The sequence below is a fragment of the Hypanus sabinus genome, chromosome 31 (assembly GCF_030144855.1).
Source record: "Hypanus sabinus isolate sHypSab1 chromosome 31, sHypSab1.hap1, whole genome shotgun sequence".
NCBI classification, from domain to species: Eukaryota; Metazoa; Chordata; class Chondrichthyes; order Myliobatiformes; family Dasyatidae; genus Hypanus; species Hypanus sabinus.
Window position 1 is genome coordinate 3,000,884 of NC_082736.1, and position 72,089 is coordinate 3,072,972.

Here is a 72,089-nt window from a genome sequence, read left to right on the forward strand (position 1 = left end):
GACACACAGCCGGGACTCTCCTTGGACACGGGACACAGAGCCAGGACTCTTCTTGGACACAGGACACAGAGCCGGGACTCTTCTTGGACACAGGACACAGAGCCAGGACTCTCCTTGGACACAGGGCACAGAGCCGGGACTCTCCTTGGACACGGGACACAGAGCCGGGACTCTCCTTGGACACGGGACACAGAGCCGGGACTCTCCTTGGACACAGGACACAGAGCCGGGACTTTTCTTGGACACGGGACACAGAGCCGGGACTCTTCTTGGACACTGGACACAGAGCCGGGACTCTCCTTGGACACGGGACACAGAGCCGGGACTCTCCTTGGACACGGGACACAGAGCCGGGACTCTCCTTGGACACAGGACACAGAGCCGGGACTCTTCTTGGACACGGGACACAGAGCCGGGACTTTTCTTGGACACGGGACACAGAGCCGGGACTCTTCTTGGACACGGGACACAGAGCCGGGACTCTTCTTGGACACTGGACACAGAGCCGGGACTCTCCTTGGACAAGGGACACAGAGCCGGGACTCTCCTTGGACACGGGACACAGAGCCGGGACTCTTCTTGGACACAGGACACAGAGCCGGGACTTTTCTTGGACACGGGACACAGAGCCGGGACTCTTCTTGGACACGGGACACAGAGCCGGGACTCTTCTTGGACACTGGACACAGAGCCGGGACTCTCCTTGGACACGGGACACAGAGCCGGGACTCTCCTTGGACACGGGACACAGAGCCGGGACTCTTCTTGGACACAGGACACAGAGCCGGGACTTTTCTTGGACACGGGACACAGAGCCGGGACTCTTCTTGGACACGGGACACAGAGCCGGGACTCTTCTTGGACACAGGACACAGAGCCGGGACTTTTCTTGGACACGGGACACAGAGCCGGGACTCTTCTTGGACACTGGACACAGAGCCGGGACTCTGCCTTGGACATGGGACACAGAGCTGGGACTCTCCTTGGACACAGGGCTCGGAGCCGGGACTCTTCTTGGACACAGGACACAGAGCCGGGACTCTCCTTGGACACTGGACACAGAGCGGGGTCTCTTCTTGGACACAGGATACAGAGCCGGGACTCTCCTTGGATACGGGACACAGAGCCGGGACTCTCCTTGGACACTGGACACAGAGCGGGGACTCTTCTTAGACACAGGACACAGAGCCGGGACTCTCCTTGGACACTGGACACAGAGCGGGGACTCTTCTTGGACACAGGATACAGAGCCGGGACTCTCCTTGGACACGGGACACAGAGCCGGGACTCTCCTTGGACACTGGACACAGAGCGGGGACTCTTCTTGGACACAGGACACAGAGCCGGGACTCTCCTTGGACACGGGACACAGAGCCGGGACTCTTCTTGGACACAGGACACAGAGCCGGGACTCTTCTTGGACACAGGACACAGAGCGGGGACTCTCCTTGGACACAGGACACAGAGCCGGGACTCTCCTTGGACACAGGACACAGAGCCGGGACTCTTCTTGGACATGGGACACAGAGCCGGGACTCTCCTTGGACACAGGACACAGAGCCGGGACTCTCCTTGGACACAGGACACAGAGCCGGGACTCTCCTTGGACACAGGACACAGAGCGGGGACTCTCCTTGGACACAGGACACAGAGCCGGGACTCTCCTTGGACACAGGACACAGAGCCGGGACTCTTCTTGGACACAGGACACAGAGCCGGGACTCTTCTTGGACACTGGATACAGAGCCGGGACTCTCCTTGGACACAGGACACAGAGCTGGGACTCTCCTTGGACACAGGACACAGAGCCGGGACTCTCCTTGGACACGGGACACAGAGCCGGGACTCTTCTTGGACACAGGACACAGAGCCGGGACTCTTCTTGGACACAGGACACAGAGCGGGGACTCTTCTTGGACACAGGACACAGAGCCGGGACTCTTCTTGGACACAGGACACAGGACACAGAGCCAGGACTCTCCTTGGACACGGGACACAGAGCCGGGACTCTTCTTGGACATGGGACACAGAGCCGGGACTCTTCTTGGACACGGGACACAGAGCCGGGACTCTTCTTGGACATGGGACACAGAGCGGGGACTCTCCTTGGACACAGGACACAGAGCCGGGACTCTTCTTGGACACAGGACACAGAGCCGGGACTCTCCTTGGACACAGGACACAGAGCCGGGACTCTTCTTGGACACGGGACACAGAGCCGGGACTCTTCTTGGACACAGGACACAGAGCCGGGACTCTCCTTGGACACAGGACACAGAGCCGGGACTCTTGTTGGACACAGGACACAGAGCCGGGACTCTTCTTGGACACTGGACACAGAGCCGGGACTCTGCCTTGGACACAGGACACAGAGCCGGGACTCTTCTTGGACACAGGACACAGAGCCGGGACTCTGCCTTGGACACGGGACACAGAGCCGGGACTCTTCTTGGACACAGGACACAGTGCTGGGACTCTCCTTGGACACAGGACACAGAGCCGGGACTCTTCTTGGACACAGGACACAGAGCCGGGACTCTTCTTGGACACTGGACACAGGACACGGAGCTGGGACTCTCCTTGGACACGGGACACAGAGCCGGGACTCTCCTTGGACACAGGACACAGAGCCGGGACTCTTCTTGGACACAGGACACAGAGCCGGGACTCTTCTTGGACACAGGACACAGGACACAGAGCCGGGACTCTTCTTGGACACAGGACACAGAGCCGGGACTCTTCTTGGACACAGGACAAAGGATACAGAGCCGGGACTCTCCTTGGACACTGGATACAGAGCCGGGACTCTTCTTGGACACTGGACACAGAGCCGGGACTCTTCTTGGACACAGGACACAGAGCCGGGACTCTTCTTGGACACGGGACACAGAGCCGGGACTCTCCTTGGACACGGGACACAGAGCCGGGACTCTGCCTTGGACACAGGACACTGAGCCGGGACTCTTCTTGGACACGGGACACAGAGCCGGGACTCTCCTTGGACACGGGACACAGAGCCGGGATTCTTCTTGGACACAGGACACAGAGCCGGGATTCTTCTTGGACACTGGACACAGAGCGGGGACTCTCCTTGGACACTGGACACAGAGCCGGGACTCTCCTTGGACATGGGACACAGAGCCGGGACTCTCCTTGGACACAGGACACAGAGCGGGGACTCTTCTTGGACACTGGACACAGAGCCGGGACTCTCCTTGGACACAGGACACAGAGCTGGACTCTCCTTGGACACAGGACACAGAGCCGGGACTCTCCTTGGACACAGGACACAGAGCCGGGACTCTCCTTGGACACAGGACACAGAGCCGGGACTCTCCTTGGACACAGGACACAGAACCGGGACTCTCCTTGGACACGGGACACAGAGCTGGGACTCTTCTTGGACACTGGACACAGAGCCGGGACTCTCCTTGGACACAGGACACAGAGCTGGACTCTCCTTGGACACAGGACACAGAGCCGGGACTCTCCTTGGACACAGGACACAGAGCCGGGACTCTCCTTGGACATGGGACACAGAGCCGGGACTCTTCTTGGACACGGGACACAGAGCCGGGACTCTTCTTGGACACGGGACACAGAGCCGGGACTCTTCTTGGACACTGGACACAGAGCCGGGACTCTGCCTTGGACATGGGACACAGAGCTGGGACTCTCCTTGGACACAGGGCTCGGAGCCGGGACTCTTCTTGGACACAGGACACAGAGCCGGGACTCTCCTTGGACACTGGACACAGAGCGGGGTCTCTTCTTGGACACAGGATACAGAGCCGGGACTCTCCTTGGATACGGGACACAGAGCCGGGACTCTCCTTGGACACTGGACACAGAGCGGGGACTCTTCTTAGACACAGGACACAGAGCCGGGACTCTCCTTGGACACTGGACACAGAGCGGGGACTCTTCTTGGACACAGGATACAGAGCCGGGACTCTCCTTGGACACGGGACACAGAGCCGGGACTCTCCTTGGACACTGGACACAGAGCGGGGACTCTTCTTGGACACAGGACACAGAGCCGGGACTCTCCTTGGACACGGGACACAGAGCCGGGACTCTTCTTGGACACAGGACACAGAGCCGGGACTCTTCTTGGACACAGGACACAGAGCGGGGACTCTCCTTGGACACAGGACACAGAGCCGGGACTCTCCTTGGACTCAGGACACAGAGCCTGGACTCTTCTTGGACATGGGACACAGAGCCGGGACTCTCCTTGGACACAGGACACAGAGCCGGGACTCTCCTTGGACACAGGACACAGAGCCGGGACTCTCCTTGGACACAGGACACAGAGCGGGGACTCTCCTTGGACACAGGACACAGAGCCGGGACTCTCCTTGGACACAGGACACAGAGCCGGGACTCTTCTTGGACACAGGACACAGAGCCGGGACTCTTCTTGGACACTGGATACAGAGCCGGGACTCTCCTTGGACACAGGACACAGAGCTGGGACTCTCCTTGGACACAGGACACAGAGCCGGGACTCTCCTTGGACACGGGACACAGAGCCGGGACTCTTCTTGGACACAGGACACAGAGCCGGGACTCTTCTTGGGCACAGGACACAGAGCGGGGACTCTTCTTGGACACAGGACACAGAGCCGGGACTCTTCTTGGACACAGGACACAGGACACAGAGCCAGGACTCTCCTTGGACACGGGACACAGAGCCGGGACTCTTCTTGGACATGGGACACAGAGCCGGGACTCTTCTTGGACACGGGACACAGAGCCGGGACTCTTCTTGGACATGGGACACAGAGCGGGGACTCTCCTTGGACACAGGACACAGAGCCGGGACTCTTCTTGGACACAGGACACAGAGCCGGGACTCTCCTTGGACACAGGACACAGAGCCGGGACTCTTCTTGGACACGGGACACAGAGCCGGGACTCTTCTTGGACACAGGACACAGAGCCGGGACTCTCCTTGGACACAGGACACAGAGCCGGGACTCTTGTTGGACACAGGACACAGAGCCGGGACTCTTCTTGGACACTGGACACAGAGCCGGGACTCTGCCTTGGACACAGGACACAGAGCCGGGACTCTTCTTGGACACAGGACACAGAGCCGGGACTCTGCCTTGGACACGGGACACAGAGCCGGGACTCTTCTTGGACACAGGACACAGTGCTGGGACTCTCCTTGGACACAGGACACAGAGCCGGGACTCTTCTTGGACACAGGACACAGAGCCGGGACTCTTCTTGGACACTGGACACAGGACACAGAGCTGGGACTCTCCTTGGACACGGGACACAGAGCCGGGACTCTCCTTGGACACAGGACACAGAGCCGGGACTCTTCTTGGACACAGGACACAGAGCCGGGACTCTTCTTGGACACAGGACACAGGACACAGAGCCGGGACTCTTCTTGGACACAGGACACAGAGCCGGGACTCTTCTTGGACACAGGACAAAGGATACAGAGCCGGGACTCTCCTTGGACACTGGATACAGAGCCGGGACTCTTCTTGGACACTGGACACAGAGCCGGGACTCTTCTTGGACACAGGACACAGAGCCGGGACTCTTCTTGGACACGGGACACAGAGCCGGGACTCTCCTTGGACACGGGACACAGAGCCGGGACTCTGCCTTGGACACAGGACACTGAGCCGGGACTCTTCTTGGACACGGGACACAGAGCCGGGACTCTCCTTGGACACGGGACACAGAGCCGGGATTCTTCTTGGACACAGGACACAGAGCCGGGATTCTTCTTGGACACTGGACACAGAGCGGGGACTCTCCTTGGACACTGGACACAGAGCCGGGACTCTCCTTGGACATGGGACACAGAGCCGGGACTCTCCTTGGACACAGGACACAGAGCGGGGACTCTTCTTGGACACTGGACACAGAGCCGGGACTCTCCTTGGACACAGGACACAGAGCTGGACTCTCCTTGGACACAGGACACAGAGCCGGGACTCTCCTTGGACACAGGACACAGAGCCGGGACTCTCCTTGGACACAGGACACAGAGCCGGGACTCTCCTTGGACACAGGACACAGAACCGGGACTCTCCTTGGACACGGGACACAGAGCTGGGACTCTTCTTGGACACTGGACACAGAGCCGGGACTCTCCTTGGACACAGGACACAGAGCTGGACTCTCCTTGGACACAGGACACAGAGCCGGGACTCTCCTTGGACACAGGACACAGAGCCGGGACTCTCCTTGGACATGGGACACAGAGCCGGGACTCTTCTTGGACACGGGACACAGAGCCGGGACTCTTCTTGGACACGGGACACAGAGCCGGGACTCTCCTTGGACACGGGACACAGAGCCGGGACTCTCCTTGGACACGGGACACAGAGCCGGGACTCTGCCTTGGACACAGGACACAGAGCCGGGACTCTGCCTTGGACACAGGACACAGAGCCGGGACTCTCCTTGGACACAGGACACAGAGCCGGGACTCTCCTTGGACACAGGACACAGAGCCGGGACTCTCCTTGGACACAGGACACAGAGCCGGGACTCTCCTTGGACACAGGACACAGAGCCGGGACTCTTCTTGGACACAGGACACAGAGCCGGGACTCTGCCTTGGACACAGGACACAGAGCCGGGACTCTGCCTTGGACACGGGACACAGAGCCGGGACTCTGCTTGGACACTGGATACAGAGCCGGGACTCTTCTTGGACACGGGACACAGAGCCGGGACTCTCCTTGGACACAGGACACAGAGCCGGGACTCTTCTTGGACACAGGACACAGAGCCGGGACTCTCCTTGGACACAGGACACAGAGCCGGGACTCTTCTTGGACATGGGATACAGAGCCGGGACTCTCCTTGGACATGGGACACAGAGCCGGGACTCTCCTTGGACACGGGACACAGAGCCGGGACTCTGCCTTGGACACAGGACACAGAGCCGGGACTCTGCCTTGGACACAGGACACAGAGCCGGGACTCTCCTTGGACACAGGACACAGAGCCGGGACTCTCCTTGGACACAGGACACAGAGCCGGGACTCTCCTTGGACACAGGACACAGAGCGGGGACTCTCCTTGGACACTGAACACAGAGCCGGGACTCTCCTTGGACATGGGACACAGAGCCGGGACTCTCCTTGGACACAGGACACAGAGCGGGGACTCTTCTTGGACACTGGACACAGAGCCGGGACTCTCCTTGGACACAGGACACAGAGCTGGACTCTCCTTGGACACAGGACACAGAGCCGGGACTCTCCTTGGACACAGGACACAGAGCCGGGACTCTCCTTGGACACAGGACACAGAGCCGGGACTCTCCTTGGACACAGGACACAGAGCCGGGACTCTCCTTGGACACGGGACACAGAGCTGGGACTCTTCTTGGACACTGGACACAGAGCCGGGACTCTCCTTGGACACAGGACACAGAGCTGGACTCTCCTTGGACACAGGACACAGAGCCGGGACTCTCCTTGGACACAGGACACAGAGCCGGGACTCTCCTTGGACATGGGACACAGAGCCGGGACTCTTCTTGGACATGGGACACAGAGCCGGGACTCTTCTTGGACACGGGACACAGAGCCGGGACTCTCCTTGGACATGGGACACAGAGCCGGGACTCTCCTTGGACACAGGACACAGAGCCGGGACTCTCCTTGGACATGGGACACAGAGCGGGGACTCTTCTTGGACACAGGACACAGAGCCGGGACTCTTCTTGGACACAGGACACAGAGCCGGGACTCTCCTTGGACACAGGACACAGAGCCGGGACTCTTCTTGGACACAGGACACAGAGCAGGGACTCTCCTTGGACACTGGACACAGAGCCTGGACTCTTCTTGGACATGGGACACAGAGCCGGGACTCTCCTTGGACACAGGACACAGAGCCGGGACTCTCCTTGGACACTGGATACAGAGCCGGGACTCTCCTTGGACACAGGACACAGAGCCGGGACTCTTCTTGGACATGGGACACAGAGCCGGGACTCTCCTTGGACATGGGACACAGAGCCGGGACTCTCCTTGGACACGGGACACAGAGACGGGACTCTTCTTGGACATGGGACACAGAGCCGGGACTCTCCTTGGACACAGGACACAGAGCCGGGACTCTCCTTGGACACTGGACACAGAGCCGGGACTCTCCTTGGACACAGGACACAGAGTCGGGACTCTTCTTGGACACGGGACACAGAGCCGGGACTCTCCTTGGACACAGGACACAGAGCCGGGACTCTTCTTGGACACGGGACACAGAGCCGGGACTCTTCTTGGACACGGGACACAGAGCCGGGACTCTTCTTGGACACGGGACACAGAGCCGGGACTCTCCTTGGACACAGGACACAGAGCCGGGACTCTCCTTGGACACAGGACACAGAGCTGGGACTCTCCGTGGACACTGGATACAGAGCCGGGACTCTCCTTGGACACTGGATACAGAGCTGGGACTCTCCTTGGACACTGGACACAGAGCCGGGACTCTCCTTGGACACTGGATACAGAGCTGGGACTCTCCTTGGACACTGGATACAGAGCCGGGACTCTCCTTGGACACTGTACACAGAGCCGGGACTCTTCTTGGACACAGGACACAGAGCCGGGACTCTCCTTGGACATGGGACACAGAGCCGGGACTCTCCTTGGACACAGGACACAGAGCCGGGACTCTTCTTGGACACGGGACACAGAGCCGGGACTCTTCTTGGACACGGGACACAGAGCCGGGACTCTCCTTGGACACAGGACACAGAGCCGGGACTCTCCTTGGACACGGGACACAGAGCTGGGACTCTTCTTGGACACTGGACACAGAGCCGGGACTCTCCTTGGACACAGGACACAGAGCTGGACTCTCCTTGGACACAGGACACAGAGCCGGGACTCTCCTTGGACACGGGACACAGAGCTGGGACTCTTCTTGGACACTGGACACAGAGCCGGGACTCTCCTTGGACACAGGACACAGAGCTGGACTCTCCTTGGACACAGGACACAGAGCCGGGACTCTCCTTGGACACAGGACACAGAGCCGGGACTCTCCTTGGACATGGGACACAGAGCCGGGACTCTTCTTGGACATGGGACACAGAGCCGGGACTCTTCTTGGACACGGGACACAGAGCCGGGACTCTCCTTGGACATGGGACACAGAGCCGGGACTTTCCTTGGACACAGGACACAGAGCCGGGACTCTCCTTGGACATGGGACACAGAGCGGGGACTCTTCTTGGACACAGGACACAGAGCCGGGACTCTTCTTGGACACAGGACACAGAGCCGGGACTCTCCTTGGACACAGGACACAGAGCCGGGACTCTTCTTGGACACAGGACACAGAGCAGGGACTCTCCTTGGACACTGGACACAGAGCCTGGACTCTTCTTGGACATGGGACACAGAGCCGGGACTCTCCTTGGACACAGGACACAGAGCCGGGACTCTCCTTGGACACAGGACACAGAGCAGGGACTCTCCTTGGACACTGGACACAGAGCCTGGACTCTTCTTGGACATGGGACACAGAGCCGGGACTCTCCTTGGACATGGGACACAGAGCCGGGACTCTCCTTGGACACGGGACACAGAGACGGGACTCTTCTTGGACATGGGACACAGAGCCGGGACTCTGCTTGGACACAGGACACAGAGCCGGGACTCTCCTTGGACACAGGACACAGAGCCGGGACTCTCCTTGGACACGGGACACATAGCAGGGACTCTCCTTGGACACTGGACACAGAGCTGGGACTCTCCTTGGACACAGGACACAGAGCCGGGACTCTTCTTGGACACAGGACACAGAGCCGGGACTCTTCTTGGACATGGGACACAGAGCCGGGACTCTCCTTGGACATGGGACACAGAGCCGGGACTCTTCTTGGACACAGGACACAGAGCCGGGACTCTCCTTGGACACAGGACACAGAGCCGGGACTCTGCCTTGGACACAGGACACAGAGCCGGGACTCTCCTTGGACACAGGACACAGAGCCGGGACTCTCCTTGGACACAGGACACAGAGCCGGGACTCTGCCTTGGACACAGGACACAGAGCTGGGACTCTCCTTGGACACTGGATACAGAGCCGGGACTCTTCTTGGACACAGGACACAGATCCGGGACTCTTCTTCGACACAGGACACAGAGCTGGGACTCTCCTTGGACACAGGACACAGAGCCGGGACTCTTCTTGGACACTGGACACAGGACACAGAGCTGGGACTCTCCTTGGACACTGGATACAGAGCCGGGACTCTCCTTGGACACTGGACACAGATCCGGGACTCTTCTTGGACACAGGACACAGAGCCGGGACTCTCCTTGGACACAGGACACAGAGCCGGGACTCTCCTTGGACACAGGACACAGAGCCAGGACTCTTCTTGGACACAGGACACAGAGCTGGGACTCTCCTTGGACACAGGACACAGAGCCGGGACTCTTCTTGGACACAGGACACAGAGCCGGGACTCTTCTTGGACACAGGACACAGAGCCGGGACTCTTCTTGGACACGGGACACAGAGCCGGGACTCTTCTTGGACACGGGACACAGAGCCGGGACTCTCCTTGGACACGGGACACAGAGCCGGGACTCTCCTTGGACACAGGACACAGAGCCGGGACTCTCCTTGGACACGGGACACAGAGCCGGGACTCTCCTTGGACACAGGACACAGAGCCGGGACTCTCCTTGGACACAGGACACAGAGCCGGGACTCTGCCTTGGACACAGGACACAGAGCTGGGACTCTCCTTGGACACTGGATACAGAGCCGGGACTCTTCATGGACACTGGACACAGGACACAGAGCCGGGACTCTTCTTGGACACTGGACACAGGACACAGAGCTGGGACTCTCCTTGGACACTGGATACAGAGCCGGGACTCTCCTTGGACACTGGACACAGATCCGGGACTCTTCTTCGACACAGGACACAGAGCTGGGACTCTCCTTGGACACAGGACACAGAGCCGGGACTCTCCTTGGACACAGGACACAGAGCCGGGACTCTCCTTGGACACAGGACACAGAGCCAGGACTCTTCTTGGACACAGGACACAGAGCTGGGACTCTCCTTGGACACAGGACACAGAGCCGGGACTCTTCTTGGACACAGGACACAGAGCCGGGACTCTTCTTGGACACAGGACACAGAGCCGGGACTCTTTTTGGACACGGGACACAGAGCCGGGACTCTTCTTGGACACGGGACACAGAGCCGGGACTCTCCTTGGACACGGGACACAGAGCCGGGACTCTCCTTGGACACAGGACACAGAGCCGGGACTCTCCTTGGACACGGGACACAGAGCCGGGACTCTCCTTGGACACGGGACACAGAGCCGGGACTCTGCCTTGGACACGGGACACAGAGCCAGGACTCTTCTTGGACATGGGACACAGAGCCGGGACTCTTCTTGGACACAGGACACAGAGCCGGGACTCTCCTTGGACACAGGACACAGAGCCGGGACTCTTCTTGGACATGGGACACAGAGCCGGGACTCTCCTTGGACACAGGACACAGAGCCGGTACTCTCCTTGGACACAGGACACAGAGCCGGGACTCTCCTTGGACACTGGACACAGAGCCGGGACTCTTCTTGGACACAGGACACAGAGCTGGGACTCTCCTTGGACACAGGACACAGAGCCGGGACTCTCCTTGGACACAGGACACAGAGCCGGGACTCTTCTTGGACACAGGACACAGAGCCGGGACTCTTCTTGGACACTGGACACAGGACACAGAGCTGGGACTCTCCTTGGACACGGGACACAGAGCCGGGACTCTCCTTGGACACAGGACACAGAGCCGGGACTCTTCTTGGACACAGGACACAGAGCCGGGACTCTTCTTGGACACAGGACACAGAGCCGGGACTCTCCTTGGACACAGGACACAGAGCCGGGACTCTTCTTGGACACAGGACACAGAGCCGGGACTCTCCTTGGACACGGGACACAGAGCCGGGACTCTTCTTGGACACAGGACACAGAGCTGGGACTCTCCTTGGACACAGGACACAGAGCCGGGACTCTTCTTGGACACAGGACACAGAGCCGGGACTCTTCTTGGACACTGGACTCAGGACACAGAGCTGGGACTCTCCTTGGACACGGGACACAGAGCCGGGACTCTCCTTGGACACAGGACACAGAGCCGGGACTCTTCTTGGACACAGGGCACAGAGCCGGGACTCTTCTTGGACACAGGACACAGGACACAGAGCCGGGACTCTTCTTGGACACAGGACACAGGACACAGAGCCGGGACTCTTCTTGGACACAGGACACAGAGCCGGGATTCCTCTTGGACACGGGACACAGAGCCGGGACTCTTCTTGGACACGGGACACAGAGCCGGGACTCTCCTTGGACACGGGACACAGAGCCGGGACTCTGCCTTGGACACAGGACACAGAGCCGGGACTCTTCTTGGACACGGGACACAGAGCCGGGACTCTCCTTGGACACGGGACACAGAGCCGGGATTCTTCTTGGACACAGGACACAGAGCCGGGATTCTTCTTGGACACTGGACACAGAGCGGGGACTCTCCTTGGACACTGGACACAGAGCCGGGACTCTCCTTGGACATGGGACACAGAGCCGGGACTCTCCTTGGATACAGGACACAGAGCGGGGACTCTTCTTGGACACTGGACACAGAGCCGGGACTCTCCTTGGACACAGGACACAGAGCTGGACTCTCCTTGGACACAGGACACAGAGCCGGGACTCTCCTTGGACACAGGACACAGAGCCGGGACTCTCCTTGGACACAGGACACAGAGCCGGGACTCTCCTTGGACACAGGACACAGAGCCGGGACTCTCCTTGGACACGGGACACAGAGCTGGGACTCTTCTTGGACACTGGACACAGAGCCGGGACTCTCCTTGGACACAGGACACAGAGCTGGACTCTCCTTGGACACAGGACACAGAGCCGGGACTCTCCTTGGACACAGGACACAGAGCCGGGACTCTCCTTGGACATGGGACACAGAGCCGGGACTCTTCTTGGACATGGGACACAGAGCCGGGACTCTTCTTGGACACGGGACACAGAGCCGGGACTCTCCTTGGACATGGGACACAGAGCCGGGACTCTCCTTGGACACAGGACACAGAGCCGGGACTCTGCCTTGGACACAGGACACAGAGCCGGGACTCTGCCTTGGACACAGGACACAGAGCCGGGACTCTCCTTGGACACAGGACACAGAGCCGGGACTCTCCTTGTACACAGGACACAGAGCCGGGACTCTCCTTGGACACAGGACACAGAGCCGGGACTCTCCTTGGACACAGGACACAGAGCCGGGACTCTTCTTGGACACAGGACACAGAGCCGGGACTCTGCCTTGGACACAGGACACAGAGCCGGGACTCTGCCTTGGACACGGGACACAGAGCCGGGACTCTCCTTGGACACTGGATACAGAGCCGGGACTCTTCTTGGACACGGGACACAGAGCCGGGACTCTCCTTGGACACGGGACACAGAGCCGGGACTCTTCTTGGACACAGGACACAGAGCCGGGACTCTCCTTGGACACAGGACACAGAGCCGGGACTCTTCTTGGACACAGGACACAGAGCCGGGACTCTCCTTGGACACAGGACACAGAGCCGGGACTCTTCTTGGACACAGGACACAGAGCCGGGACTCTTCTTGGACATGGGACACAGAGCCGGGACTCTGCCTTGGACACTGGATACAGAGCCGGGACTCTCCTTGGACACAGGACACAGAGCCGGGACTCTCCTTGAACACTGGATACAGAGCCGGGACTCTTCTTGGACACGGGACACAGAGCCGGGACTCTTCTTGGACACAGGACACAGAGCCGGGACTCTCCTTGGACACAGGACACAGAGCCGGGACTCTCCTTGGACACTGGATACAGAGCCGGGACTCTTCTTGGACACGGGACACAGAGCCGGGACTCTCCTTGGACACGGGACACAGAGCCGGGACTCTTCTTGGACACGGGACACAGAGCCGGGACTCTCCTTGGACACAGGACACAGAGCCGGGACTCTCCTTGGACACAGGACACAGAGCCGGGACTCTTCTTGGACACAGGACACAGAGCCGGGACTCTCCTTGGACACAGGACACAGAGCCGGGACTCTTGTTGGACACAGGACACAGAGCCGGGACTCTTCTTGGACACTGGACACAGAGCCGGGACTCTGCCTTGGACACAGGACACAGAGCCGGGACTCTTCTTGGACACAGGACACAGAGCGGGGACTCTCCTTGGACACGGGACACAGAGCCGGGACTCTTCTTGGACACAGGACACAGTGCTGGGACTCTTCTTGGACACAGGACACAGAGCCGGGACTCTTGTTGGACACAGGACACAGAGCCGGGACTCTCCTTGGACACAGGACACAGAGCCGGGACTCTTGTTGGACACTGGACACAGAGCGGGGACTCTCCTTGGACACGGGACACAGAGCCGGGACTCTTCTTGGACACAGGACACAGTGCTGGGACTCTCCTTGGACACAGGACACAGAGCCGGGACTCTTCTTGGACACAGGACACAGAGCCGGGACTCTTCTTGGACACTGGACACAGGACACAGAGCTGGGACTCTCCTTGGACACGGGACACAGAGCCGGGACTCTCCTTGGACACAGGACACAGAGCCGGGACTCTTCTTGGACACAGGACACAGAGCCGGGACTCTTCTTGGACACAGGACACAGGACACAGAGCTGGGACTCTCCTTGGACACTGGATACAGAGCCGGGACTCTTCTTGGACACTGGACACAGAGCCGGGACTCTTCTTGGACACAGGAAACAGAGCCGGGACTCTTCTTGGACACAGGACACAGAGCCGGGATTCCTCTTGGACACGGGACACAGAGCCGGGACTCTTCTTGGACACGGGACACAGAGCCGGGACTCTCCTTGGACACGGGACACAGAGCCGGGACTCTGCCTTGGACACAGGACACTGAGCCGGGACTCTTCTTGGACACGGGACACAGAGCCGGGACTCTCCTTGGACACGGGACACAGAGCCGGGATTCTTCTTGGACACAGGACACAGAGCCGGGATTCTTCTCGGACACTGGACACAGAGCGGGGACTCTCCTTGGACACTGGACACAGAGCCGGGACTCTCCTTGGACATGGGACACAGAGCCGGGACTCTCCTTGGACACAGGACACAGAGCGGGGACTCTTCTTGGACACTGGACACAGAGCCGGGACTCTCCTTGGACACAGGACACAGAGCTGGACTCTCCTTGGACACAGGACACAGAGCCGGGACTCTCCTTGGACACAGGACACAGAGCCGGGACTCTCCTTGGACACAGGACACAGAGCCGGGACTCTCCTTGGACACAGGACACAGAGCCGGGACTCTCCTTGGACACGGGACACAGAGCTGGGACTCTTCTTGGACACTGGACACAGAGCCGGGACTCTCCTTGGACACAGGACACAGAGCTGGACTCTCCTTGGACACAGGACACAGAGCCGGGACTCTCCTTGGACACAGGACACAGAGCCGGGACTCTCCTTGGACATGGGACACAGAGCCGGGACTCTTCTTGGACATGGGACACAGAGCCGGGACTCTTCTTGGACACGGGACACAGAGCCGGGACTCTCCTTGGACATGGGACACAGAGCCGGGACTCTCCTTGGACACTGGACACAGAGCCGGGACTCTGCCTTGGACACAGGACACAGAGCCGGGACTCTGCCTTGGACACAGGACACAGAGCCGGGACTCTCCTTGGACACAGGACACAGAGCCGGGACTCTCCTTGGACACAGGACACAGAGCCGGGACTCTCCTTGGACACAGGACACAGAGCCGGGACTCTCCTTGGACACAGGACACAGAGCCGGGACTCTTCTTGGACACAGGACACAGAGCCGGGACTCTGCCTTGGACACAGGACACAGAGCCGGGACTCTGCCTTGGACACGGGACACAGAGCCGGGACTCTGCTTGGACACTGGATACAGAGCCGGGACTCTTCTTGGACACGGGACACAGAGCCGGGACTCTCCTTGGACACAGGACACAGAGCCGGGACTCTTCTTGGACACAGGACACAGAGCCGGGACTCTCCTTGGACACAGGACACAGAGCCGGGACTCTTCTTGGACACAGGACACAGAGCCGGGACTCTTCTTGGACACAGGACACAGAGCCGGGACTCTGCCTTGGACACTGGATACAGAGCCGGGACTCTCCTTGGACACAGGACACAGAGCCGGGACTCTCCTTGGACACTGGATACAGAGCCGGGACTCTCCTTGGACACTGGACACAGAGCCGGGACTCTTCTTGGACACAGGACACAGAGCCGGGACTCTTCTTGGACACAGGACACAGAGCCGGGATTCCTCTTGGACACGGGACACAGAGCCGGGACTCTTCTTGGACACGGGACACAGAGCCGGGACTCTCCTTGGACACGGGACACAGAGCCGGGACTCTGCCTTGGACACAGGACACTGAGCCGGGACACTTCTTGGACACGGGACACAGAGCCGGGACTCTCCTTGGACACGGGACACAGAGCCGGGATTCTTCTTGGACACAGGACACAGAGCCGGGATTCTTCTTGGACACTGGACACAGAGCGGGGACTCTCCTTGGACACTGGACACAGAGCCGGGACTCTCCTTGGACATGGGACACAGAGCCGGGACTCTCCTTGGACACAGGACACAGAGCGGGGACTCTTCTTGGACACTGGACACAGAGCCGGGACTCTCCTTGGACACAGGACACAGAGCTGGACTCTCCTTGGACACAGGACACAGAGCCGGGACTCTCCTTGGACACAGGACACAGAGCCGGGACTCTCCTTGGACACAGGACACAGAGCCGGGACTCTCCTTGGACACAGGACACAGAGCCGGGACTCTCCTTGGACACGGGACACAGAGCTGGGACTCTTCTTGGACACTGGACACAGAGCCGGGACTCTCCTTGGACACAGGACACAGAGCTGGACTCTCCTTGGACACAGGACACAGAGCCGGGACTCTCCTTGGACACAGGACACAGAGCCGGGACTCTCCTTGGACATGGGACACAGAGCCGGGACTCTTCTTGGACACTGGACACAGAGCCGGGACTCTTCTTGGACACGGGACACAGAGCCGGGACTCTCCTTGGACACGGGACACAGAGCCGGGACTCTCCTTGGACACAGGACACAGAGCCGGGACTCTGCCTTGGACACAGGACACAGAGCCGGGACTCTGCCTTGGACACAGGACACAGAGCCGGGACTCTCCTTGGACACAGGACACAGAGCCGGGACTCTCCTTGGACACAGGACACAGAGCCGGGACTCTCCTTGGACACAGGACACAGAGCCGGGACTCTCCTTGGACACAGGACACAGAGCCGGGACTCTTCTTGGACACAGGACACAGAGCCGGGACTCTGCCTTGGACACAGGACACAGAGCCGGGACTCTGCCTTGGACACGGGACACAGAGCCGGGACTCTGCTTGGACACTGGATACAGAGCCGGGACTCTTCTTGGACACGGGACACAGAGCCGGGACTCTCCTTGGACACAGGACACAGAGCCGGGACTCTTCTTGGACACAGGACACAGAGCCGGGACTCTCCTTGGACACAGGACACAGAGCCGGGACTCTTCTTGGACACAGGACACAGAGCCGGGACTCTCCTTGGACACAGGACACAGAGCCGGGACTCTTCTTGGACACAGGACACAGAGCCGGGACTCTTCTTGGACACAGGACACAGAGCCGGGACTCTGCCTTGGACACTGGATACAGAGCCGGGACTCTCCTTGGACACAGGACACAGAGCCGGGACTCTCCTTGGACACTGGATACAGAGCCGGGACTCTTCTTGGACACGGGACACAGAGCCGGGACTCTTCTTGGACACAGGACACAGAGCCGGGACTCTCCTTGGACACAGGACACAGAGCCGGGACTCTCCTTGGACACTGGATACAGAGCCGGGACTCTTCTTGGACACAGGACACAGAGCCGGGACTCTCCTTGGACACAGGACACAGAGCCGGGACTCTCCTTGGACACAGGACACAGAGCCGGTACTCTCCTTGGACACAGGACACAGAGCCGGGACTCTGCCTTGGACACAGGACACAGAGCCAGGACTCTCCTTGGACATGGGACACAGAGCCGGGACTCTCCTTGGACATGGGACACAGAGCCTGGACTCTTCTTGGACACGGGACACAGAGCCGGGACTCTCCTTGGACACAGGACACAGAGCCGGGACTCTCCTTGGACACAGGACACAGAGCGGGGACTCTTCTTGGACACAGGACACAGAGCCGGGACTCTTCTTGGACATGGGACACAGAGCCGGGACTCTCCTTGGACATGGGACACAGAGCCGGGACTCTCCTTGGACATGGGACACAGAGCCTGGACTCTTCTTGGACACGGGACACAGAGCCGGGACTCTCCTTGGACACAGGACACAGAGCCGGGACTTTTCTTGGACACGGGACACAGAGCCGGGACTCTCCTTGGACACGGGACACAGAGCGGGGACTCTTCTTGGACACGGGACACAGAGCCGGGTCTCTTCTTGGACACAGGACACAGAGCCGGGACTCTTCTTGGACACAGGACACAGAGCCGGGACTCTCCTTGGACACAGGACACAGAGCCGGGACTCTCCTTGGACACAGGACACAGAGCCGGGACTCTCCTTGGACACAGGACACAGAGCCGGGACTCTCCTTGGACACGGGACACAGAGCCGGGACTCTCCTTGGACACAGGACACAGAGCCGGGACTCTTCTTGGACACTGGACACAGAGCCGGGACTCTCCTTGGACACAGGACACAGAGCCGGGACTCTTCTTGGACACAGGACACAGAGCCGGGACTCTCCTTGGACACGGGACAAAGAGCCGGGACTCTCCTTGGACACAGGATACAGAGCCGGGACTCTTCTTGGACACAGGACACAGAGCCGGGACTCTCCTTGGACACTGGACACAGAGCCGGGACTCTCCTTGGACACTGGACACAGAGCCGGGACTCTTCTTGGACACTGGACACAGAGCTGGGACTCTCCTTGGACACAGGACACAGAGCTGGGACTCTCCTTGGTCACAGAACACAGAGCGGGGACTCTCCTTGGACACTGGACACAGAGCCGGGACTCTTCTTGGACACTGGACACAGAGCTGGGACTCTCCTTGGACACAGGACACAGAGCCGGGACTTTTCTTGGACACAGGACACAGAGCTGGGACTCTCCTTGGACACAGGACACAGAGCTGGACTCTCCTTGGACACAGGACACAGAGCTGGGACTTTTCTTGGACACAGGACACAGAGCCGGGACTCTCCTTGGACACGGGACACAGAGCCGGGACTCTCCTTGGACACAGGACACAGAGCCGGGACTCTTCTTGGACACTGGACACAGAGCCGGGACTCTGGGTGTAGGTTCTGACGGGATTACTGACAAGGACAGTCCAGCAAGGAATCACTGGACCCCAGAGCTATTTCCGTTGCCAGCTCGAAATGAGAATCAGGTGCGTCAATTAAGGCACCCAACGGAACAAGGGAAAAAGGAATAGCTGGAATACGGAATCCACGGACCGGACCGTGAACCGGAATGCGGAGTTCATGGATGGACCATGACACTCGATGGGCTGAATGGCCTAATTCTGCTCCTATGTCTTATGGTCTTAAGTAGATGCTGCCCGACCTACTGAGTTCCTCCAGCATTTTGTGTGTGCTGCTCTCAGCTTCCAGAATCTGCAGATTTTCTCGTGGTTATGAGAAGCTAGTTGTTTCCACTGGACAGCCCTTCATAAGCCAGTTTCTTTCTCTCGGCAAACGCGACTTCATGTTCCGGGTCCTTCCGGCGTTTCTGTTATTGATTCAGATGGAGAGGCATGACAGAGTCGCATTTAGCATAACACTGACACTGTGACAGTGGCCCAGTTCGATCCCACCACTGTCTGTAAGGAGTTGTACCTTCTCTCCTTGACTGCATATGGGTTTTCTCCCACAGTACAAAGACGTCCGGGTTAGTAAGGTAATTGGTCACATGGTTGTAATCGGGCTCGTTCGGCTGCAAGGGGGAGTTGTATTTCTAATATTACATATCACGTGGGTATCTCGTGACTTTCACATGACCATGATGCAATTGAGTCTCTGCTGGGCATGATGTAATGGTCTTGTGATGGTCGGGTGATGTAATTTCCTGCCAATGTGAGGTCACATGATGTAATTTCCTGCCAGTGAGAGGTCACATGATGTAATTTCCTGCCAGTGAGAGGTCATGTGGTGGCCTATTTCAACAGGTATAAAAGGGGAAAGCCCTGCAGTGACGCAGCTCAGATTGTGGCTTGATTCGTCAGTGACTCCGTTGTGCTGCGTGTTTGTCTCATGACACAGTTTTGTTTTAAAGAGGAGTTTTACTTTCTATTGCAGGTTGTGCTGGCAGATTTTAAAACCGCTGCCAGTTTTGATTCCTACCTTTGCAGTCCAGTTGGAGAGTGAAGAATTTATTGAAGTGCGGAAAACCCGAAGGATCGAGAAAAGTTGGTGTTGTCGGTGGTAAAACCTTAATCTTCATTCAGAAGGAATTAGTAACTGTCATCCAAGATAGTCCCTGCTAAAAGAGCAGAGAGGGCTGGACCAGGGTTTCCCCAAGGAAGGGTCAGCGCCTTTAAGCCGTTTTATTTCCTTCATCATAAATCCTTCGGGTAAGGCATATTTTGGCTGGGATCAGCAGTAACGTCACATCGTCGAGGAATTTGTTACTTCAGGAAAGGCTCTCCTAATTGACTGTGTAAATCAGTTGGACTTTCACATTTACTATTTTTAAGAACTGTTTGCATTTATCACTTTAAAATCTGTTCGAGCTGCCGTATAGCAGTTAACTTCTGGTTAAGTTAGTCGTTTGTTTACTTTTTTTTATTGAGCAATGTTTAATAAATGCTTTATTTGTTTATAAAAACCTGTCTCAATTCTATATTCATTGTTGCCGTATCATAACACTAAATTAAAAAAAAAATCTTGCAACCGTAATTTTATTTGCTTTCCTCCAGCAATGACTGAATCTGATTCTTTGCAGGATCTTAGCAGAGCCTTTCGACGTGGATGGAAACACTTTGTGTCGATGTAAGGGGCCGAGGTCGGCGCTGGTGTCCCTGAGCCTTAGGGGTAATCGTCTGTCAGCCACCGGACACAGACCAGGCCTTCTGATTTGTGAAAAGTACCGTGCATTTCGGGGAATCAGATTTGAAGAGGATGTCATTCCTCCCTTCACTATGTCAAAGTTCAAAGTACATTTTATTATCAAAGTATGTGAACTATATACCATCTTGGGCTTTGTCACCTTACAGGCAGCCACAGAACAAAGAAACCCAACAGAGCCCACTAAAAATAAAAGAGGACCGTCAAACAGCCGACGTGCAGGGAAAAAAAAACTGTGCAAACAATAAAAGTTAGGGAATAATGTTCAGAACTGACGTTGATGAAAGTGAGTCCGCGGCCAGGAAGCCAGTCTTCACTGCAGCCGTCCCAGGTTAGCTGCTGGTCACGGCCTCAGTTCAATGCAGAGGTGAGTAGGCCTCGCAGAGCAACGAGCTGAACACTGGCCCATCCCTCTCCTCCAGCCCCAGCACTCTGACCAGCTCTTAGGCCTCGGGTCATTCCTCACTCTCGTGAGCCGAAGGGCCTGTAATGAGCGGTAGGGTTCTATTTTCTATGTCCTTGGACCCGGGCCCTGCAGCTCTTGGGCCTGGGATTTGCCACTGGAATTCAGCCTGTACCTGACATTTCCAGTTTGGCCCAGCACTTCAATCGATCAAACCTCGGGTCTTTGTTTGCTCTCGGACCCAGGCCAGGGCCCTGCCGCTCCGCTCTGCCTCGCCTCAGTTCTGCCCGACCAAATCGCCTCCGAGTCTGCTCCAGGAATGGCCGAACAATGTCTCACTCCTCGCCCCGGGGCCTGGGCCCAGCCACCGCGATTCGGCCCGTACGCGCCACGCTGCCGCCATCCGGCACCTTCGATTCCTTGGTTCACACCGCAAAAATGCCAGACGGTTGAAAAGACCAACTCCAAAAGGGGAATTACGGGGTATTGAGTGCTATGACCCTAAATTGATGATAAATGTAATAACTTTGGTTATAGATTGAGGTTGAACTTTGATCAGCACCTTCACGCCCTCTCACAGCCTCCTGTGGTGAGTCAACCAGAACTGCCGTCATTGGTTGCTGGTTTTCTCGAAAGATACAGAAAGCCAGCAGTCTTATTGTTTTACATGTGATCTGACCCAGACCTTCACCAAGGTCCCTCCCCAAATGGAGGGCATGTTCTTTACGAGGAGTTTAGGAAAACCTGGGTTCAAGTTAAATTTATTGTCATTCAGCCATGAGCATCGAGTCTAAGGCACCCGAGATCTTTGCTATGGTTTTGGATAGTATGGCACCCACGGAGCCCTGATCTCGAGGCTGTCTGGGATCACCTGGAGAGGCAGAAGCAAGCGACACAGCTGCAGAGCTGTGGCAAGGTGCTTGGAACAACCTCCCAGCCGATTTTCTTGTAACACTGCACGACCGTGTACCGAAGAGAACTGATGCAGTATTAAAGCCGAAGGTTGTCACACCAAATATTGATTTGATTTAGTTTTTTTTCTACCGTTTAGAAATTTTTCAGTTCATTACTTTTGGAACCGTGCTATTATTCACCAGAAAAATTAATAAAGTGGTCAGTCCTGCTGAAGGGTCTCGGCCCGAAACGTCAACAGCGTACTCCTTTCCACAGACGCTGCCCGGCCTGCCGAGTTCCTCCAGCGTTTTGTGTGTGTTGCTGGGTTTTCCAGCGTCGACACAGTTTCTCTTGTTAGCAGTTTTGTTTGTTTTGTTTGCTCTTGGCAAAAAATTGCTGTGCTCCACCAGCGGCATCTAAAACCGGAACAGGCCCTTCAACCAACGGCATTTCTTCTACAAGGTTTGTTAGGGCTGGGCGTGGTCATGGCCGGCATCGATGGGGTATTTGTAATTCTCAGTTCCTCCCTTCCTCGTAGCTCATTTCCTTTAGTTGTAATTTATTTTTTTATTGAAGTTCATCAAACAAACATTTCCATAAGATATATATCATATAATCATATACATCACAAGATCTCCGCAAAGTATTTATCTGGGGTATACACTTATAGAAAAGAGTGGAGAGAAAAAAACAAGCAAAAGGGAAGACCTATGTACAAGTAGGGAGGTGATCTTGTTTTTACAACAGATTCATTGATTTGTGAGAATAAGCCTAGTAATTTCTAAGGCAGGGACATGTTCGGCACAACTTTGTGGGCCAAAGGGCCTGTATGGTGCTGTAGGTTAAGAAGGTGTACGGTGTATTGGCCTTCATCAATTGTGACATTGAATTTAGGAGCCAAGAGGTAATGTTGCAGCTATATAGGACCCTGGTCAGACCCCACTTGGAGTACTGTGCTCAGTTCTGGTTGCCTCACTACAGGAAGGATGTGGAAGCCATAGAAAGGGTGCAGAGGAGATTTACAAGGATGTTGCCTGGATTGGGGAGCATGCCTTATGAGAATAGGTTGAGTGAACTTGGCCTTTTCTCCTCGGAGCGACGGAGGATGAGAGGTGACCTGATAGAGGGGTATAAGATGATGAGGGGCATTGATCATGTGGATAGCCAGAGGCTTTTTCCCAGGGCTGAAATGGTTAACACGAGAGGGCATAGTTTTAGGGTGCTTGGAAATAGGCACAAGGGAGATGTCAGGGGCAAGTTTTCCCACACAGAGAGAGGTGGGTGTGTGGAATGCACTGCCAGCGATGGTGGTGGAGGCGGATACGATAGGGTCTTTTAAGAGACCCTTGGATAGGTACAAGGAGCTTAGAAAAATAGAGGGCTATGTGGTAGAGAAATTCTAGGCAGTCTCTAGAGTGGGTTACATGGTCAGCACAACATTGTGGGCTGAAGGGCCTGTAACACGATGCAGATTTCTATGTTTCTGCATTTTCACAGGAAACAATGGAAGCCCCGTCTGAAAGAGGATTTAAGTTCAATGCCCACCCCAGGCTAGGATTTGAAGTGTAGCAAAGATGCAAGTATCGAGATCAGAGCCAGGGCGTAAATTTGCTGGGAGTGATTATTGAGTTGAGCACGGGAGGGTTTATAAATATGGAACTGAAGCAGTGGGCCAGGAGATGAGCACGGAGCATTGGGAAGAGGAGAGAAAGATAGGATGGTTGCAGCGTCAGTTGGTTCATCAAGTGTGCACGAGCTCTCAGCCAGGTCGCTTCACCAGCAACATCCCCTCCAACGTTTTAGCAGCTGCGCGGACCAGCCGTCACTGTCAGCAGGAAACTACGCGGCTTTGCAAACCTTATTTTGTAATTTGCATACCTTTAATTCAATTTGAAACTTCTCTTTAGATTGTGATGTTTTTGAAAGGTTACTTGTCAAAAAAGTAATTCTTCACATTGAACAAACACGAGTGACAACTGTGAATGCAAAGTGCAAGGTTGAAAGTACGTGTATGATCAGAGTACATATATGCCACCACACGCAAGCCAGAGATCTGTTTTCTTGTGGGCATCCAATAACCGTACAGAGGCAGTGAAAGATCACACCAACAGCATGGAGAACAGCGTGCAAAAGACAAGAAACTGTCTATAAAAAGAAAGAAAACAATCATAACGATAAATAAATACGCAATAAATACCAAAAGCATGGAAGTTACCACGCAGCTGTAGTCTAAAAGGCACTTGACCACTCATCCAAGAGGATAGGGGGTTAAAGAAACTATCTTTGCCAAACTGGAAACTCATCGCTGAACAGGGGAGTGGGGTACGACACTATCAGCTACTCACAATTCAGTCCCAACACCTCTACCCCAGCGCCTCCACAGCAGTTCACAATGCATATAAAAGACTAATGACTCTCTCAGTACCTCCACGACTCTTAACGACCCTCGTGTGATTGCTACACCTTTCAACAACTCACAGAGTTTATAACCCACCGTGGATTAGAACTGATGAAACCTTCTGGGGTGAGTGGAGAGGCGTCGTCTGGACAGCACAGCCAGTCCAGTTGCTTTGATTTACCACTGCTCGACATACAATGACCCGGGTGACTGACCTTCGTAGACAGAGTCCATTGCTTGTGAGGGTATTTCAATGATGGGGCAAGTTCAATAGGTTGAGTGGTAATAACTGTTCCTGAATCTTGTACCCTGATGGCAGCAGCAAGAAGAAAGAATGGCCTTGGTGATGGAGGTCCCTGATGATGGCTGCTGCCTTCCTGCGACAGAGTATCATGTAGATGTGCCCGGTGCTGGGAAGGGCTTTATCTATCAAGGACAGGGCCAGGTCCACTACTTTCCGTCAAGATTTTCCATTCGAGGGTAGTGGTGTTTGCACACCAGGCTGTGATGCAGCCAGTCAACTTCAACTCCACTACACATCTACAGAAGTTTGTCAAAGTTTTAGGTGTCCAACTCGGAGCAATCACCTAGCCTGTCCTCTGCCTCCCACGACCGGCTCCTTGCTGTCCAAATCTCCGGGCTTTGTTCTTTAGCCTCTGACTGTGTGCGGTTGGGAGGAGGACAGCCACGTGATCTGATTTACTGTTAGCGGCATCTACGAAGGGGAACGGACAGTTTCAGCCTGTCATCCAGACTGGAAGCCTGCACATGGAGAAAGGGAGGTAGGGAAGGAGATAGGTGAGTCCAGGTGAGAAGGAAGGTGGGATGAAGTGAGACGCTGGCAGGTGGTGGGTGGAAGAGGTGAAGGGCTGAAGAAGGAATCTAATAGGAGAATTCAGAAGACCATTGAAGAAAAGGAAGGAAGAGGGGAAGCTAGAGGTGAGGAGGGAGAAGGGGAAAGAGGAGAGCCAGGATGGGGAATGGAAAAAGTGAGAAGGGTTGAAGGGAGAGTAATTACCATTAGCTAGAGAAATCGATGTCCATGCAGTCAGGTTGGAGGCTGCCCAGATGGGTCTCGGCATGGTGCTCCGCCAACCTGAACTTGGCCTCATTGTGGCAGTGGAGGGACAGACAGGTCTGAGTGGGAAGCTGAGTTGAAATGGTCAGCCACCGGAAAGTCCCGTCTTTTGCAGCGGGCGGAGCGAAGGTGCTCAACAAAGCCGTCTTCGGCGTTGCAGGTGAGACGCTGCCCCACTCGGAAGGGCTGTTTGGGGCCCTGAATAGTGGTGAGGGAGGAAGTCTAGAATTTGTCAGGAGGGAAATCACTGGGGAGGAACGAGTGGACCAGGGAGTCACATAGAGAGCGATCGTTCCGGGTAGTCCGGGGAAAGGAGGGAAGGAAGGAGGTATTTAGCGGCAGGATCCTGTTGGCGATGGCAGAAGTTACGGAGAATGACGTGCTGGATATTTAATGTTTCTGTATCAATGGTAGGAGGTTGGGGGTGGACGTTCATGTGCAGGAAATGGAGATACGGGTATGCCCACAGGAAGAAGCATCTCAGGGTTGTCTGTGGTGGCAGGTTTGTACAAAGCAAAATAATAAATTGCACTTTCGGCTTTATGTAGCATGGATGGTGGTGAAAAGCAAACCATGTTCTTTGGGGGGGGGGAGGAGGGGACATCTCAGAGATTTTAGGATGGAAAGTCTCCCCTTGAGAAGAGAAGCAGCAGAGGTGGAGCGAAGCAAGTAACCTTTTCACAAGTGACACGGTGGAAAAGGTAATAGTCAAGATGGTATGTTTGTAAAAGGACGGACGGGTTAGGCTTAGCGAGTTGTGACGCACTGCGTCGGTGCAAGAAGCGGGTTGACACTGGCGGGCTGCCCCCACCGTGCCAGTTCTGGCAGTCGACACTTCTCAGTGTGTTTTGACAAAGAGCAAGTCTTAATCTTCTCGGTAGATGGTCCGTCTCCGGAGAAAGAGATCAAGAAAGAGGAGGGAAGTGTCAGAGATGGAAGGGTGGAAGCTGATGAGCTCAGCGTGGGGTATGTTCAGTTGCAGCGGCTTCCGAGGGGCCATCCAAGGGTGTTGTCGTCTTTTGTAAACGTATTTTCTATGATCGCAAGATCCTGCTGCTGCCTGCGTCAGAGAGGCGTCTGACAGCCGGTGATCCTCAGTCACTTTCCTCGTGATTGCCAGAGCCTGTTGGACATCGTTAATGTGGAATGCTGCGAGGACCAGTTCAGTGACGTTGGCAGACGGCGGGAGGGGGAGCCAGTCGTGATGCCGCCCAGGAGAGAGTTGGAGCGGGCGCACTGTACAGGAGGCGGGGTGGCATCCAAGCTGGAGGTGGAGGCAACGTTCATTTGGCAAGAGACAAGCCACGTCACACTTATGCAGCATTCATGGAATCAGGGACTTGGGACTTTTTGTGGTGTGCCTATATTTTAGTGATATCTCATATGTGCTATGTGATGTGTTTGACTGTCACTACTATGTTTTTTAGCCTGGCCCCAGGGTAACAGCTTCGTTTGGTTTGATTCATGGGTAGTTATGTATGGTTGAACAGCGATTGCACTTGAACTCGGGAACCGCGGCAATGAAGATGTCAATGTAGCGGAGAAAAAATTGGGGGGCATAAGCAGTGTAGGCTTGGTGGACAGTTTCACCCCGCTGTGGTGGGAAAGAGAGGTTGTGGAGGATGAAGACCAGTTCTGCCAGACGGTGGAGGGGAACTGGGTAGGTATTGACAATAAACTGGACTTGTCAAAGAACACTGAGGCTGTCTACAAGAAGGGTCAGAGCCGTCTCTGCTTCCTGAGACTGTCCTTTAACATCTGCCGGACGATGCTGAGGATGTTCTACGAGTCTGTGGTGGCCAGTGCTATCATGTTTGCTGTTGTGTGCTGGGGCAGCAGGCTGAGGGTAGCAGACACCAACAGAATCAACAAACTCATTCGTAAGGCCAGTGATGTTGTGGAGGTGGAACTGGACTCTCTGACGGTGGTGTCTGAAAAGAGGATGCTGTCCAAGTTGCATGCCATCTTGGACAATGTCTCCCATCCACTGCATAATGTACTGGTTAGGCACAGGAGTACATTCAGTCAGAGACTCATTCCACCGAGATGCAACACTGAGCGTCATAGGAAGTGATTCCTGCCTGTGGCCATCAAACTTTACAACTCGTCCATCGGAGTGTCAGACAACCTGAGCCAAAAGGCTGGTCCTGGACTTATTTCCACTTGGCATAATTTACTTATTATTATTTAATAATGGTTTTATATTGCTGTATTTCTACACTATTCTTGGTTGGTGCGACTGTAACAAAACCCATTTTCCCTTGGGATCAATAAAATATGTCTGTCTGTTGTCCAGAAAGGAGTGAAGGGTCTTCCTGATCAGGGATGGAAGTGCATTGGCACGGGACATTCATAGGGCAATCAGGACCAGGGAATTGAAGTGATGGAGTGTGTGTGAGGTATCATGGATGTAGGCAGGAGGCCAAACTAGAATCGAGAATATAGACTCGAGTTCCCTTGGTCAGCAGCAGGAGGAAACGGGTCTACCAGGACAGATAGCTTTGTGGATGAGGTAGAAACGGGCAGTGCGGGGTATGAGAATTATGTGGTTGAGGCAGTGGATGAAGTTGGCGATGGTGTGGGCGACAATCGTTTAATAGTGTGTTCCTGTTCAAGTGGAGAAGCATGGGAGCGTCACGGGAGTGGTGGGGTGGGGGGGGGGGAAGGGCTGGGGAGGAGGGAATGTGGTGGCGAGGTGTTGGGAAAGGAGGGACAAGGGTAAGGGGAGAGGGGCTATGTAGAAAAGGGGAAGGGGAGAGGGGGTATGTAGAAAGAGGGAAGGGGAATAGGGTGACAGAATTGGCAGCCCAATATTGTGGGTGGGGGGTGTATGGCCATACACTTTGGAGGAAGGAGTGAGGTCATTTTCTACATGGGGAGAATAATTCAAAAATCAGTGACTTGGGAGTTCTAAGAGTTAAGTTGCAAGTTGAGTCGGTGGTGAGGAAGGCACATACAGTGTTAGCATTCATTTTAAGGGGTCTGGAATACTAAAGCAAGGATGTAATGATGGGGCTTTATAAGGCATTGGTCAGAGTCCAGAGGAGACACACGGAAGTGTTTCTGGGAATGAGTTTATATATGAGGACTTTTTCGTATCTGTACCCACTGGAGTTTATTAGAATGAGAGGGGTTCCCATTGAAACCTCTGACTTACTGAAAGCCGAGATAGAGTGGATATGGACAGGAAAGTTTCCTGTGGTGAGAGTCCAGGACCACAGGGGAGTGCCTCAGAATAGAGGGGCGTCCATTGAGAACAGAGACCAGGAGGGTGACGGATCTGTGGCATTCATTGCCCCAGGTTGTTGTGGACCAGGGGAAGGGGAGAGGGGGGACAGTCCTCGCCGAGGTTGGTAGTAAGGGTGTCAAAGGAAGACAATAAGGCAGGAGAATGGGCTATCAGCCATGATGAATGGCGGAGCAGGCTCTATGGGCTCTGATGGTTTAAAGAGGCCTTTGCAAGCAGAATCCCAAGACATCCTGTCCATATGCCTCAGCTTCTAACAAACCCAATGTCTGTTCCCACGGCTGTTGGCGGTCGTTGGGACTCGGCGGACCGGCCATCGCCTCAGCCGCTGGTCCTCCGGAATCCCGGCGTGCCCGGAGGCGGCGGGGCGCGACGTCCAATGGGACGGCGCCACGTCCGCCGGCGGCCCACGAAGCCGGAAGCCGAGTCCGAGTCCGAGTCCGGAGCGCCCCGTCATGCCGCCGCCGCCGCCGCCGCCCGCCGTCCCGCTGCTGCTCCTCGGCCTGGTGCTCGGCGCCCGCGCCATCTCCTTCCACCTGCCCTCCAACTCCAGGAAGTGTCTCCGCGAGGAGATCCACAAGGACGTGCTGGTGACCGGCGAGTACGAGCTGAGCGAGCAGCCGGGCGGCCGCACCGACCTGAAGGTGGGGGCAGGGGCAGGGGCAGGGGCAGGGGGGTCGGTTCATGGGCCCTCCGCCGGTCTGAGTGAGTGAGTGAGAGTGAGTGAAGGTGGGGGCAGGGGCAGGGGCAGGGGGGTCGGTTCATGGGCCCTCCGCCGGTCTGAGTGAGTGAGTGTGAGTGAGTGAGTGTGAGTGAGTGAGTGTGAGTGAAGGTGGGGGCAGGGGGGTCGGTTCATGGGCCCTCCGCCGGTCTGAGTGAGTGAGAGTGAGTGAGAGTGAGTGAGAGTGAGTGAGAGTGAGTGAGAGTGAGTGAGTGAGAGTGAGTGAGAGTGAGTGAGAGTGAGTGAGTGAGAGTGAGTGAAGGTGGGGGCAGGGGGGTCGGTTCATGGGCCCTCCGCCGGTCTGAGTGAGTGAGAGTGAGTGAGTGTGAGTGAGTGTGAGTGAGTGAGAGTGAGTGAGAGTGAGTGTGAGTGAAGGTGGGGGCAGGGGGGTCGGTTCATGGGCCCTCCGCCGGTCTGAGTGAGTGAGAGTGAGAGTGAAGGTGGGGGCAGGGGGGTCGGTTCATGGGCCCTCCGCCGGTCTGAGTGAGTGAGAGTGAGTGAGTGAGAGTGAGTGAAGGTGGGGGCAGGGGGGTCGGTTCATGGGCCCTCCGCCGGTCTGAGTGAGTGAGTGTGAGTGAGTGAGAGTGAGTGAGAGTGAGTGTGAGTGAAGGTGGGGGCAGGGGGGTCGGTTCATGGGCCCTCCGCCGGTCTGAGTGAGTGAGAGTGAGTGACAGAGTGTGAGTGACAGAGTGTGAGTGAGAGTGAGTGAGTGAGAGTGTGAGTGAAGGTGGGGGCAGGGGGGTCGGTTCATGGGCCCTCCGCCGGTCTGAGTGAGTGAGAGTGAGTGAGAGTGAGTGAAGGTGGGGGCAGGGGGGTCGGTTCATGGGCCCTCCGCCGGTCTGAGTGAGTGAGAGTGAGTGAGAGTGAGTGAGAGTGAGTGTGAGTGAAGGTGGGGGCAGGGGGGTCGGTTCATAGGCCCTCCGCCGGTCTGAGTGAGTGAGAGTGAGTGAGAGTGAGTGAAGGCAGGGGCAGGGGGGTCGGTTCATGGGCCCTCCGCCGGTCTGAGTGAGTGAGAGTGAGTGAGTGTGAGTGAGAGTGAGTGAAGGTGGGGGCAGGGGCAGGGGGGTCGGTTCATGGGCCCTCCGCCGGTCTGAGTGAGTGAGAGTGAGTGAGAGTGAGTGAGAGTGAGTGAGAGTGAGTGAAGGTGGGGGCAGGGGGGTCGGTTCATGGGCCCTCCGCCGGTCTGAGTGAGTGAGAGTGAGTGAGTGAGAGTGAGTGTGAGTGAAGGTGGGGGCAGGGGGGTCGGTTCATGGGCCCTCCGCCGGTCTGAGTGAGTGAGAGTGAGTGAGTGTGAGTGAGAGTGAGTGAGTGTGAGTGAGAGTGAGTGAGAGTGAGTGTGAGTGAAGGTGGGGGCAGGGGCAGGGGGGTCGGTTCATGGGCCCTCCGCCGGTCTGAGTGAGTGAGAGTGAGTGAGAGTGAGTGAGAGTGAGTGAGAGTGAGTGAGAGTGAGTGAAGGTGGGGGCAGGGGGGTCGGTTCATGGGCCCTCCGCCGGTCTGAGTGAGTGAGTGTGAGTGAGTGAGTGAGAGTGAGTGAAGGTGGGGGCAGGGGGGTCGGTTCATGGGCGCCTCCGCCGGTCTGAGTGAGTGAGAGTGAGTGACAGAGTGTGAGTGAGTGAGTGTGAGTGAGAGTGAGAGTGAGTGAAGGTGGGGGCAGGTCTGCGCCAATATTCTGTGTGTGTGTGTGAGAGAGTGTGTGTGTACCTGTGTGTGAGTGTGTGTATTCATTCCTAAGCCTTCTGCAGCCCTGTAGATTGCAAAGAAGCTCGCTCGATGACTGTTAAGCTTGTATTTCTTGTATGACTGTTAAGAGAGTATTCTGGAGTTATGGGTATGTCGCAGGAAAAACCAGTCTTAATGTGAACTGAAGCTACAGTCCTGTGCAAAGGTCCTGGGCACTCTAGCTGTATATACGTGCCCAAGACTTTTGCACACTGCGCTCAGGGTTTATACAACCCTGAGATTCATTTTTTTACAGGCACACTCAGTAAATGCAATGGCCATAATGGAATCAACTAGGAAGGTAACCAGTGTAGCTGAAAGAACAAACAAATGAAAGAAAAGATGGTAAAAAAAATTAGCAGTAAATTTTGAGGACATGAGATGAAGAGTCCTTGAGAGTGAGCCCATAGGTTGTGGGAACATTTCAGTGATGGGGCGAGTGAAGTTTCCCCTCTGGTTCAGGAGCCTGATGGTTGAGGGGTAATAACTGTTCCTGAACCTGGTGGTGTGGACCTGAGGCTCCTGTACCTCCTTCTTGATGGAATCAGTTCAGAGTTGAGGTTATCCTCACTGGTTCAGGCGTCTGATTGTTGAGGGGTGATAACTGTTCCTGAACCTGGTGGTGTGGGATCTGAGGCTCCTGTACCTCCTTCCCGATGGAATCAGTTCAGAGTTGAGGTTATCCTCACTGGTTCAGGAGCCTGATGGTTGAGGGGTAATAACTGTTCCTGAACCTGGTGGTGTGGGACCTGAGGCTCCTGTACCTCCTTCTTGATGGAATCAGTTCAGAGTTGAGGTTATCCTCACTGGTTCAGGAGCCTGATGGTTGAGGGGTAATAACTGTTCCTGAACCTGGTGGTGTGAGCCCTGAGGCTCCTGTACCTCCTTCCCGATGGAATCAGTTCAGAGTTGAGGTTATCCTCACTGGTTCAGGCGTCTGATGGTTGAGGGGTGATAACTGTTCCTGAACCTGGTGGTGTGAGCCCTGAGGCTCCTGTACCTCCTTCCCGATGGAATCAGTTCAGAGTTGAGGTTATGCTCACTGGTTCAGGCGCCTGATGGTTGAGGGGTAATAACTGTTCCTGAACCTGGTGGTGTGGGACCTGAGGCTCCTGTACCTCCTTCCTGATGGAATCAGTTCAGAGTTGAGGTTATGCTCACTGGTTCAGGAGCCTGATGGTTGAGGGGTAATAACTGTTCCTGAACCTGGTGGTGTGGGTCCTGAGGCTCCTGTACCTCCTTCTTGATGGAATCAGTTCAGAGTTGAGGTTATCCTCACTGGTTCAGGAGCCTGATGGTTGAGGGGTAATAACTGTTCCTGAACCTGGTGGTGTGAGCCCTGAGGCTCCTGTACCTCCTTCCCGATGGAATCAGTTCAGAGTTGAGGTTATCCTCACTGGTTCAGGAGCCTGATGGTTGAGGGGTAATAACTGTTCCTGAACCTGGTGGTGTGGGTCCTGAGGCTCCTGTACCTCCTTCCCGATGGAATCAGTTCAGAGTTGAGGTTATCCTCACTGGTTCAGGAGCCTGATGGTTGAGGGGTAATAACTGTTCCTGAACCTGGTGGTGTGGGACCTGAGGCTCCTGTACCTCCTTCCCGATGGAATCAGTTCAGAGTTGAGGTTATCCTCACTGGTTCAGGCGCCTGATGGTTGAGGGGTAATAACTGTTCCTGAACCTGGTGGTGTGGGACCTGAGGCTCCTGTACCTCCTTCTTGATGGAATCAGTTCAGAGTTGAGGTTATCCTCACTGGTTCAGGAGCCTGATGGTTGAGGGGTAATAACTGTTCCTGAACCTGGTGGTGTGAGCCCTGAGGCTCCTGTACCTCCTTCCCGATGGAATCAGTTCAGAGTTGAGGTTATCCCCTCTGGTTCAGGCGCCTGATGGTTCAGGGGTGATAACTGTTCTGAAAACTGGTGGTGTGGGACCAGAGGCTCCTGTACCTCCTTCCCGATGGAATCAGTTCAGAGTTGAGGTTATCCTCACTGGTTCAGGAGCCTGATGGTTGAGGGGTAATAACTGTTCCTGAACTTGGTGGTGTGGGACCTGAGGCTCCTGTACCTCCTTCTTGATGGAATCAGTTCAGAGTTGAGGTTATCCCCTCTGGTTCAGGAGCCTGATGGTTGAGGGGTAATAACTGTTCCTGAACGTGGTGGTGTGGGACCTGAGGCTCCTGTACCTCCTTCCCGATGGAATCAGTTCAGAGTTGAGGTTATCCTCACTGGTTCAGGAGCCTGATGGTTGAGGGGTGATAACTGTTCTGAAAACTGGTGGTGTGAGCCCTGAGGCTCCTGTACCACGTTCCTAATGGCGGCAGTGAGAAGAGAGCATGACCTGGGTGGTTGGGGTCCCTGGTGATGGATGCTGCACCCCGTGTAGATGTGCTCAGTGATGGTCTGGGCCGTACCCATTGCTTTTTGCAGGAGTTTCTGTTCAAGGGGATTGGTGTTCCTGTACCAGGTTCTGATGCAGTCAGTCAATATACTCCCCACCACAGAAGTCTGTCTAAGTCTCAGATGTCAAGCTGAATCGAGGAAGGGAACGTGTTCGTAATGGGAGAAGAGGGGTCCGAAGGTGGACTGACTGCTAAATGTATTTACTTTTCTCAGCCATAAGTATCGTTCCATAGGGACACGAGCCCTTTGGCCTGTGACATGTTGACTGCCTCCTCCAATAGTTGAGCAGGTTTCAACCCTTCTCCATTTGAAATAAAATCCTCCTCAAACCCCATCAATCCCTTTCCTCAAAACGTGTCATCAGTGATCAACTTGTATCGAAAAGTCTTGGGTAAGTATAACTAGAGTGCACAGCACTGCCACGGGAAAAGATTTCATGTCGTGTGAGTGATAAACCTGATTCTGATACTGGGTGTCTGTTGTGAACTGAGAGTAGGGAGGGGAGACAGAACCACCAATTGATCTGAATCTTATGACTTTTTTTACTCAGAGTTGTGGATACCCGGTGTGGTAGAGGCAAATGCATTAGAGGTTTTTAAAAGACGTTTGGATATGTAAGTGGTTGGAAAGAAGGTGGAGGGATATGGGCGTGGTGTAAGATTAATTTTTGATTTGCTCTTTAGCTGGTTTGGCATTATGTTGTGGGCCGAATGGCCTGTTCCAGAAACACTGAAAACCTACCGTGCAATACAGGCCCTTTGGTTCTATGTATATTACACCAGCGCCACCCCCCCATGGTACTCCACTCCCAGCCCCTGTCACCCCTCCCATGTCATTCCCAACATCCTTTGTTTCCACCAGATTTACAAACTTTCTGTCTGCTCCACATTGACAAATATGGCCTGTGTGAAGTCTCGGGCACCCTGATGTTCTATACAGTGGCATGCAAAAGTCTGGGCACCCCTGGTCAAAATCTCTGTTACTGTGAATAGCTAAGCGAGTAAAAGATGACCTGATTTCCAAAAGGCATAAAGTCAAAGATGACACATTTCTTTAATGTTTTAAGCAAGGTTACTTTTTTATTTCCGTCTTTTACAGTTTCAAAATAACAAAAAAGGAAAAGGGCCCGAAGCAGAAGTTTGGGCACCCTGCATGGTCAGTACTCAGTAACACCCCCTTTGGCAAGTATCACAGCTTGTAAACGCTTTCTGTAGCCAGCTAAGAGTCTTTCAATTCTCGTTTGGGGGTTTTCGCCCATTCTTCCTCGCAAAAGACTTCTAGTTCTGTGAGATTCTTGGACTGTCTTGCACGTACTGCTCTTTTTGAGGTCTATCCACAGATTTTCGATGATGTTTAGGTCGGGGGACTGTGAGGGCCATGGCAAAACCTCCAGCTTGTGCCTCTTGAGGTAGTCCATTGTGGATTTTGAGGTGTGTTTAGGATCATTATCCTGTTGTAGAAGCCATCCTCTTTCCACCTTCAGCTTTTTTACAGACGGTGTGATGTTTGCTTCCAGAATTTGCTGGTATTTAATTGAATTCATTCTTCCCTCTACCAGTGAAATGTTCCCCGTGCCACTGGCTGCAACACAAGCCCAAAGCATGATCGGTCCACCCCCGTGCTTAACAGTTGGAGAGGTGTTCTATTTTAACTTCATCAGTCCACAGGACTTGTTTCCAAAATGCATAAGGCTTGTTTAGATGTTCCTTTGCAAACTTGTGATGCTGATTTTTGTGGTGAGGATGCAGGAAAGGTTTTCTTCTGATGACTCTTCCATGAAGGTCATATTTGTGCAGGTGTCGCTGCACAGTAGAACAGTGCACCACCACTCCAGAGTCCGCTAAATCTTCCTGAAGGTTCTTTACAGTCAAACAGTGGTTTTGATTTGCCTTTCAAGCAATCCTATGAGCAGTTCTCTTGGAAAATTTTCTTGGTCTTCCAGACCTCAACTTGACCTCCACCGTTCCTGTTAACTACCATTTCTTAATTGCATTACGAACTGAGGAAACAGCTACCTGAGAATGCCTTGCTATCTTCTAATAGCCTTCTCCTGCTTTGTGGGCATCATTTATTTTAATTTAAGGAGTGCTGGGCAGCTGCTTAGAGGAGCCCATGGCTGCTGGTTGTTGAGACAAGGTTTGAGGAGTATTTATAAAGCTTTGAAATTTGCATCACCTGGCCTTTCCTAACGGTGACTGAACAAGCCATAGCCCTAACAAGCTACGTAAGGTCTGAGACCTTGGTAAAAGTTATCCGAGAGCTCAAATTTCTTGGGGTGCCCAAACTTCTGCATGGTGCTCCTTTCTTTTTTTTCCACTCTAAAATTGTACAAAACGAAAATAATACACTAATCTTGCTTAAAATGTTGAAAAGAATATTTCATCTTTAACTTTATGACTTTTGGAGATCAGTTCATCTACTCACTTAACTATTCACAGTAACAGAAATTTTTGACCAAGGGGCTCGAACGTTTGCATGCCACTGTATATGCCTAAGATGTTTGCAAAGTACTGTATTTGTAACAAAAAATGAAATGATTACATAAAAAATAAGGTTGAAGGTTAAATTTTGGCTATGTAGTGAAATTTACATAACTCCCAGCATGGATTGACAATGTAAACTGTAGTGTAAAAATTGATTCAAGGTGTTTGCAGTGACAGATGGTGGACAGAAAGAGAAACGGTGCAAACTGAGAGAGTTGTTTTGTGGGTGGAGGGGAGATACATTTCTCCTGAAGTCAGTGGTTTCGAGGATGTTCAGCACCAGGTCCCTCGATGGGTGAGACAATGACACAATTCCCTGACCTTGTTGGAGAGGGAGGAGTAGAGCGGGGTCCCACGGGCATACAAAAGGCTGGAAACTGCAGGAGCAGGTGGTCCAGGAAGGGAAATTTTCAGGAAGTTGGGAGCAAATGCACAAAGGAAACATGGAGGGAGCACGTCAGGGTTTCCTAGTAAAGGTGAACTTGACAAATGTGAGGTCGGTACAGAACAGGCTAATGTGCGAAAACATGTCGAGATCATGAAAGACGCAGTGTTGGGACTTCTAGATAAATCCCCAGGAAGTGGGAGAAGAGTTCGCTGCACTGCTGACAATCTTTGCGATCTCACTGGCCAAGGGGTAATACCAGATGTTTGGGGGAGGCAATTGTTATTCCTTTGTTCAAGAAAGGTAACGGATAATCCTGGGAATGACAGACCAGTGAGTGGCGGGCAAACTGGTGGAGCGCATTCCCTAGACGGATTTACGAGCATTTGGTCAAGCATAATCTGATTAGGAATGGTCAGTGTGGTTTTGTGAAGAGCGGGCCTTGCCTCTTGAGCCTGTCGACTTGTTTGGTGAATTGGCAGAACAAACTAAAGGTAGAGCGGCGGGTGTGCTGAATCACGTTTAATATCACTGGCACGTGTTGTGAAATATGTTATTGGCAGCAGTACTCTGAGAAATGTCATTAATATTTATATTTCAAATGTCAAATTAACTAAGTAGTGGAAAAACAGTGGTGAGGCAGTGTTCACACGAGCAAATCTGCAGATGCTGGAAATTCAGGCAACACACACAAAATGCTGGTGGAACACACCAAGGGTCTCGGCCCGGAACGTCGACAGCACTTCTCCCTGTAGATGCTGCCTGGCCTGCTGTGTTCCACCAGCATTGTGTGTGTTGTCTGTCCTGACGAAGGGTCTCGGCCCGGAACGTCGACAGCGCTTCTCCCTGTAGATGCTGCCTGGCCTGCTGTGTTCCACCAGCATTTTGTGTGTGTTGTCTGTCCTGACGAAGGGTCTCGGCCCGAAACGTCGACAGCGCTTCTCCCTGTAGATGCTGCCTGGCCTGCTGTGTTCCACCAGCATTTTGTGTGTGTTGGTGAGGTATTGTCTGTTCAGAAATCGGATGGCAGAGGGGAAGAAGCTGTTCCAGAATCGCTGAGTGTGTGCCTCCTCCCTGGTGGTAGCGATGAGGAGAGGGCATGTCCTGGGTGAGGGATGCTGCCTGTTTTGAGGCATTGATCCACGATGTGTGGATGCAACTTATTGCAGCTTTATCTGAGCCTGTGCGGGTTCCCCGGCCAGTTAGAATGGCCTCTGATAATCTGCGCTGCAAGGTGGAGAATGGCAGGGGAAAGTTTGTCTTCGCCGCAGACGACTGACATGTTTGTGATCTGCAAAGCCCAGTGAGGATTGAAGAGCTCAGAGTTGAATCAAATTCTGGGTCTGAGATCCTCGGGGTGGGGCGGGGCTTTGGTCAGCTGCGGCAGGAAGAACACGGAAAACCTGCAGCACAGTACAGGCCCTTCGTTCCACAGAGCTCTGCCGAACATGTCCCTACCTTACAAATTACCCAGGCTTACCCATAGCCCTCTATTTTTCTGAGCTCCATGTACCTATTGAGGAGTCTCTGAAAAGACCCTATAGTATCTGCCTCCACCACAGCCACCGGCAGCCCATTCCACACTCTCACCACTCTCTGAGTAAAACAACTTCCGCCGACATCTCCTCTGTACCTACCTGAAGAACGAGGTTGGGTTGACGTTGGGAATTTGGGGTAGTTTGAGGAGGAGTGGGGTGGTGAGTGTAGGGTATTAATTCCTGCCTTGCCCCCTCTCCCAGGTGACGGATTCCTCTGGACACATTCTATACTCCAAGGAGGAGGCGAGCAAGGGCAAGTTTGCCTTCACCACCGACGACTATGACATGTTCGAGATCTGCTTTGAGAGCCGGCTGCCGGCAGGTGGGTGGAGGAAGAGCGTGCGAGTGCAAATCGGGCTGTGCAAGGTCTGCGGGTGGAGGGGGGTAGTGAAGAGAATAACGGGAAAAACTACAGTACTGTGCAAAAGTCATAGGCACATGTATATCACCAGGGTGCCGAGACTTTTGCACAGTCCTGTATTTGTCAACGTGGAGCAGAGAGCATAAATTTTTTACAGAACTGTGTGTGCATAAGACTTTTGCACAGTACTGTAGTAATTTTTTATTGCACTGTACTGCTGTCACACAAAAAAAAACAAATTTCCTGACGTGTGTGAGTGATGATAAACCTGATTCTGATCTGGGTCTCTATTGTGGACTGAGAGTGGGAAGGGGGCAGGGAGAGGGGAATCATGGTTGGGAAAAGGGGAAGGGAGAGGGGAGGGAGAGGGAAGCACCAGAGAGATTCTGTAATGATCAATAAACCGATTGTTTGGAATCAAATGACCTTGCCTGGTGTCTCAGGGCTGGGTGTGTCTGTACCCGTCCCTGACACTCCTTCCCTGCCCCCTGTCCCACACCCCTCCCGCGGCGCTCCACCCTCACCATTCCCAACATCCTTTGCTCCCGCCAGATTTACAAACTCGCTCTCCACTCCACGTTGACTAATACGGTACTGTGTGAAAGTCTCAGGCACCCGAGCGATGTATATGTGTGTCGAGGACTTTTGCAGATGACTGTACCTGTTCCTCTCGAACCATGTCCGCCCCATGTTGTGGACTGACCTCACCGGGAGCTTTGCTGCTTGCCATCCTTGGCATTAGAGGGAGGGGCTCGACACAGACGGCCACGGACAACAGTTTGATCGTGTCTGTTTGGTTCCCAGGTCACTTCCGGGTACCGGACCAGCTGATTGTCCTCAACACCAAGCACGGGGTGGAAGCCAAGAACTATGAAGATGTGAGTTCCATCTGCGGTGTGAGTGGCAGGGTGGTGGAGGGGGCACATCGACGGGGCAAGTGCTCACAGGGAGAGGGTCTCTGGTACAGTCGGGGCGGAGTGTGTGTGTATGGACGGACGGAATCTTTCTAACTAGAACCTGAAGATGAGATCCTCCAGAGGATGCAGTCTCGGCCAAACTGTGGACTGTTTATTCATCCCAATACCTGCTGTCTGGTCTGCTTTCTTCCCAGCACTTTTGTCCGGTACTCTTTGTGTCAGTGGCTGAGTTTTACTCATGTGGGGGGTGTGAGGAGGGCAGAACAGCAGGGACCCCTCAGTTCACGGTAGGGGCCCCCGGTTAAAGACTCTGTCGGTGCACTGGCGTCAGCTTTGCTCACGCATGGGTAATGTTTTGGGTTGTGGCTGATACTCATGTGCTCCATCCTGCTGCTGGACGGTCTCTGAGTCTCTCTCTTCGCCCGGCAGATTGCAAAGGCAGAGAAGCTGAAACCCCTGGAGGTGGAGCTGCGACGGCTGGAGGACCTGTCAGAGTCGATCGTCAATGACTTTGCCTACATGAAGCAGCGGGAGGAGGAGATGCGGGACACGAATGGTGAGAGCATTATTCCCGAGAGTGCGCCGTGGCGTTGCGGTCGCTGCTGTTACTCCTGAGTGTCCTCTCCCCTGCTCTGTAGCAGTTCTCCAACGAGTGAAACAAAATCTCAGCAGCCCTGGCAGCAGTGTGGGCACACAGGAAGCAAATAAACTGGTCTCTGGCCCCAAACAATTGATCACCAGAGAACTTGGACGGTACAGAGAACGTGAACTTGCCTGCAGTTTCTGAACATTGGGATGAGATTTGGAGGTTTCAAAAGGGAATTTCTGAGCTTGGAGAGGTTTGGATTGTGTGGATGGGTTACTGACCGTGGAGGTTTGGATTGTGCGCATGGGCTACTGGCCGTGGAGGTTTGGATTGTGTGGATGGGTTACTGACCGTGGAGGTTTGGATTGTGCGGATGGGCTACTGACCGTGGAGGTTTGGATTGTGCGGATGGGCTACTGACCGTGGAGGTTTGGATTGTGTGGATGGGTTACTGACCGTGGAGGTTTGGATTGTGCGCATGGGCTACTGGCCGTGGAGGTTTGGATTGTGCGGATGGGTTACTGACCGTGGAGGTTTGGATTGTGCGGATGGGCTACTGACCGTGGAGGTTTGGATTGTGCGGATGGGCTACTGGCCTTGGAGGTTTGGATTGTGCGGATGGGCTACTGGCCGTGGAGGTTTGGATTGTGCGGATGGGCTACTGGCCGTGGAGGTTTGGATTGTGCGGATGGGCTACTGGCCGTGGAGGTTTGGATTGTGCGCATGGGCTACTGGCCGTGGAGGTTTGGATTGTGCGCAAGGGCTACTGGCCGTGGAGGTTTGGATTGTGCACATGGGCTACTGACCGTGGAGGTTTGGATTTTGCACATGGGCTACTGACCGTGGAGGTTTGGATTGTGTGGATGGGTTACTGACCGTGGAGGTTGGGATTGTGTAGATGGGTCACTGACCGTGGAGGTTGGGATTGTGCAGATGGGTCACTGACCGTGGAGGTTTGGATGGTGCAGATGGGTCACTGACCGTGGAGGTTTGGATTGTGTAGATGGGTTACTGACCGTGGAGGTTTGGATTGTGTAGATGGACTACTGACCGTGGAGGTTAGGATTGTGTAGATGGACTACTGACCGTGGAGGTTTGGATTGTGTAGATGGGCTACTGACCGTGGAGGTTTGGATTGTATTGATGGTTTACTGGCCGTGGAGGTTTGGATTGTGTAGATAGGTTACTGCCCGTGGAGGTTCGGATTGTGTAGATGGGTCACTGCCCGTGGAGGTTCGGATTGTGTGGATGGGTCACTGACCGTGGAGGTTTGGATTGTGTGGATGGGTCACTGACCGTGGAGGTTTGGATTGTGTGGATGGGTTACTGACCGTGGAGGTTTGGATTGTGCAGATGGGTTACTGACCGTGGAGGTTTGGATTGTGTAGAAGGGTTACTGACCGTGGAGGTTGGGATTGTGTGGATGGGTTTCTGACCGTGGAGGTTGGGATTGTGTGGATGGGTTACTGACCGTGGAGGTTTGGATTGTGTCGATGGGTTACTGACCGTGGAGGTTTGGATTGTGTGGATGGGTTACTGACCGTGGAGGTTTGGATTGTGTGGATGGGTCACTGACCGTGGAGGTTTGGATTGTGTAGATGGGTCACTGACCGTGGAGGTTTGGATTGTGTGGATGGGTTACTGACCGTGGAGGTTTGGATTGTGTGGATGGGCTACTGACCGTCGAGCTTTGGATTGTGTGGATGGGCTACTGACCGTCGAGCTTTGGATTGTGTAGATGGGTCACTGACCGTGGAGGTTTGGATGGTGTAGATGGGTCACTGACCGTGGAGGTTTGGATGGTGTAGATGGGTTCCTGACCGTGGAGGTTTGGATTGTGTAGATGGGTTACTGACCGTGGAGGTTTGGATTGTGTAGATGGGTTACTGACCGTGGAGGTTTGGATTGTGTAGATGGGTTACTGACCGTGGAGGTTTGGATTGTGTGGATGGGTTACTGACCGTGGAGGTTTGGATTGTGTGGATGGGTTACTGACCGTGGAGGTTTGGATTGTGTAGATGGGTTACTGACCGTGGAGGTTTGGATTGTGTAGATGGGTTACTGACCGTGGAGGTTTGGATTGTGTAGATGGGTTACTGACCTTGGAGGTTTGGATTGTGTAGAAGGGTTACTGACCGTGGAGGTTGGGATTGTGTGGATGGGTTACTGACCGTGGAGGTTGGGATTGTGTGGATGGGTTACTGACCGTGGAGGTTGGGATTGTGTAGATGGGTTACTGACCGTGGAGGTTGGGATTGTGTAGATGGGTTACTGACCGTGGAGGTTGGGATTGTGCAGATGGGTCACTGACCGTGGAGGTTGGGATTGTGCAGATGGGTCACTGACCGTGGAGGTTTGGATGGTGCAGATGGGCTACTGACCGTGGAGGTTTGGATTGTGTAGATGGGCTACTGACCGTGGAGGTTTGGATTGTGTGGATGGGTTACTGACCGTAGAGGTTTGGATTGTGTGGATGGGTTACTGACCGTGGAGGTTTGGATTGTGTAGATGGGTCACTGACCGTGGAGGTTTGGATTGTGTGGATGGGTTACTGACCGTGGAGGTTTGGATTGTGTGGATGGGCTACTGACCGTCGAGCTTTGGATTGTGTGGATGGGCTACTGACCGTCGAGCTTTGGATTGTGTAGATGGGTCACTGACCGTGGAGGTTTGGATGGTGTAGATGGGTCACTGACCGTGGAGGTTTGGATGGTGTAGATGGGTTACTGACCGTGGAGGTTTGGATTGTGTAGATGGGTTACTGACCGTGGAGGTTTGGATTGTGTAGATGGGTTACTGACCGTGGAGGTTTGGATTGTGTAGATGGGTTACTGACCGTGGAGGTTTGGATTGTGTGGATGGGTTACTGACCGTGGAGGTTTGGATTGTGTGGATGGGTTACTGACCGTGGAGGTTTGGATTGTGTGGATGGGTTACTGACCGTGGAGGTTTGGATTGTGTAGATGGGTTACTGACCGTGGAGGTTTGGATTGTGTAGATGGGTTACTGACCGTGGAGGTTTGGATTGTGTAGAAGGGTTACTGACCGTGGAGGTTGGGAATGTGTGGATGGGTTACTGACCGTGGAGGTTGGGATTGTGTGGATGGGTTACTGACCGTGGAGGTTGGGATTGTGTGGATGGGTTACTGACCGTGGAGGTTGGGATTGTGCAGATGGGTCACTGACCGTGGAGGTTGGGATTGTGCAGATGGGTCACTGACCGTGGAGGTTTGGATGGTGCAGATGGGCTACTGACCGTGGAGGTTTGGATTGTGTAGATGGGTTACTGACCGTGGAGGTTGGGATTGTGTAGATGGGTCACTGACCGTGGAGGTTGGGATTGTGTAGATGGGTCACTGACCGTGGAGGTTGGGATTGTGCAGATGGGTCACTGACCGTGGAGGTTTGGATGGTGCAGATGGGTCACTGACCGTGGAGGTTTGGATTGTGTAGATGGGTTACTGACCGTGGTGGTTTGGATTGTGTAGATGGGCTACTGACCGTGGAGGTTTGGATTGTGTAGATGGGTTACTGACCGTGGAGGTTTGGATTGTGTAGATGGGCTACTGACCGTGGAGGTTTGGATTGTGCGCATGGGCTACTGGCCGTGGAGGTTTGGATTGTGCGCATGGGCTACTGGCCGTGGAGGTTTGGATTGTGCGCATGGGCTACTGGCCGTGGAGGTTTGGATTGTGCGCATGGGCTACTGGCCGTGGAGGTTTGGATTGTGCGCATGGGCTACTGGCCGTGGAGGTTTGGATTGTGCGCATGGGCTACTGGCCGTGGAGGTTTGGATTGTGCGCATGGGCTACTGGCCGTGGAGGTTTGGATTGTGCGCATGGGCTACTGGCCGTGGAGGTTTGGATTGTGCGCATGGGCTACTGGCCGTGGAGGTTTGGATTGTGCGCATGGGCTACTGGCCGTGGAGGTTTGGATTGTGCGCATGGGCTACTGGCCGTGGAGGTTTGGATTGTGCGCATGGGCTACTGGCCGTGGAGGTTTGGATTGTGTGCATGGGCTACTGACCGTGGAGGTTTGGATTGTGTGGATGGGTTACTGACCGTGGAGGTTTGGATTGTGTGGATGGGTTACTGACCGTGGAGGTTTGGATTGTGTGGATGGGTTACTGACCGTGGAGGTTTGGATTGTGTGGATGGGTTACTGACCGTGGAGGTTTGGATTCTGTGGATGGGCTACTGACCGTGGAGGTTTGGATTGTGCGGATGGGCTACTGGCCGTGGAGGTTTGGATTGTGCGGATGGGCTACTGGCCGTGGAGGTTTGGATTGTGTCGATGGGTTACTGACCGTGGAGGTTTGGATTGTGTGGATGGGTTACTGACCGTGGATGTTTGGATTGTGTGGATGGGTTACTGACCGTGGAGGTTTGGATTCTGTGGATGGGCTACTGACCGTGGAGGTTTGGATTGTGCGGATGGGCTACTGGCCGTGGAGGTTTGGATTGTGCGGATGGGCTACTGACCGTGGAGGTTTGGATTGTGTCGATGGGTCACTGACCGTGGAGGTTGGGATTGTGTCGATGGGTCACTGACCGTGGAGGTTGGGATTGTGTCGATGGGTCACTGACCGTGGAGGTTTGGATTGTGTCGATGGGTTACTGACCGTGGAGGTTGGGATTGTGTGGATGGGTTACTGACCGTGGAGGTTGGGATTGTGTCGATGGGTTACTGACCGTGGAGGTTTGGATTGTGTTGATGGGTTACTGACCGTGGAGGTTTGGATTGTGTAGATGGGTTACTGACCGTGGAGGTTTGGATTGTGTAGATGGGTTACTGACCGTGGAGGTTTGGTTTGTGTGGATGGGTTACTGACCGTGGAGGTTTGGATTGTGTGGATGGGCTACTGACCGTGGAGGTTTGGATTGTGTGGATGGGTTACTGACCGTGGAGGTTTGGATTGTGTAGATGGGTTCATGACTGTGGAGGTTTGGATTGTGTAGATGGGTTACTGACCCTGGAGGTTTGGATTGTGTAGATGGGTTACTGACCCTGGAGGTTTGGATTGTGCGGATGGGCTACTGGCCGTGGAGGTTTGGATTGTGCGGATGGGCTACTGGCCGTGGAGGTTTGGATTGTGTGGATGGGTTACTGACCGTGGAGGTTTGGATTGTGTGGATGGGTTACTGACCGTGTAGGTTGGGATTGTGTAGATGGGTTACTGTCCATGGAGGTTTGGATTGTGTGGATGGGCTACTGATCGTGGAGGTTTGGATTGTGTAGATGGGTTACTGACCGTGGAGGTTTGGATTGTGTCGATGGGTCACTGACCGTGGAGGTTGGGATTGTGTCGATGGGTCACTGACCGTGGAGGTTGGGATTGTGTCGATGGGTCACTGACCGTGGAGGTTTGGATTGTGTCGATGGGTTACTGACCGTGGAGGTTGGGATTGTGTGGATGGGTTACTGACCGTGGAGGTTGGGATTGTGTCGATGGGTTACTGACCGTGGAGGTTTGGATTGTGTTGATGGGTTACTGACCGTGGAGGTTGGGATTGTGTGGATGGGTTACTGACCGTGGAGGTTTGGTTTGTGTGGATGGGTTACTGACCGTGGAGGTTTGGATTGTGTGGATGGGCTACTGACCGTGGAGGTTTGGATTGTGTAGATGGGTTACTGACCGTGGAGGTTTGGATTGTGTAGATGGGTTCATGACTGTGGAGGTTTGGATTGTGTAGATGGGCTACTGACCCTGGAGGTTTGGATTGTGTAGATGGGTTACTGACCCTGGAGGTTTGGATTGTGTGGATGGGTTACTGGCCGTGTAGGTTTGGATTGTGTGGATGGGTTACTGACTGTGGAGGTTTGGATTGTGTTGATGGGTTACTGACCGTGGAGGTTTGGATTGTGTAGATGGGTTACTGACCGTGGAGGTTTGGATTGTGTGGATAGGCTACTGACCGTGGAGGTTTGGATTGTGTAAATGGGTCACTGACCGTGGAGGTTTGGATTGTGTAGATTGGTCACTGACCGTGGAGCTTTGGATTGTGTAGATGGGTCACTGACCGTGGTGATTTGGATTGTGTAGAAGGGTTACTGACCGTGGAGGTTGGGATTGTGTGGATGGGTTACTGACCGTGGAGGTTGGGATTGTGTGGATGGGTTACTGACCGTGGAGGTTGGGATTGTGTAGATGGGTTACTGACCGTGGAGGTTGGGATTGTGTAGATGGGTTACTGACCGTGGAGGTTGGGATTGTGCAGATGGGTCACTGACCGTGGAGGTTGGGATTGTGCAGATGGGTCACTGACCGTGGAGGTTTGGATGGTGCAGATGGGCTACTGACCGTGGAGGTTTGGATTGTGTAGATGGGCTACTGACCGTGGAGGTTTGGATTGTGTGGATGGGTTACTGACCGTAGAGGTTTGGATTGTGTGGATGGGTTACTGACCGTGGAGGTTTGGATTGTGTAGATGGGTCACTGACCGTGGAGGTTTGGATTGTGTGGATGGGTTACTGACCGTGGAGGTTTGGATTGTGTGGATGGGCTACTGACCGTCGAGCTTTGGATTGTGTGGATGGGCTACTGACCGTCGAGCTTTGGATTGTGTAGATGGGTCACTGACCGTGGAGGTTTGGATGGTGTAGATGGGTCACTGACCGTGGAGGTTTGGATGGTGTAGATGGGTTACTGACCGTGGAGGTTTGGATTGTGTAGATGGGTTACTGACCGTGGAGGTTTGGATTGTGTAGATGGGTTACTGACCGTGGAGGTTTGGATTGTGTAGATGGGTTACTGACCGTGGAGGTTTGGATTGTGTGGATGGGTTACTGACCGTGGAGGTTTGGATTGTGTGGATGGGTTACTGACCGTGGAGGTTTGGATTGTGTGGATGGGTTACTGACCGTGGAGGTTTGGATTGTGTAGATGGGTTACTGACCGTGGAGGTTTGGATTGTGTAGATGGGTTACTGACCGTGGAGGTTTGGATTGTGTAGAAGGGTTACTGACCGTGGAGGTTGGGAATGTGTGGATGGGTTACTGACCGTGGAGGTTGGGATTGTGTGGATGGGTTACTGACCGTGGAGGTTGGGATTGTGTGGATGGGTTACTGACCGTGGAGGTTGGGATTGTGCAGATGGGTCACTGACCGTGGAGGTTGGGATTGTGCAGATGGGTCACTGACCGTGGAGGTTTGGATGGTGCAGATGGGCTACTGACCGTGGAGGTTTGGATTGTGTAGATGGGTTACTGACCGTGGAGGTTGGGATTGTGTAGATGGGTCACTGACCGTGGAGGTTGGGATTGTGTAGATGGGTCACTGACCGTGGAGGTTGGGATTGTGCAGATGGGTCACTGACCGTGGAGGTTTGGATGGTGCAGATGGGTCACTGACCGTGGAGGTTTGGATTGTGTAGATGGGTTACTGGCCGTGGAGGTTTGGATTGTGTAGATGGGTTACTGACCGTGGAGGTTGGGATTGTGTAGATGGGTCACTGACCGTGGAGGTTGGGATTGTGTAGATGGGTCACTGACCGTGGAGGTTGGGATTGTGCAGATGGGTCACTGACCGTGGAGGTTTGGATGGTGCAGATGGGTCACTGACCGTGGAGGTTTGGATTGTGTTGATGGGTTACTGGCCGTGGAGGTTTGGATTGTGCGGATGGGTTACTGGCCGTGGAGGTTTGGATTGTGCGGATGGGCTACTGGCCGTTGAGGTTTGGATTGTGCGGATGGGTTACTGACCGTGGAGGTTTGGATTGTGTTGATGGGTTACTGACCGTGGAGGTTTGGATTGTGTAGATGGGTTACTGACCGTGGAGGTTTGGATTGTGTAGATGGGTTACTGACCGTGGAGGTTGGGATTGTGTGGATGGGTTACTGACAGTGGAGGTTTGGTTTGTGTGGATGGGTTACTGACCGTGGAGGTTTGGTTTGTGTGGATGGGCTACTGACCGTGGAGGTTTGGATTGTGTAGATGGGTTACTGACCGTGGAGGTTTGGATTGTGTAGATGGGTTCATGACCGTGGAGGTTTGGATTGTGTAGATGGGTTACTGACCCTGGAGGTTTGGATTGTGTAGATGGGTTACTGACCCTGGAGTTTTGGATTGTGTGGATGGGTTACTGACCCTGGAGTTTTGGATTGTGTGGATGGGTTACTGGCCGTGTCGGTTTGGATTGTGTGGATGGGTTACTGGCCGTGGAGGTTTGGATTGTGTGGATGGGTTACTGACCGTGGAGGTTGGGATTTTGTGGATGGGTTACTGACCGTGGAGGTTTGGATTGTGTTGATGGGTTACTGACCGTGGAGGTTTGGATTGTGTTGATGGGTTACTGACTGTGGAGGTTTGGATTGTGTTGATGGGTTACTGACCGTGGAGGTTTGGATTGTGTAGATGGGTTACTGACCGTGGAGGTTTGGATTGTGTGGATGGGTCACTGACCGTGGAGGTTTGGATTGTGTAGATGGGTCACTGACCGTGGAGGTTTGGATTGTGTAGATTAGTCACTGACCGTGGAGGTTTGGATTGTGTAGATGGGTCACTGACCGTGGTGATTTGGATTGTGTAGATGGGTTACTGACCGTGGAGGTTTGGATTGTATTGATGGGTTACTGGCCGTGGAGGTTTGGATTGTGTAGATGGGTTACTGACCGTGGAGGTTTGGATTGTGTAGATGGGTCACTGCCCGTGGAGGTTCGGATTGTGTAGATGGGTCACTGCCCGTGGAGGTTCGGATTGTGTAGATGGGTCACTGACCGTGGAGGTTCGGATTGTGTGGATGGGTCACTGATCGTGGAGGTTTGGATTGTGTGGATGGGTCACTGACCGTGGAGGTTTGGATTGTGTGGATGGGTTACTGACCGTGGAGGTTTGGATTGTGTGGATGGGTTATTGACCGTGGAGGTTTGGATTGTGTGGATGGGCTACTGACCGTGGAGGTTTGGATTGTGTGGATGGGTTACTGACCGTGGAGGTTTGGATTGTGTAGATGGGTTACTGACCGTGGAGGTTTGGATTGTGTAGATGGGTTACTGACCGTGGAGGTTTGGATTGTGTAGATGGGTTACTGACCGTGGAGGTTTGGATTGTGTAGATGGGTTACTGACCGTGGAGGTTTGGATTGTGTTGATGGGTTAATGACCGTGGAGGTTTGGATTGTGTAGATGGGTTACTGACCGTGGAGGTTTGGATTGTGTAGATGGGTTACTGACCGTGGAGGTTTGGATTGTGTGGATGGGCTACTGACCGTGGAGGTTTGGATTGTGTGGATGGGCTACTGGCCGTGGACGTTTGGATTGTGTGGATGGGTTACTGACCGTGGTGGTTTGGATTGTGTCGATGGGCTACTGGCCGTGGAGGTTTGGATTGTGTCGATGGGCTACTGACCGTGGAGGCTTGGATTGTGTAGATGGGTTACTGACCGTGGAGGTTTGGATTGTGTGGATGGGCTACTGGCCGTGGACGTTTGGATTGTGTAGATGGGCTACTGACCGTGGAGATTTGGATTGTGTTGGTGGGTTACTGACCGTGGAGGTTTGGATTGTGTGGATGGGCTACTTGCCGTGGACGTTTGGATTGTGTAGATGGGCTACTGACTGTGGAGATTTGGATTGTGTTGGTGGGTTACTGACCGTGGAGGTTTGGATTGTATCGATGGGCTACTGACCGTGGAGCTTTGTATTGTGTGGATGGGTTACTGACCGTGGAGGTTTGGATTGTGTAGATGGGTTACTGACCGTGGAGGTTTGGATTGTGTAGATGGGTTACTGACCGTGGAGGTTTGGATTGTGTAGATGGGTTACTGACCGTGGAGGTTTGGATTGTGTGGATGGGTTACTGACCGTGGAGGTTTGGATTGTGTGGATGGGTTACTGACCGTGGAGGTTTGGATGGGTTACAGTGGAGTGGTAATTGGGGATAGCGTAGTCGGGAATAGACAGTAGAGTGGTAATTGGGGATAGTATGGTCAGGGGAATAGACAGTAGAGTGGTAATTGGGGATAGTATACTTGGGAATAGACAGTAGAGTGGTAATTGGGGATAGTATACTCGGGAATAGACAGTAGAGTGGTAATTGGGGATTGTATACTCGGGAATAGACAGTAGAGTGGTAATTGGGGATAGTATAGTCAGGGGAATAAACATTAAAGTGGTAATTGGGGATAGTATAGTCAGGGGAATAGACAGTAGAGTGGTAATTGGGGATAGTGTAGTCGGGAATGGACAGTAGAGTGGTAATTGGGGATAGTGTAGTCAGGAATGGACAGTAGAGTGGTAATTGGGGATAGTATAGTCAGGGGAATAGACATTAAGGTGGTAATTGGGGATAGTATAGTCAGGGGAATAGACAGTAGAGTGGTAATTGGGGATAGTATAGTCAGGGGAATAGACAGTAGAGTGGTAATTGGGGATAGTATAGTCAGGGGAATAGACAGTAGAGTGGTAATTGGGGATAGTGTAGTCGGGAATAGACATTAAAGTGGTAATTGGGGATAGTATACTTGGGAATAGACAGTAGAGTGGTAATTGGGGATAGTATAGTCAGGAATAGACAGTAGAGTGGTAATTGGGGATAGTATAGTCAGGAATAGACAGTAGAGTGGTAATTGGGGATAGTGTAGTCAGGGGAATAGACAGTAGAGTGGTAATTGGGGATAGTGTAGTCAGGGGAATAGACAGTAGAGTGGTAATTGGGGATAGTGTAGTCAGGGGAATAGACAGAGTTCTCTGTTGTGAAAAGAGTGTCCTGATGGCTGTGTTGCCTCCCTGGTGCCTGGTTTCAGGACGTCTCATCTGACCTGCAGAGGAATTTGCATTGGGAGGGGAAAGACACAGTTGCCATGGTCCATGCAGGTACCAAGGACATGTGTAGAAAGAGGGAAGAGGTTCTGCTGATGGAATTTGAGCAGCTAGGGACTAAATTAAAAAAGTAGAACCAAAAAGGTAGTAATCCTGGATTACTCCCTGAGCCACTTACAAATTGGCATAGGGTCAAAGAGATTAGAGAGTTAAATGCATGGCTCAGGGATTGGTGTGGGAGAAGTGGGTTTGAATTCATGGGAAATTGTGGAAGGAGGGAGCTCTGCCACTGGGATGGGATCCACTTGAATCGTGATGAGATGTGGATCCTAGTAAATTGCATATCTAGGGCTGTGGATAGAGTTTTAAATTAAATAGTGGGGGGGGGGGTTGAACAGATTGGAGAATTACGGATAAAGTTTAAACAAAAAGCAAAGTGTGGATAAAGATAAAGAAAAAAGATAAAAGATAGGGAAAAGATTGGAGTGAATAAAAGTCAAGTGCAGAAGAGTGAAAGGTTACAAGATTTTAAAAGCACGATGACTGTAAGGGCAAGTATTTTGCATGCTTGTTGTATTCGAAACAAGGTCAGTGACCTCGTGGTACAAATCAGTACAAGGGGGTTTGATTAGTGGCCATTACAGAGACGTGGTTGCAGGGTGGAGAGGACTGGGAATTAAATATCCAAGGATATCAGGAAGGCACGGGGGACGGGTAATGCTCTGAATTCAAGATGAGATCAGGGTGTTAGTGAGAGATGATATAAGATCTCAGGAGCAGAATGTTGAATCTGTCTGGGTGGAGAGTAGGAACAGTAAAGGGAAAAAGGCACTGGTGGGCGTTGTCTATCAGCTGCTGATTAAGAACATTACTGTGGCACAGGTCATAAACAGAGACACATCTGAGGCATGTAAGAATGGAACAGCAGTTATCACGGGGGGCTTAACTTGCACATTGGGTGAATCAAGTTGGTCAATGCAGTCTTGAGGAGCACTCCATCGATTGCATCCATGGTGGCTTTCTTGAACCGCATGTTACTGAATCCACAAGGGAACATACTATCTCAGATCTGGTCCTGTGCAGTGAGACAGGTAAAAATAGTGATCTTGTAGTTACGGATCCTCTTGGAAAGAGTGATCACAGTGTGGTTGAGTTTCTCGTACATATGGGATGAGGGATAGACTAGGAACATGGGCTATATGATGGGGCAGTTGAGGAACCGTGGAAGACTTTCAAAGAGATTTTTCACAGTGCTCAACAGAAGAATGTTGCAGTTGGGGACAGTAAGTGTGGGGAGAGCCAGCCTTGGATAACTGAGGAAATAAAAGAAGGCATCAAACTAAAAGCTTGTGTGTACAAAGTTACCAAGAGTAGTAGGAAACTGGAAGATTGGGAAAACTTTAAAAAGCAACGAAAGAACTGTTAAGCGGGCAATAAAGAAAGTGAAGCTAGATTATGAAAATAAATAGCACAAAATATAAAAAACAGATGGTAAAAGTTTTTATATAAAGTGGAAAAGGGTGGCTGAAGTGAATGTAGGTCCCTTGGAGGAGGAGAAGGGGGAATTGATATTGGGTAATGAGGAAATAGCCAAGGCTTTGAATGAGTATTTTGTGTTGGTCTTCACGCGGGAGGAAGCACCTAAGGTACCAAAGTGAGATGTTATGGATGCGATGGGAGGTGAGGACCTCAATACAATAGTTATCACTAAAGGGGTAGTGCTGAGCAAGCTTGTGGGCTTGAACATAGATAAATCCCCTGGTTCAGGGTGCTGAAAGAACTGGCAGATGTTATAACAGAGGCTTTGGTAAAAATTTACCAGAATTCTCTGGATTCTGGGCAGGTCCCAGTGGATTGGAAGGTCACCCCACTGTTCAAAAAAGGATGTAGTCAAAAGGCAGGTAACTGGCAGATAACAAAAGGCCAGTTCGTTTAACGTCGTAGTTGGGATAAAGTTTGAAGCTATCATTAAAGAAAAATTAGTGAGGCATCTGGAGAGAAATGGATCCACCAGGCAGACGCAGCATGGATTCAGCAAAGACAGGTCTTGTTTGACAAACTTACTGGAGTTCTTTGAGGGTATAACGAGTGCAGTGGATAGAGGGGAACAGGTGGGCCTTATTTATTTGGATTTCCAGAAGGCGTTCGATAAGAAGCCACATAAAAGACTTATCCACAAGATATAGGGTGACCTGACTTGGTCTAACCAAGCAGAGTCCACTGCCAAGAAGGCCCACCAGCGTCTTTACTTCCTGAGAAAGCTGAAGAAATTTGGCCTGCCCCCTAAAATCCTCACTGATTTTTATAGGTGCACCGTAGAAAGCATTCTTCTAGGGTGCATCACAACCTGGTATGGAAGTTGTCCTGTCCAAGACTGGAAGAAGCTGCAAAAGATCGTGAACATAGCCCAGCACATCACACAAACCAATCTTCCATCCTTGGACTCACTTTACACCGCACGCTGTCGGAGCAGTGTTGCCAGGATAATCAAGGACACGACCCACCCAGCCAACACACTTCTTGTCCCTCTTCCCTCCGGGAGACGGTTCAGGAGCTTGAAGATTCGTACGGCCAGATTTGGGAACAGCTCCTTCCAACTGTGATAAGACTGCTGAACGGATCCTGACCCGGATCTGGGCTGTACCTTCCAAATATCCGGACCTGACTTGCACTACCTTACTTTCCCTTTTCTATTTTCGAATTATGATTTATAATTTAAATTTTTATTATATTTACTTCGATTTGTACTTCAGGGAGCGCGAAGCCCAGAATCAAATATAACTGTGATGATTGTACGCTCTAGTATCAATTGTTTGGTGACAATAAAGTAAAGAGTTGGGTGAATAGAGGATTGGTTAACCAATAGAAAGAGAGTTGGGATATATGGGAGTTACTCTGGTTGGTAATCAATGGGGAGCAGTGTGTCACAGGTTTGTTGCTGGGCCTGCAGTTGTTCACATTAATGATCTGGAAGAGGGGACCATGTGTAATGCATCTATGTTTGCTGATGATACTGAATTGAATGGAAAAGCAAAATGTGCAGAGGATGCGGAGAGTCTGCAGAGAGACATGGATAGGTTAAGTGAGTGGGCAAGGGTCTGGCAGACGGAGTACAATGTTGGGAAATGTGAGATCATCCACTTTGGGAGGAAAAATGAAAGAGCAGATTATAATTTAAATGGTAAAAAAGATTGCCTCATGCTGCTGTGCAGGAACACTTGGGAGTGCCTGTGCTTAAATCACAAAAGGTTGGTTTGCAGGTACAGCAGGCTGTCGAGAAGGCAAATGGGATGTCGGCCTTCATTGCTGGAGGGATTGAATTGAAGAGCAGGGAGGTCATGCTGCAACTGTACAGGGTTCTGGTGAGGCTGCACCTGGAGAACTGCGTGTAGTTCTGGTCTCCGTACTTGAGGAAGGATATACTGGTTTTGGAGGCGGTGCAGAGGAGGTTCACCAGGTTGATTCCAGGGATGAAGGGGTTAGACTATGAGGAGAGGTTGAGTCACCTGGGACTGTATTCACTGGAGTTCAGAAGAATGAGAGGAGATCTTATAGAAACAGATAAGATTATGAAAGAGATGGAGGCAGGAAAGTTGTTTCCACTGGTAGGTGAGACAAGAACTAGAGGACATGGTCTCAAAATTCGGGGAAGTAGATTTAGGACGGAGATGAGGAGGAGCTGCTTTTCCAGAGAGTGGTGAATCTGTGGAATTCTCTGCCCAATGAAGCAGTGGAGGCTCCCTCAGTAAATATATTTCAGACAAGTTGGATCGATTTTTGCAGAGTAGGGCATTTAAGGGTTAAGAGAAGAGGCTGATATGATAGGGTCTAAGAAACTCCTGGATAGGTACATGGAGCTTAGAAAAATAGAAGGCTATGGGTAACCGCAGGTAATTCCTAAAGTAAGGACATGTTTGGGCCAGCTTTGTGGACTGAAGGGCCTAAGTTGTGCTGCAGGCTTTCTGTGTTATGGGGAAATGACAGGGAGGTGGAGATGAGTCCGTGGCCAGATCAGCCATGACTTATTGAATGGTGGAGCAGGCTCAACGGGCCGGATGGCCGACTCCTGCTCCTAGTTCGTATGCTGAATCGGCAGGCTTTGTAAACTGGGCAGGGTGCATTCGTAACTGTGGGAGGTCGAGCAAGCTTGGCCTTCTCTGGGCTGAAGGAGGATGAGAGTGACTCGATAGGGGTGTGTGAGATTATGAGAGAGGGAGTCAACGTCTAGTGCCGAGTGACTGGAACGTGCATCGGGGTGGTGTTGGAGGCAGATACGCGAGGGAATTTTTACGGACTCTTGGATAGGCACATGGATGAAAGCAAAAGGGAGAATTACGTGGGAGGGAAGGGTTCGATTGACCTTGGAGTAGTTAAAAGATCTTGCACGGCATTGTGGGTAAATGACTTGTGTGTGAAATCCTGACATCTCTCTTACCCCCCCCTCCACCCCCATATTCCCCCGAGCTATCAGACATGGTGCTGGGTTATAGAGTCACTCGGAGAGGTGGTCAGCCTCGAGCATCTGTGACCAAGATCTGGGTACAGAGAACAAGGGTTGTCAGCGGGGGTTTGCTGTTTCTGAGTGAAGCCAGGTCTGCCTCACCACACCTGCTTTTGTGAGGCCTTAGACTGGTATTGCCCGATTCCTGAATTCCCGGCCTACCTTGGTGGGGAGTGAGAGTGAGGAAAGGAACTCATCTCATATCTGAGAGACATTTTACAGCCTCAGAACAGAGATGAGACTGGTGAATATACGGAATTCACAGACAACTGCGGGGGCAAGTCATTAAGTGTATTTAAAGTGGAGCTTTGCAGGTTGTTGATTAATGGGGGTGTCCAAGGTTACGGGGAGTAGGCAAGAGAATGGGGTTGAGAGATAATAAATCGGCCATGATGGGATGGTAGAACAGACTGAATGGGCTGAATGGCCTAATTCTGCTCCTATGTCTTATGGTTTTACTGAATGTATAATGTGCTGAATCATTTAATGATATTAAAATTGTAAATTAAGAAAACTAATTGATTAAAACTTACTGAATATTGAAAAGTGATGTAATGCATAGAAATTGTTGATTAATCAACTTGCCCCATTCCTGATATCAAATTTGCCGACATAGTTTCAACGGATGGGGTTTCTAATTCTCCCTGGCATCCAGCAGAGGACTGAAGACCCAGCCACGACCAGCACAACTTGCCCCATTGAGCCTTTCAATCTTGGTCACCGATGGTGCGATGAGCTCTGAGAGGAATTTGCAGGATGAGTGTACAGGATGATTTTGGGCGAGGGAACTTGCAGGGAGGAGGCGCAAAGGATACTTGGCAGCAGGGGTTCCCAGCCTTTTTTAATCCCATCAACCGAAGGCTTCATTGGCAAGGTCTGCAATGGAAAGGATTTGAAGTATAACTGGTGTTGTCGGGTGCTGTGTCAGTCTGGGGAAATGACTAATAAATGCACAGTTAAAAGTTGCCGTCACAATTGACAAGCTGCTTTGTTTCTGCAGAGTCGACCAGTGCCCGCGTTCTCTACTTCAGCATCTTTTCTATGTGTTGTCTGGTTGGACTGGCCACCTGGCAGGTTTTCTACCTTCGTCGTTTCTTCAAAGCCAAGAAACTCATCGAGTAAAGCCGATCGGGGAGTTTGTGTGTATGTGTGTCTGGGTTGGAGGGGGCAATTTATCACTGTTTTGTATTAAATGGGATGCTTTAAGTGTTCTGAGCACGTGCTGTGTGTTAATTTACAACACTGGGGTCGATAATTGGCCCTTGGCTGGGGCGGAGGACATTCTGAATCTTGTGAACGGACATTAAACTTCATCTACCACTTGGACTAGATCGCTCCCCACGGAAAAGATGAGCAAAGGACCTCGGGCGAAATTTTGTAGAAACTTATTTCCGCAGGCTGAGGGTCTGCCTCAAAAACAGAACGCTGGCAAAGCCAGTGCCCGTAGAGAGGATCTGTCACCATCTCTGGTCGACAAAGAAGGGATTTTAACCAGTATTTTGTTCTTGACTCAGATTTCCAGCTGCAGATTTTCTGGAATTCCAAGTAGCTTGCAAAATAAAGGTATTATCTTGCAGTGGGCAAGGATCTGCAGTAGTCTTTTAACAAGATAATTACCCCAAAGAGAACTAAGTTAACTTGCTGCCTCACCTGAATCTATTATAGGGGTCACTGCACCTATCAGCTGTGTATAAGTCACCTACTTTTCCCTTGGGTCAAACGCTTCTGTTTAATGGCAACCCTCCCCCCTCCCCCCCCCCGCCCCTGCTTTTAAAACCCTCGTGGGTGAGTTCCTTGGCTCTACACACTCTGGAGCCAGCATGTTACTGAAGCAGGTTGGCATTTTGTTTTTTGTTGAGAGATACAGAGCACCAAGACCGGCCCTGCAGCCCATCGAGTCGGTGCAAACCATCGGGCACCCATTGACACAACCCCATTCTGTTGAATGCAGTAATGCACTGTGAATTTCAGCGAGGGCCCCACTACCTCTTGTCCAGAGTTACATAGGTCGAGCAGATATCGACATGAGGCAGTCAACTGCCCTCGTACCCTCAGTGAAATTGAGCGCCCGATTGCATTCAGCAGAATGAAATTGTGTAAATGGGTTTACCTGGACTCGATGGGCCGATGGGCTCGTGCTAGAGATTGATTTAAAAGAGGGAATGAATTTGCAGAGCTTACTCCTTACTAAAGTCTGGCTGCCCCTACAATCCAGCCTAGGGTAAGAGATGCCAGGCTCCACCACCGTTGGAGGTGTAGGTTGTGAGGCACTCGATGGGCGAGAGAAACCCACGCCTGAGGCTTGTTTCGCATTTTCTCTGCGGTGACGATAATGTGGTCAGTCAGTAGGAGGGAGAAGAGTCTGCGGGCGTGCGACGTGCCGGGGGTCGGTCTGTGATCTTTCACTGTAAAACATTTCATTCATTTGGAATAGTTTTGTGCAGGAACTGTAAGAATAAATTTCTCTTTCAATTGGAGTGGTGTTTTTGAGGCTGTTTTGCGGCAGAGCCCGCGGCAGGGAGGATGATGGGAAATGGTACTAAATGGTCAGGAGCTGGGAAACATGCCCTTCAACCCATCTGGCCCATGCTTGCCATCTAAGCTGGTCCCCTCTGCCTGTGTTTGGCCCATGTTTCCTAACCTTTCCCATCCAAGCACTTGAGCACCAATTAACTGCTGTTAATCTACTAGTTCTCCAATCCTGCATCACCAAGGAGGGAATTCCAGGGGCCTTTGAGGTATTTAATGAAAGACAGCTTGAGTTGCACGAAGAGCTTTCGTGTGCCTGTATGCAGCAAGAAACCATTGGCTTTCTGATAAGACAGCTACGTCCTCCTCCCCAACACCGCCAAATGCCAAGGTGGGCATTGGCAGAATGGGGGCTGATTTGCACTGGTGTTTTGAATGAATGGGAGATGATTGAGGACCATGAGGGGATGAAGATTTTGGGAGGGGCCAAAGGCAATAATCCTTTTGAACACGTTCAGATTGTACCCAACACAGACAACTTTCCTGCTGTATCAAAACTAACCTGATCCAAGTGACCCTTCAGTTAGGATGGGGAGAGGCCACGTAAATGGGCCAATCTCGATTTTCCAACAGCATGGAACAGTGTCACCTGTGGGGGGAATTGTCAACATTTTTGGTGCTTTCCACTAATTCTCTGAGTGAATTCGGTCAATTTTTTGTGAGGTGATTTGTGAACGAGGTAAGAGCAAATTTCTGATTTGGGAGTTGCTTTTATGCCAAAGTCTGGGGCTCGGGGTGGAGGGTAGGCTGACCGTTTTCATTTGCTGTTAGTTTTGGGGTGAGGGCATTGCTGGTAAATTCACATTTATTGCCCATCGCCAGTACACAGTATGAAGGTGTGCTGCCTTGCTCACGGCACCACAGTGACTGCCGCCACACAATTCCAGGGTTTGGATGCAAACACGACCCTGTTGTTCGGAGGTGTGCTGCCTTAATTGTTGACTGGAGTTAGGGCTTGACGTTTTTCGGTCACCCATGCCAAACAGGTCAAAGGGTGGAGGTCAGACTAGAAGTGGTCGTCTGATTTCCCCCACCCAGGATCTGGGAGGGGTCAGATCAGGGTTAACAACCCTGGCTGGTCGGAAAAAAATCTATTATGGAAACAGCACTGAGGAATCCTACAGCTGACGTGACGATATTCCTCCAGCATTTTGTGCATGCCATGTCGCTCTGGATTTCCAGCATCTGCAGAATCTCTTGTCATTGTCTTGGAAAGGCAGACAGGTGTGGTGCCATTGGCTTTGGGAGGTAGACGGTGAGGAATTGGGTAGCAGTGATAACAAGCCTTTTGGTGGCCGTGCGGCACATGGCTGATGTAGCTGGTCCGTTCAACTTGCGATCGGCGGCCACCTTGAGGGTGTTGCCCGGCCGGTTGTGTGGCTGGTGCAATGGGTGCAGCCGTTGCCGTGCTGGCTGGGAATGGAGCTGATTGAAAGGTAGGTGTCCGGTGCCATTGGTAAGTGAAGCAGCTGGCTGTGGGTGAACCGAGAACACTGTTGCCATAAACTCCCACAGGGACGTCCCTGTAATTAACCTCCAACAACTTGGGTCATCTTCCTTGAGAACAGGGGCTCCCAACCACTGTTGTGCCGTGGGCTCCCACCATTAACCGAGGGGGTCTGTAGGCCCCGGGTTGGGCAACCCTGCTTTCGATACACAGAAACGGGCCCTTCAGCCCATCTGGTCCATGCTGAACCATTTAAACTGCCAACTCTTAGTGACCAAAGCCTTACAATGCCTCAACCATCTCTTGAACGTTGAGATCAAGCCACGTACTGCTTTGCTTAATGTGTGATGCCAGTCAGCCGTGTTTTCCCTCTGCCCATTCTGGAGTTGTTTGGTGCCAAGTTAGGCTAGGTTCTTGGGTCCAGCTTGAGACCATCTGTAACAAGGTGTGAAACCAGGACTTGGAAGATCGCACAACAGCAAGTTAAAAATTAATGCTACTTGATTAATTGAAAACAAAATAATAATGTTGAAAGACGACAGAGAAGATTTACAAGGATGCTGCTGGGACTGGAGGACAAAACTTAAGGAAAGATTGAATAAGGTTAGAACTTTATTCCTTGGAACATAGATGATTGAGGGGAGATTTGATAGAGGTATAAAAAATTATGAAGGATATAGGGCAGGGGAAATGCAAGCAGACTGATTCTATTGAGGTTGGTTGGGACGACAACCAGAGGTCATGGGTGAAGGATGAAATGTGAAAAGGTTAACGGGGACATGAGGGGAAATTTCTTCAGTCAGAGTGGAAGGAGCTGCCAGTACAAGTGCAGGATGGGTTGATTTCAATGTTTAGAAGAAGGCCATGGGGCAGGTGGCTGGGCATAGGCACAGGCCAGATGGAGCAAAGGACTGTTTATGTGCGGGTCGCTGGAAACAGTTTAAATCTGTATTGCTGTCGATGATCGGGGATAGTTGGGGAATTTTCCACAATCTCTGCAGACAGAATTAGGGGCAGGAGCCTCAGCTCATGACGACTGTGCTGATCACCATGTACCATCTGCCTGGCCGCACACGGACCACGTCACATTACTCCCTCATTGGCTGGATGAAATATGCTCCATTTGCCTTTGCATCAAATGCCAACACCTCCCCATGCACCTAACATTCTCCAAAGCAAACCAGCACTGTGCACATCTCCACCAGTTTCCCCTCTCTTGTGTACATCTTCATCAAATCCCCCCACTCCTGTGTACATCAACCCCACTCTGTGTACATTTCCATCAACCCCCCACTCCTGTGTACATCGACCCCCCTCTGTGTACATTTCCATCAACCACCCACTCCTGTGTACATCGACCCCCCTCTGTGTACATTTCCATCAACCACCCACTCCTGTGTACATCGACCCCCTCTCCTATGTACATCTCCATCGATCCCCTCCCCTGTGTACATCTCCATCGACCCCCTCTCCTGTGTACATCTCCATCGCCCCCCCCCCCTCTCCGGTGTACATCTCCATCGACCCCCCCTCTCCTGTGTACATCTCCATCAACCCCCCCTCCTGTGTACATCTCCATCAACCCCCCCTCTCCTGTGTACATCTCCATCAACGCCCCCTCCTGTGTACATCTCCATCAACGCCCCCTCCTGTGTACATCTCCATCAACCCCCCCTCCTGTGTACATCTCCATCAACCCCCCCTCTCCTGTGTACATCTCCATCAACCCCCACTCCTGTGTACATCTCCATCAACCCCCCACTACTGTGTACATCTCCATCGACCTCCCCTCTCCTGTGTACATCTCCATCGAACCACTCCCCTGTGTACATCTCCATCGACCCCCCCTCTCCTGTGTACATCTCCATCAACCCCCCCTCTCCTGTGTACATCTCCATCAACCCCCACTCCTGTGTACATCTCCATCAACCCCCCACTCCTGTGTACATCTCCATCGACCCCCTCTCCTGTGTACATCTCCATCAACCCCCCCTCCTGTGTACATCTCCATCAACCCCCCTCTCCTGTGTACATCTCCATCGACGCCCTCTCCTGTGTACATCTCCATCGACCCCCTCTCCTGCGTACATCTCCATCGACCCCCCCACTCCTGTGTACATCTCCATCGACCCCCCTCTCCTGTACATCTCCATCACCCCCCTCTCCTCTGTACATCTCCATTGACCCCCCTCTCCTGTGTACATCTCCATTGACCCCCCTCTCCTGTGTACATCTCCATCGACCCCCCTCTCCTGTGTACATCTCCATCGACCCCCCTCTCCTGTGTACATCTCCATCGACCCCCCTCTCCTGTGTACATCTCCATCAACCCCACTTCTCCTGTGTACATCTCCATTGACCCCCCCTCTCCTCTGTACATCGCCATCGACCCCCCTCACCTGTGTACATCAACCCCCTCTCCTATGTACATCTCCATCGACCCCCTCACCTGTGTACATCAACCCCCTCTCCTGTGTACATCTCCATCAACCCCCTCTCCTATGTACATCTCCATCGACACCCTCACCTGTGTACATCAACCCCCTCTCCTATGTACATCTCCATCAACCCCCCCTCTCCTGTATACATCTCCATCGACGCCCCTCTCCTGTGTACATCTCCATCAACCCCCCTTCTCATGTGCACATCTCCACCAGTTTCCCCTCGCCTGTGTACATCTCCACCAGTTTCCCCTCTCAAGTGTACATCTACATCAAATCCCCACACTCCTGTGTACATCTCCATCGACCCCCCTCTCCTGTACATCTCCATCACCCCCCTCTCCTCTGTACATCTCCATTGACCCCCCTCTCCTGTGTACATCTCCATTGACCCCCCTTTCCTGTGTACATCTCCATCGACCCCCCTCTCCTGTGTACATCTCCATCGACCCCCTCTCCTGTGTACATCTCCATCAACCCCCTCTCCTGTGTACATCTCCATCAACCCCCTCTCCTGTGTCCATCTCCATCAACCCCCCTTCTCCTGTGTACATCTCCATTGACCCCCCCTCTCCTCTGTACATCGCCATCGACCCCCCTCACCTGTGTACATCAACCCCCTCTCCTATGTACATCACCATCGACCCCCTCACCTGTGTACATCAACCCCCTCTCCTGTGTACATCTCCATCAACCCCCTCTCCTATGTACATCTCCATCGACCCCCTCACCTGTGTACATCAACCCCCTCTCCTATGTACATCTCCATCAACCCCCCCTCTCCTGTGTACATCTCCATCAACCCCCCTTCTCATGTGCACATCTCCACCAGTTTCCCCTCTCCAGTGTACATCTACATCAAATCCCCCCACTCCTGTGTACATCTCCATCGACCCCCCTCTCCTGTACATCTCCATCAACCCCCTCTCCTGTGTACATCTCCATCGACCCCCCTCTCCTGTGTACATCTCCATCGATCCCCCCTCTCCTGTGTACATCTCCATCGACCCCCCTCTCCTGTGTACATCTCCATCGACCCCCCTCTCCTGTGTACATCTCCATCGACCCCCCTCTCCTGTGTACATCTCCATCGACCCCCCTCTCCTGTGTACATCTCCATCGACCCCCCTCTCCTGTGTACATCTCCATCGACCCCCCTCTCCTGTGTACATCTCCATCGACCCCCCTCTCCTGTGTACATCTCCATCGACGCCCCTCTCCTGTGTACATCTCCATCAACCCCCATTCTCATGTGCACATCTCCACCAGTTTCCCCTCTCCTGTGTACATCTCCACCAGTTTCCCCTCTCAAGTGTACATCTACATCAAATCCCCCCACTCCTGTGTACATCTCCATCGACCCCCCTCTCCTGTACATCTCCATCACCCCCCTCTCCTCTGTACATCTCCATTGACCCCCCTCTCCTGTGTACATCTCCATTGACCCCCCTCTCCTGTGTACATCTCCATCGACCCCCCTCTCCTGTGTACATCTCCATCAACCCCCCTTCTCCTGTGTACATCTCCATTGACCCCCCCTCTCCTCTGTACATCGCCATCGACCCCCCTCTCCTGTACATCTCCATCACCCCCCTCCTGTGTACATCAACATCAAACCCCCCTCTTGTGTACATCTCCATCAACCCCCCTCTCCTGTGTACATCTCCATCAACCCCCCTCCTGTGTACATCTCCATCGACCCCCCTCTCCTGTGTACATCTCCATCAACCCCCCTTCTCCTGTGTACATCTCCATTGACCCCCCCTCTCCTCTGTACATCGCCATCGACCCCCCTCACCTGTGTACATCAACCCCCTCTCCTGAGTACATCTCCATCAACCCCCTCTCCTATGTACATCTCCATCGATCCCCCCTCTCCTGTGTACATCTCCATCGACCCCCCTCTCCTGTGTACATCTCCATCGATCCCCCCTCTCCTGTGTACATCACCATCGACCCCCCTCTCCTGTGTACATCTCCATCGACGCCCCTCTCCTGTGTACATCTCCATCAACCCCCATTCTCATGTGCACATCTCCACCAGTTTCCCCTCTCCTGTGTACATCTCCACCAGTTTCCCCTCTCCTGTGTACATCTCCATCAACCCCCTCTCCTGTGTACCTCTCCATCGACCCCCTCACCTGTGTACATCAACCCCCTCTCCTGTGTACATCTCCATCGATCCCCCCTCTCCTGTGTACATCTCCATCGACCCCCCTCTCCTGTGTACATCTCCATCGACCCCCCTCTCCTGTGTACATCTCCATCGACCCCCCTCTCCTGTGTACATCTCCATCGACCCCCCTCTCCTGTGTACATCTCCATCAACCCCCCTTCTCCTGTGTACATCTCCATTGACCCCCCCTCTCCTCTGTACATCGCCATCGACCCCCCTCACCTGTGTACATCAACCCCCTCTCCTCTGTACATCTCCATTGACCCCCCTCTCCTGTGTACATCTCCATTGACCCCCCTCTCCTGTGTACATCTCCATCGACCCCCCTCTCCTGTGTACATCTCCATCGACCCCCTCTCCTGTGTACATCTCCATCAACCCCCTCTCCTGTGTACATCTCCATCAACCCCCTCTCCTGTGTCCATCTCCATCAACCCCCCTTCTCCTGTGTACATCTCCATTGACCCCCCCTCTCCTCTGTACATCGCCATCGACCCCCCTCACCTGTGTACATCAACCCCCTCTCCTATGTACATCACCATCGACCCCCTCACCTGTGTACATCAACCCCCTCTCCTGTGTACATCTCCATCAACCCCCTCTCCTATGTACATCTCCATCGACCCCCTCACCTGTGTACATCAACCCCCTCTCCTATGTACATTTCCATCAACCCCCCCTCTCCTGTATACATCTCCATCGACGCCCCTCTCCTGTGTACATCTCCATCAACCCCCCTTCTCATATGCACATCTCCACCAGTTTCCCCTCTCCAGTGTACATCTACATCAAATCCCCCCACTCCTGTGTACATCTCCATCGACCCCCCTCTCCTGTACATCTCCATCAACCCCCTCTCCTGTGTACATCTCCATCGACCCCCCTCTCCTGTGTACATCTCCATCGATCCCCCCTCTCCTGTGTACATCTCCATCGACCCCCCTCTCCTGTGTACATCTCCATCGACCCCCCTCTCCTGTGTACATCTCCATCGACCCCCCTCTCCTGTGTACATCTCCATCGACCCCCCTCTCCTGTGTACATCTCCATCGACCCCCCTCTCCTGTGTACATCTCCATCGACCCCCCTCTCCTGTGTACATCTCCATCGACCCCCCTCTCCTGTGTACATCTCCATCGACGCCCCTCTCCTGTGTACATCTCCATCAACCCCCATTCTCATGTGCACATCTCCACCAGTTTCCCCTCTCCTGTGTACATCTCCACCAGTTTCCCCTCTCAAGTGTACATCTAAATCAAATCCCCCCACTCCTGTGTACATCTCCATCGACCCCCCTCTCCTGTACATCTCCATCACCCCCCTCTCCTCTGTACATCTCCATTGACCCCCCTCTCCTGTGTACATCTCCATTGACCCCCCTCTCCTGTGTACATCTCCATCGACCCCCCTCTCCTGTGTACATCTCCATCAACCCCCCTTCTCCTGTGTACATCTCCATTGACCCCCCCTCTCCTCTGTACATCGCCATCGACCCCCCTCACCTGTGTACATCAACCCCCTCTCCTGTGTACATCTCCATCAACCCCCTCTCCTATGTACATCTCCATCGATCCCCCCTCTCCTGTGTACATCTCCATCGACCCCCCTCTCCTGTGTACATCTCCATCGACCCCCCTCTCCTGTGTACATCTCCATCGACCCCCCTCTCCTGTGTACATCTCCATCGACCCCCCTCTCCTGTGTACATCTCCATCGACCCCCCTCTCCTGTGTACATCTCCATCGACCCCCCTCCCCTGTGTACATCTCCATCAACCCCCCTTCTCCTGTGTACATCTCCATTGACCCCCCCTCTCCTCTGTACATCGCCATCGACCCCCCTCACCTGTGTACATCAACCCCCTCTCCTATGTACATCTCCATCGACCCCCTCACCTGTGTACATCAACCCCCTCACCTGTGTACATCAACCCCCTCTCCTATGTACATCTCCATCAACCCCCCCTCTCCTGTATACATCTCCATCGACGCCCCTCTCCTGTGTACATCTCCATCAACCCCCCTTCTCATGTGCACATCTCAACCAGTTTCCCCTCTCAAGTGTACATCTACATCAAATCCCCCCACTCCTGTGTACATCTCCATCGACCCCCCTCTCCTGTACATCTCCATCACCCCCCTCTCCTCTGTACATCTCCATTGACCCCCCTCTCCTGTGTACATCTCCATTGACCCCCCCTCTCCTCTGTACATCGCCATCGACCCCCCTCACCTGTGTACATCAACCCCCTCTCCTATGTACATCACCATCGACCCCCTCACCTGTGTACATCAACCCCCTCTCCTGTGTACATCTCCATCAACCCCCTCTCCTATGTACATCTCCATCGACCCACTCACCTGTGTACATCAACCCCCTCTCCTATGTACATCTCCATCAACCCCCCCTCTCCTGTATACATCTCCATCGACGCCCCTCTCCTGTGTACATCTCCATCAACCCCCCTTCTCATGTGCACATCTCCACCAGTTTCCCCTCTCCAGTGTACATCTACATCAAATCCCCCCACTCCTGTGTACATCTCCATCGACCCCCCTCTCCTGTACATCTCCATCAACCCCCTCTCCTGTGTACATCTCCATCGACCCCCCTCTCCTGTGTACATCTCCATCGATCCCCCCTCTCCTGTGTACATCTCCATCGACCCCCCTCTCCTGTGTACATCTCCATCGACCCCCCTCTCCTGTGTACATCTCCATCGACCCCCCTCTCCTGTGTACATCTCCATCGACCCCCCTCTCCTGTGTACATCTCCATCGACCCCCCCTCTCCTGTGTACATCTCCATCGACCCCCCTCTCCTGTGTACATCTCCATCGACGCCCCTCTCCTGTGTACATCTCCATCAACCCCCATTCTCATGTGCACATCTCCACCAGTTTCCCCTCTCCTGTGTACATCTCCACCAGTTTCCCCTCTCAAGTGTACATCTACATCAAATCCCCCCACTCCTGTGTACATCTCCATCGACCCCCCTCTCCTGTACATCTCCATCACCCCCCTCTCCTGTGTACATCTCCATTGACCCCCCCTCTCCTCTGTACATCGCCATCGACCCCCCTCACCTGTGTACATCAACCCCCTCTCCTGTGTACATCTCCATCAACCCCCTCTCCTATGTACATCTCCATCGACCCCCTCACCTGTGTACATCTACATCAACCCCCCTTCTCCTGTGTACATCTCCATTGACCCCCCCTCTCCTCTGTACATCGCCATCGACCCCCCTCACCTGTGTACATCAACCCCCTCTCCTGTGTACATCTCCATCAACCCCCTCTCCTATGTACATCTCCATCGATCCCCCCTCTCCTGTGTACATCTCCATCGACCCCCCTCTCCTGTGTACATCTCCATCGACCCCCCTCTCCTGTGTACATCTCCATCGACCCCCCTCTCCTGTGTACATCTCCATCGACCCCCCTCTCCTGTGTACATCTCATCGACCCCCTCTCCTGTGTACATCTCCATCGACGCCCCTCTCCTGTGTACATCTCCATCAACCCCCATTCTCATGTGCACATCTCCACCAGTTTCCCCTCTCCTGTGTACATCTCCACCAGTTTCCCCTCTCAAGTGTACATCTACATCAAATCCCCCCACTCCTGTGTACATCACCATCGACCCCCCTCTCCTGTACATCTCCATCACCCCCTCTCCTCTGTACATCTCATTGACCCCCCTCTCCTGTGTACATCTCCATTGACCCCCTCTCCTGTGTACATCTCCATCGACCCCCTCTCCTGTGTACATCTCCATCAACCCCCTTCTCCTGTGTACATCTCCATTGACCCCCCCTCTCCTCTGTACATCGCCATCGACCCCCCTCACCTGTGTACATCAACCCCCTCTCCTGTGTACATCTCCATCAACCCCCTCTCCTATGTACATCTCCATCGACCCCCTCACCTGTGTACATCACCCCCTCTCCTATGTACATCTCCATCAACCCCCCTCTCCTGTATACATCTCCATCGACGCCCCTCTCCTGTGTACATCTCCATCAACCCCCCTTCTCATGTGCACATCTCCACAGTTTCCCCTCTTCAGTCTACATCTACATCAAATCCCCCCACCTGTGTACATCTCCATCGATCCCCTCCTGTACATCTCCATTGACCCCCCCTCTCCTCTGTACATCGCCATCGACCCCCCTCACCTGTGTACATCAACCCCCTCTCCTATGTACATCTCCATCGACCCCCTCACCTGTGTTCATCAACCCCCTCACCTGTGTACATCAACCCCCTCTCCTATGTACATCTCCATCAACCCCCCCTCTCCTCTATACATCTCCATCGACGCCCCTCTCCTGTGTACATCTCCATCAACCCCCCTTCTCATGTGCACATCTCCACCAGTTTCCCCTCTCAAGTGTACATCTACATCAAATCCCCCCACTCCTGTGTACATCTCATCGACCCCCCCTCTCCTGTACATCTCCATCAACCCCCCTCTCCTGTGTACATCTCCATCGACGCCCCTCTCCTGTGTACATCTCCATCAACCCCCATTCTCATGTGCACATCTCCACCAGTTTCCCCTCTCCTGTGTACATCTCCACCAGTTTCCCCTCTCAAGTGTACATCTACATCAAATCCCCCCCACTCCTGTGTACATCTCCATCGACCCCCCTCTCCTGTACATCTCCATCACCCCCCCTCTCCTCTGTACATCTCCATTGACCCCCCTCTCCTGTGTACATCTCCATTGACCCCCCTCTCCTGTGTACATCTCCATCGACCCCCCTCTCCTGTGTACATCTCCATCAACCCCCCTTCTCCTGTGTACATCTCCATTGACCCCCCCTCTCCTCTGTACATCGCCATCAACCCCCCTCACCTGTGTACATCAACCCCCTCTCCTGTGTACATCTCCATCAACCCCCTCTCCTATGTACATCTCCATCGACCCCCTCACCTGTGTACATCAACCCCCTCTCCTATGTACATCTCCATCAACCCCCCCTCTCCTGTATACATCTCCATCGACGCCCCTCTCCTGTGTACATCTCCATCAACCCCCCTTCTCATGTGCACATCTCCACCAGTTTCCCCTCTCCAGTCTACATCTACATCAAATCCCCCCACTCCTGTGTACATCTCCATCGATCCCCTCTCCTGTACATCTCCATCACCCTCCCTCTCCTGTGTACATCTCCATCGACCCCCTCTCCTGTGTACATCTCCATCAACCCCCCTCTCCTGTGTACATCTCCACTCGTTTCCCCTCTCCTGTGTACATCTCCATCGACCCCCCTCCTGTGCACATCTCGATCCATCCCCCTCTCCTGTGTACATCTCCATCGACCCCCTCCCCTGTGTACATCTCCATCGACCCCCCCTCTCCTGTGTACATCCCCATCGACCCCCCCCCTCCAGTGTACATCTCCATCGACCCCCTCTCCTGTGTACATCTCCATCGACCCCCTCTCCTGTGTACATCTCCATCGACCCCCCCTCTCCTGTGTACATCAACCCCCCTCTCATGTGTACATCTCCATCGACCCCCTGCTCTCCTGTGTACATCTCCATCGACCCCCTCCTCCTGTGTACATCTCCATCGACCCCCTCTCCTGTATACATCTCCATCGACCCCCCCCTCCTGTGTACATCTCCATTGACCCCCCCCCGTGTACATCTCCATCGACCCCCCCTCCTGTGTACATCTCCATCGACCCCCCCATCCTGTGTATATCTCCATTGACCCCCCCTCTCCTGTGTACATCTCCATCACCCCCCCTCTCCTGGTGTACATCTCCATCGATCCCCCCTCTCCTGTGTTACATCTCCATCGACCCCCCCTCCTGTTTACATCTCCATTGACCCCCCTCTCTCCTGTGTACATCTCCATCACCCCCCCTCTCCTGTGTACATCTCCATCGATCCCCCCTCTCCTGTGTACATCTCCATCGACCCCCCCTCCTGTTTACATCTCCATTGACCCCCCCTCTCCTGTGTACATCTCCATCGACCCCCCTCCTGTTTACATCTCCATTGACCCCCCCTCTCCTGTGTACATCTCCATCGACCCCCTCTCCTGTGTACATCTCCATCGACCCCCTCTCCTGTGTACATCTCCATCGACCCCCCCTCTCCTGTGTACATCAACCCCCCCCCTCATGTGTACATCTCCATCGACCCCCTGCTCTCCTGTGTACCTCCATCGACCCCCCTCCTGTGTACATCTCGATCCATCCCCCTCTCCTGTGTACATCTCCATCGATCCCCTCTACTGTGTACATCTCCATCGACCCCCCCCTCTCCGGTGTACATACTCCATCGACCCCCCCCCTCTCCGGTGTACATCTCCACCGATCCCCTCTCCTGTGTACATCTCCATCGACCCCCCCTCTCCTGTGTACATCAACCCCCCCTCTCATGTGTACATCTCCATCGACCCCCTGCTCTCCTGTGTACATCTCCATCGACCCCCTCTCCTGTGTACATCTCCATCGACCCCCTCTCCTGTATACATCTCCATCGACCCCCCCCTCCTGTGTACATCTCCATTGACCCCCCCCTGTGTAGATCTCCATCGACCCCCCCTCCTGTGTACATCTCCATCGACCCCCCCTCCTGTGTATATCTCCATTGACCCCCCCTCTCCTGTGTACATCTCCATCACCCCCCCTCTCCTGTGTACATCTCCATTGATCCCCCTCTCCTGTGTACATCTCCATCGACCCCCCCTCCTGTTTACATCTCCATTGACCCCCCCTCTCCTGTGTACATCTCCATCGACCCCCCCTCCTGTTTACATCTCCATTGACCCCCCCTCTCCTGTGTACATCTCCATCAATCCCACTCTCCTGTGTACATCTCCATCGACCCCCCCTCTCCTGTGTACATCTCCATCGACCCCCCCTCTCCTGTGTACATCTCCACCGATCCCCTCTCCTGTGTACATCTCCACCGATCCCCTCTCCTGTGTACATCTCCATCGACCCCCTCACCTGTGTACATCAACCCCCTCTCCTATGTACATCTCCATCGACCCCCGATCTCCTGTGTACATCTCTATCGACCCCCTCTCCTGTGTACATCTCCATCGACCCCCTCTCCTGTGTACATCTCCATCGACCCCCCTCTCCTGTGTACATCTCCATCGGCCCCCGTCTCCTGTGTAAATCTCCATCGACCACCCTCTCCTGTGTACATCTCCATCGACCCCCCTCTCCTGTGTACATCTCCATCGACCCCCCTCTCCTGTGTACATCTCCATCGACCCCCTCTCCTGTGTACATCTCCATTGACCCCCCCTCTCCTCTGTACATCTCCACCAGTTTCCCCTCTCCTGTGTACATCTCCATCAACCCCCTCACCTGTGTACATCAACCCCCTCTCCTGTGTACATCTCCATCGACCACCCCTCTCCTGTGTACATCCCCATCGACCCCCCCCCCTCCAGTGTACATCTCCATCGACCCCCTCTCCAGTGTACATCTCCATCGACCCCCTCTCCTGTGTACATCTCCATCGACCCCCTCTCCTGTGTAACATCTCCATCGACCCCCCCTCTCCTGTGTACATCAACCCCCCCCCCTCATGTGTACATCTCCATCGACCCCCTGCTCTCCTGTGTACCTCCATCGACCCCCTCCTGTGTACATCTCGATCCATCCCCCTCTCCTGTGTACATCTCCATCGATCCCCTCTACTGTGTACATCTCCATCGACCCCCCCCTCTCTGGTGTACATCTCCATCGACCCCCCCCTCTCCGGTGTACATCTCCATCGACCCCCCTCACCTGTGTACATCTCCATCGATCCCCTCTCTCCTGTGTACATCTCCATCGACCCCCCTCTCCTGTGTACATCTCCATCGACCCCCCTCTCCTGAAT

At 53.5% G+C, this 72,089-nt stretch overlaps 1 protein-coding gene across 1 annotated transcript; it reads left to right on the forward strand.

The window, feature by feature from the left end:
- Positions 1-29,666: 29,666 nt before the first annotated feature.
- On the forward strand, positions 29,667-58,109 carry tmed10 (transmembrane p24 trafficking protein 10). The gene is made up of 5 exons (XM_059954924.1): positions 29,667-29,910; positions 38,711-38,831; positions 39,675-39,748; positions 40,217-40,343; positions 56,633-58,109. The coding sequence occupies exons 1-5, from the start codon at positions 29,722-29,724 to the stop codon at positions 56,752-56,754; spliced, it is 633 nt and encodes a 210-aa protein (XP_059810907.1). The 5' UTR covers positions 29,667-29,721; the 3' UTR covers positions 56,755-58,109.
- Positions 58,110-72,089: the final 13,980 nt, after the last annotated feature.

Bases quoted from the DNA above. Each gene is read 5' to 3' on its own strand.
- tmed10 (XM_059954924.1), top strand. From the start codon at position 29,722: ATGCCGCCGCCGCCGCCGCCGCCCGCCGTCCCGCTGCTGCTCCTCGGC. The intron at 29,911-38,710 runs GTGGGGGCAGGG...CCCCTCTCCCAG, and splicing joins GCGGCCGCACCGACCTGAAG to GTGACGGATTCCTCTGGACA. The intron at 39,749-40,216 runs GTGAGTTCCATC...TTCGCCCGGCAG, and splicing joins AAGCCAAGAACTATGAAGAT to ATTGCAAAGGCAGAGAAGCT.